Genomic DNA, 72,089 nt, shown 5'->3' with positions numbered 1-72,089 from the left:
GTGTTACCCTGCGAGAGAGAGAGAGAATCAGAAGTAGAAGGGAATCACCAAGAAAGCAAGAAAGAGAAGAATGATGATATCCAGCTTATGACCCTAGGTTTGCCAAGCCCATACTCACCAGATGTGGGCCCCCTGGGGTCAATACACAATGTAAACTAAGTGGAGATGGGGGAAACACCTGGTGCCATTGGACCCCAAATAGGCTTGTGGAAGCTACGCTATCAGATGGAAAGGAAATGGAGAGATTGCTACTTTGTAGACTCAACAGCTATTACATAGCCATGAACCTAGTTTCGCCGACCCAATTCGGATTCAAGCAAGGAACCAATACAGTAGACACAATTCACCACCTGATCTCTACAGCTACAACCACAGATTCCAAATACTCTATGCTTATGGAAATAACTGTTGACTTCGAGGGAGCATTCGATAGAAAATGGCTGCCAGCTTCCATAGGAAGCTCCGTCATTTCAACCTCCCAACCAACTAATAGAAAAGCATACAATCATACCTCACCTACAGAAGCATTACAGTTGCTGCAAAGTTTCAGAGCTTCACCAGGCAAGTTACACAGGGCTGTCCCGAGACCATTCTTTTAGTCCATTGTCCTGTGCGAGTTCCTGGGGATGGATCTTGGGGATGGCATTTTCTGATGACCTCATCCTAATAATCCATGCTGACTAGCAGGATGAAGGCACAGCTGGAATTCAGATCCAACCATGAAATCAGAAAACTACAGGACTGGGCTGTCCTACATTGAATTCCCATTCCAGGAGCAAAGACCAAGTCAATCGTGTTGAAGGGAAACTTGCAGATTTCAAGATCTCCAACAATACAGATCACAAACAGACCAACAGGCTCCACTCTTGAGATTAAATATCTCGGAATCTTAATAGACACAAAGCTAATATTTTCCCCCACTGGCAGTACCTAGGCTCTAAGATTAGGAAATACACATCCATGATTACACGCATCAGCCGGGCGGACAGGGGGGCTTGAATGGAGCGCACTCTATCTCATCTAGAGAGTTATCTTTCTTCCATTGTTTGCTACGGTGCAGCTGTATGGTGTCACAGAGCCATCCTTCACAAAAAAAAAACTGGATTCTATCCAATGTTCTATGCTCTTAACCATCATAAGAGCTTGGTGCACCATAAGCACTCCTCTCTCCCGGTCCTGGCTGGTTGTATGCCCATCCGCCTTGAAGTCATCAAGAACGGATTACATCATAAACTCAGAAAAAGGATCTTTTGAACAGTCTCTGGCATTCATATTGACTTGGCAAACAAGAAAAGAGAAGGACAGCAGACAAACTGGTAAATATGGCAAGGTCACTGGGATTCGAAACCCAAAAAATTTATTCCAACTGTATCATATATGTACGACAAACCCAAAGCCTCCTCCCTGGTTCACTCCAGGGCACCTTCCTGCTTACAGGGAATGGTCCATTTAGACATATTAACCACGCTCGGAATTGAAGACAACCAGTTCTGTGTTTGAGGCGATGAAGAAAACTGAGAACATGTCGTGCACCTTCTCTGTCCCCAGTGTGATGACTACCGTACTAGACTATTCAAGAAGACAAAAAAATCTCCGAAATACTAAGCACCTTTTTCTTGCGGAAGAAAACTTCTACATAGCTCTCACTGAGTTCGCTCAAGATGCATTCCAAAGAAGGCATTCTACCCACTTGAGGCACACATTACCAATTCCACGACAGTCCACTGACGACACTAACGAGACGCTGCGTGTCGTATACCGTGTACTGGTGTGTTTTCCATGTTCCGGTTATTTTTGCATTTTCTGGATAATTAAATCTTTAAGTTTCATCTTTTTTCGTTACCAGGCTATCATAAAGTGATATTCTACCTGCTTATGCTCGTTACTTCGATGGATTCATCTTCGTAAGTATTTTGTATTTTCTTAAGACATGAACATCATAGCTGTCACAAGTGTGACAGCTATGATGTTCATATCATAGCTGTCACACTTGTGACAGCGATGATATGAACATCAGAGTTCAAGACGATTTAGACGTCTTAGTTCAAAGTTCAAGACGATTTTTTCCACTACCACTAAATTGAACAAACTTGCCGCTTTCCGTAAGTACTGGACAACGCACTGTGCTATGGTAACTCAGCATAGTGCGTTGTCCTGGGCTACGCGAGAGCGTTGGTCCCTTCATCTTTATTGTCCCATGGGACTCTAAACTGGGTAGTTACAGTTTTCTGTAAATATCTGTTAAGATGTCCCGTCATTGCTTTAGCTCCATCTGTTGTTATTGATACGAGCTTAAATAGTGGTAATTTATTTCTTTTTTTCAATACAATTTTTAAATGCGTTAAATATATCAAGACCTTTAGTTATTTATTTGAACAAAAACATACCCAGCAGTTCATATTTAGTTGCAGAATCATCGAAAATCATACAAAGAAAAACGAGCAATTGAGCTGTATCACTGACGTCTATAGATTCATCCAGTTGTAAAGAAAAGGAGACACAATTAGCAATATGGGCACGTAATTGGTTGCTCACATTTACTAATTTTTTCGATGAGTGGCATCACAGTATTTCGAGATAATTGCAGATCTTAAAGAGCACTTTTAATTTCATTTTTGTTCTTAACATTTTCGAAAAGAGAATATGTTATTCTTAAAAATGCGCCTTTGATGAACTGATCATCAGAAAATGGTTTGCAGTTTTTTGCAAGAAGATGACTCGCTTTAAATGATGCTACAGTTACTGCTTTAGATTGTAAATTAGGCGTCATGAAGAAATTTTGTTGTGCGAATATGAATTTAAGTTCTTTTAATTTATTTTTTCTAAGGTCACTATTAGGCGGAAAATACGATTGGTACCGTATTTACCATGGAGTGTTGAAGTGCCTTTCTAAATTTCCTATTTTGTGTATAGCTACGGAAGCATTGCAAATGAAACAATAACATTTTTCTTTTATCATTACAAAAAAAAGTATTCTAGTTCCCACTCATGATGAAAATGATACGTTTTACTCTTTTCATAGTATTCATTTTAGATCAAAGAGTATTAGATTAAAGTATTAGTACTGCCCAGTTATTAATATTAAGTAAGCTATATAAAAATTCGACACATAGACTGTCGCAGTTACGTTGTGCTCTGCACAACGTAACTGCGTGAATTTTCACAAGAGCCCCTAGCTGGCTGCTCGCAAACAAGAGTAGTCACATGGTTCAAGGGATTTGTAATAAGCGTATTAATACAAGTGGGGCACATAATAATAATAACATTTAGATTTTGGCTATTATATTTTTTATATATATTTAAAATTTGTCGTGATCGACGGAACTTAAAGCCGCGATCAATTTGTTGGCCACCTTGTTGTTGGTCTAGTGGAACAGTCCAATTCTGTGCAACATCCTTCAATCCAGCAGCAGGTTTATTTTCATTTGGTTTATTCCTGTAGAAATTTAGGAAAGCCAGGTTAAAGAGGTAAGGCCAGATGAGATGTGAGGAAAGACTCCGAAGTTTGGCTGCGTACGTAAGCAGCAGCATCTGTCTCCGAAAGGGATTTGGTAGGCGCAATATGTCATCTGTCTCCGAAAAGGATTTGGGAGGCACAAGGGCCTAAGTAGCCCTTGCGCCATAAAACACCACAACAACAACTCCGAAAGGGTAATGGAGGTTCATGTGCATCAATATATAGACTATAGACTGGAGACGTTCGGAAGGCACCTGGAGCTATTCTAAGTGCATTGTGTTGAATGGTATTGAGGGACTGTTATACTGATTTTCTAGCTGAGTCATATACGGGTGTACCATAGTCTAGTCTGCATCGGATTATGGTTTTATTCAGGTGCAGAAGGGAGTATCGGTCAGCTCCCCATTATATCGCAGATAGCACTCTAAGGATATTCAATTTCTTCAAACAAATAGTTCGTACATGCTGTATGTGTTTTTGGAAGTTTAATTTCCTATCTAACATTAAATCTAGGAATCTAATGTCATTGACTGGGATGACATGATTTCCAAGGCTCCATTCAGGATCAGGGTGCAATTTTCGTTTCTTGCAGAAGTGTACAGCAAACGTTTTGTGTGGAGATAGTTGGTAACCATTCTGTAACATCCATGATTTTTTTTGTTTTTTGACAGTTGGAGTTTCCTTTCAATGGAGTACATTTCAATGGAGTGAGATCATCGGTATAGAGATAAATTTTTACTGAATTCGGGATGGTTGTTGTTAGAGCATGTATTCTAACTACGAAGAGTGTGGCACTGAGGAATGACCCTTGTGGGACTCCTTCCTTCTGTATGGTGATTCTGGAGAGTGCACTTCGATAACGAACCTGGAAGGTTCGATATTCGAGATAAGATCCGACTTAATGATGGTAAATGTCCTCATAGTCCTAGGGCATGTAGCTCACGAAGGATGCCACGTGGTTTCGAATTCTTTCTCTATATCTAAGCTCACCATGACCAAATGTTCGTTCTTTATGAATGCATTTCGCACATTTGCCTCAGCCTTTATCATAAGGTCTAGGGTAGATCTGTTTTTAGGAAATTCAAACTGATCGTTGTTCATAGCAGTTTGAGTTTCCAGACACCAGGTGAGGCGACTGTGTACCATTTTTTCCAGAGTCTTACCCAAGCAGCTAGTAAGTGAGATTGGTCTATAATTTTCGGGTATGATTGATCTTTTTATGGTTTTGGAATGGGTAGAACTACAGAATGTTGCCAGGAAATGGGAAAGTAATTTGCGACAAATATTCGGTAGAAAAGGTTTAAGAGAGAATAACGAGTCCTCTCATTTAGATTCTTTAACATTAGGAAGTATATGCCGTCTGGACCAGATGCACTATTGGCTGATTTTTTTAAAGATTCTTCTAATTCATACATAGTTAGTGGTTCGTTATAAGAGAGGGCTGACTTCGTTCCGAAATTTATTTTATATTTTTCAGATATTGAATTGGCTTTTAGGAAAGTTGAATCATATGCGGTTGAGGCAAAATAGTGAGCAAAAGATTCTGCCAGGAATCTTCTATAAAGGACAGGAAATCACCTGTCCTTTATAGACGATGACTGGGGAAGGAATTGATTGAAACTTACCAGTAAGGCATCTTATTTTCGGCTAGATTAGTCCTGCGCTTGTGTCTTTAGTGACAGATGAGGCAAAAAGAATCCAACATTCTTTTTTAGCTTTTCGCCGGATGTAACGGGCATGGGCTTTAAGTATCTTGTAGATAATGAGATTGGTAGTGGTTGGATTCTTTCGAAACTGATTCCTTGTTCTTTTCTCTCTTAGCAGTGATACATGCTGAATTCCACCAGTAGTTTTTGTGTTTGGATCCTTTATTTGAAGTTTGAGGAATGGTAGCAACAGCAGCTGCCAACATTTGTTCTGTGATGTGTTTAATGGCGTCATCTGTGGACTGATGCTGGATAATATCATCATCTAGTGTAATGCTGAATGCATATTTATTCCAGTCAGCATTTGACAATTCCCATTTAGTTCAACAGCTTACTGGTAAGTTTCTCCTTGTGCAGAGCGTACAGATTATAGGAAAATGATCACTATTTAATGGGTTGTCTGAAACTCTCCAATCGAAGTCGGGAAATAATGTGGGTGAGCATATCGACAGGTCTATAGCAGAAGTTGAGCCTTTTGAAAACGGACATAGTTGTGGGAGCATGCGTTAAGCAGTGAGAGATTATGCGTTACCAGAAAGGCCTCTATCGTTAGTCCCCAGTTGTATCTTTAAAGATCCCCATAACTGGTGATGCGTATTAAAATCGCCCAACATGCAGAGAGGTGAAGTTGTAGGATAAGAACATCGAGTTCAGTTATGGAGTTCTGATTTGGTGAGATTTGGTATTGGTTCAAGAGTAACCGTTGTGCCAAGAGCAAGGCGTACTGCGACTACTTCTAAAGTGATTTGTAGAGGAATACGTCTGGAAGGGATTTTACTGTCAATCAATATAGCTTCACCAACATGGGAATCATGGGTAGTCATCCTGTCATGCCTGAACAGTGTATAGCTTTTAACTGAAAGTGTCACTTGCGGAGAAAGATTCGTTTCTTGTTGACAGATGACTAGTGGATGATGCTGATTTATAAAATCGTGAATATCGTCTATGTTGCTATGGAGGCCTCTACAATTCCATTGAATCAACTGATCCATTATTTAATTTTTGAAGTAAAATGTATTTCTGACTGTTTTTTTTAGAGCCAATCTGTTTATAGCGTTCCAATTTTATTTTATCTTTTCTAGGGAAAATGGGTCGTGGAATATCTATATCTTCCTCAACATGTATTTCTAAAACGGTTTCATCATTGTTGTGTCATCGATTTCCATATCTGCGGTTAGAGTCTTTTGCGGTTTAAAGTTTCTCAGACTCTCAGTATCTGAACGTGATGGAGTATTAGTTGGTGGTACAGTGACTGGGGTATTATTTGCTTGGTATTTTTCATGTTTTATAGTGGACTCCGGCGGACTCGCTAGAACAGCCCGAGCCCAGTCGGAAATGAATGTATCTAATGGTATGGACACTTCAGTTTGAGTTCATTCCGATTTGTATTTTTGTGTTGCAGAGCTGTATATGTGAGTTTTGGTAGAGTGAGTAAAACTTGTTTCCTTGCTTCTTGGTAAGTCACTTTGTTTTCTATTTTGTACTTTTGTATTTTCTTTCCTGTTTTTCAGGTTTCACAGATTTTTGAGTAAGCTGAGTGGTTACCCTTACAGTGTGCACATACTGGTGTTTGCGCTGGGCAGTCTATCTGTGTGTTCACAGTTGGGGCTCACTGAAACCCCTCTACACACTCTTTAAGCATGGCCAAATTTTTGGCACTTGAAGCACCTGAGAGGATTGGGGATATAAGGTCGGATATGACAATTCAGATACCTAGTCTTAACTGTAGCTTTTCCACTTCGGTCAAGTAAGAGGGACCCTGTTCGATTCGCTCTCTTCAAAATTTTTAATGTTCACATGCGAAGAGAACTCCTTGTCTTCATTTTTAACGCTGTCTGCTAGTGATTTCTCGTACTCAACTTTTGCCTGTCTTTCGCCTTCACTATTTTTGTTACATATATGTTTATAATATTAAATATATAGTATCGGTGTAAATACACCATAGTTAACCCATATATTTGAACTACGTATGTAGCGTAGAGGGCATTGTTTTAATTGTATCTCATAATGTGGTTGCCTTCACAACGAGATAGCTGCTATTGCATTACTTCAAATAAATAACGCTTCTCTAGTAGAGAAGACTACTGTTATTTATTTTCAGCGGTACCACCACCCAGACCATTGTTTCGAAGCTGTGCGGCTTCATCAACAGTGGGCGGGTAGGTACCCAGGTAATACAAGAAGCCATCAGAGTTGCGAAGTTATTCTCTACTAGAGAAGTGTTATTTATTTGAAGTAATGCAATAGCAGCTATCTCGTTGTGAAGGCAACCACATTATGAGATACAATTAAAACGATGCCCTCTATGCTACATATGTAGTTCAAATATATGGGTTAACTATGGTGTATTTACACCGATACTATATAGTTAATTATCAAAACCCATAAGGATTATGCCGTGTGCATTTAATTTTCCAAATAATATTAAATATAGTAAATAAGTACCTTGCGATATTAGTTTATAAGTATGCCATTTTTTTTTTGTTCAATTAAATTCTTAACTAACTTGTCATCCATTTGGACATCTTTCTATTGCCGAATTACGCCATTAGAACAGATGCATTTGTATCTTCCAGATTCATTATGGTATTCCTTTAAATATTCCCATTATATTCCCTTGTATACAACAGCGAATAGTTGCCTCTCCACTTAGAGACTAAGAAATACCTCAATCCACTATTTTCCCCCTCTCCTGAAATTAAACCCTACTGTTTTCCTTTCGTCCCGAAAATTTCTTTGGATACTAACCGATTCACGGCAGATCCACGTTAGAGTCCCTTGTACTTTCTCTGGCATGTTGGAGTAAATAATAATCATCCAGATGGCACAAAATTCTGTTTCCTCCCATAGCATATTGCCAGTCCATGATTTCAAATCTGTAAGAGGAAGGTTGAAGTCGGCTATAATGAGGAAATTACGTTTAGCTACCCAATCAAGTTGCCTATAAAGATTTCTGTCGAACTCCTCAGAATCGTTTGGTCTGTAACTTTCTCTGCTTATCATCTTCCTTTTACTGCAAGTCATCTTGCATCACACAGATTCAACGTCTATCTGAACTTAATCCGAATCTGGATACAGTGTGATCACTTTGAGAGAACTTTTGATAAGAAGCATGGGCCCTGGAATTCTTTATTTCTTATCTCTGAATGGCACCATGTCCCTATTAGCCCTATTATAGTAATATTGGATGACCTAATAAATTTTCCCTATTTTTGTTGTTTAAAAATTGCATTTTTATATTTTAAAACTAGTCAGGAATACGATTCCTCTTCTCCTTTATATTAAGTATTTGTTGTTTTATCGACCGCAAGGGTTTTCCCAACCCCCGAAACCAGAGTTCGGTGAAGATTAAAGTCCTTTGTACTTTCTCTGACAGCTGACGTTGCATTTCTATGCAACTCCATCAAAATATTTCCTGAGCACTGGTTCAATCTTCCCCTTGAACTTTCAACTTTGGTTTTATTTTATTTTGAAATTTAACTTTGTTAAATGTAATGAAGGTATTTCAAGTGCTATGATCAATTTATGAAACTTATCTATTTAAAAACAAAAAGCTTTCGGTGATAAATTTTTTAAATCAGTTCCTATACGTAGAAGGCTTGATCAAAAATTTTGGTGAATGATCTTATAATATTTGAACACACAGCGATAGCTAAACGATTGTGCGTGGGGGCTTCTTTTGAGCATGTTTTAACTTCATGTTATGCGCTTATCTAAAGAAAGCTGCTTTGAGTTAACACATGTGTTTTGTGTTTTTTATTTGTCGCGTAAACTGAAAATGAAAAAAAAAATCAGTTTACGCGACAAAATGAAAAAAAAAAAAAAATCAAATGAAAAAAATGAAAATGAAAAAATAAAGATTGAACAGTCTAATGTCGCTCGCCATCCGACACTTACTGACCGAAATAAATATTTCCACCTTATTCGCCCGATTTGGTATCATATGACTTTTGGTTATTCATAGAAGTAAAACAACAAAGGAAAGCGATTTCAGTCGATTCACGAAATCCAATCAAACATGATGGACTGCCTATGTGCATTCGCAAAAGAAGAATTCCAAAAATGTTTTGATTAGTGGCAAGCACAGTGCGATAAATAGGTGATTTCAGGATAGATTTTATTTGATTTTCAGTGACAGCTTATTCGCAGCTTAGGACATAATGCGCCAAATAATCGCAAATGTAAGGTTTTATGCCTTTGTTATGATTAATAAAAAAAAAAAAGATAAAAAGTCGTGTGTTAGTTGCAGGATAGAAGAATATTAAAAATGTAAACATTTATCATTGAATAAAATTAACTTCATGCAACACTGCGAACTTTTTGATGAAAGTTTGTGACTGTGATGAGTTGTCAGAGTTGTACATAACGTTATTTTAACTATAATAACCAATAATAATAATTTCTTTATCAGCATTGTGATGTTTATCTCGTTATCAGCTGTTGTTGTTATTTGGTTTTTAGGAGCATTAGCACCTAAGGCCATATTGCTCCGGGATATGCGGTGGTCATTCCCTGACTTTGCCGCATCCTCCGTATTTGGTGGTTACGGGCTCGAACCCCGGTCTAATCAAGAAGTGTGTGCTAGGCACTGCTGCTCCGTCCCACCTGGCTACGGAGGCGCCTCGTTATCAGCACTGTAATGGCAGCAATGTATGTCTTTATCAATATTTTAATTTATTTTTGCCCAAAACGGCCTGTCGCCTAGATAAGCAAAACTAAATTTAAACAAGTCATGTATTGCAAGCATTACCATGTACATTATTAGTAATAAAGATCACTTATTTCTGAATTTAAAATGGAGAAAGCACGGAAAAGGAAGATTTGACTGAAATCAGCAATGTCTGATGTTATGCCTACTTTCTTCACGATGGAATAAAAACAAATGAACTAAGAAAAGCTTCATTATCTGAATGTAAACAAAATACTTTGATTACAGTATGTGCTGGTGACACACGCACACTTCATATGAAGGAAGCTCCGTATAAATTAACTTAATCTTTAGTACGACCAAATGAATTAAGTCCAATCTTAAGCGCCTTTCAAAACAAGCATCTGTTAAATTGTCAGGAGAAATATATAGGTGGTCCATTGTGCAATGTTTACCTATGGATTTTGACTCTATTCTAAATCTTTCCGTGTAAACAGTCTATGACACATTCCTTGCTTTAACCGTAAAGATATTAGTGAAACAGGCTATCATTTTTAATCCTAATGCCATAGCATATGGCGTTTTTGTTGTTATATACACTGTGCTGCCACTTTATTAAGTACACCCGTGCTGTGCGCACAAATGGTTTGTCCCACAACGTTGCAAGACCAGAGTTGTGGATATAAATGAAGCAGAACAACTTTTATAGTATCAATAAAGCGTACAAACCGTAGCAAAAATGGAGAAAAGGAATGATCTAACGGAATCGAACGTGGCATGGTAGTAGATGCAAGACGATGCTGGACAAAGCGTCTCTGAAACGGCTGTTCTCCTGAACTGTTCACGCACCACAGATTCAAGGGTGTATCGAGAATGGTGCAACGAACAGAAAACATTCTCTTAATGGCATTCCTGTGGAAGAAAATCGCTTGTTGATAAGAGAAGTCCGAGGAGGATGGCTAGAATTGTGCAAGCAAACAGACGGGCCACAATGTCGCACATCACGTCAGAATGCAACCTTGGTGCGCAGAACAAAATATCGCAACGGACCACTACTCGCACTTTGTCGCGAATCGACTACAACAGCCGACGGCCACATCACGTACCTTTGTAATCAATGAAGAGCAAGAGAGCACGCCAGCACTGGATTATCGAGGATTGACAAACAGTTGCTTGGTCTGACGAGTCGACGTTCCTGGTACATCATGTTGATGTAAGGCTCAGAATTTGGTGAAAACAACATGAATCCATGGCCCCTTAATGTCTTACGACTACTGTGCAAGGTGGTGATGGGGGCAGTGTTATGGTGTGGGGAATGTATTCTTGGCACACGTTGGGTCCATTGATACCCATAGATTCACGTCTGAATGCCACATCGTACCTAAGCATCGTTGCTGACCAAGTGCATCCGTTCATGTTGACAGTTTATCCTCAGTCAAATGGTTAATTCCAGCAGGATAATGCGCTGGTGCACAAAGCCCGAATCACTGTGGAATGGTTCCAGGAACATGGCAATGACTTTTATTTGCTGCAGTGGCCCGCTCAGTCCGCTGATCTCAATCCTATTGAACATATTTGGGATGAGCTGGAAAGGGCTGTTCGCTGCAGGCCTACACCTCCGTCGAATCTCAAGAACTGCATGACACACTCATGTCTGCATAGTACTCCATTCCTGCACAATGTTTTCAGCATCTTGTTCAATCCATGCCTAGAATAATTCAGGCTGTTTTGAAGGCTAAAGGAGGTTCAACACGCTACTAGGTATGTGTACCTGATAAAGTGGCAGCACAGTATATATATATATATATATATATATATATATATATATACACTGAGTGATCACTGAATTATGACCACCCCTATGAAAACTGAATGCGACCCGTTGACCACGTAAGGTACGAGAGTGTGGAGTTAGTCGACCTCCGTAGCATAGATAAGGTGTCAGTGGTTCAGTAGGTAGTAAAATTCCGAGCGTGATGGGTAAAAGGAAGGATTTATCGGACTTTGATAAAGGACAGGTTGTTGGTGATCGATGAGCTGGTGCCTCGATTTCCAAAAGCGGCTGAACTGGTGGTGTGTTCGAGAGCCGTCGTATTTAAAGTGTACCAGGACTGGCGTCAAAATGGTCAAACAACCATCCGACGGAAAGGTCAGCGAAAGGTTGATGTTAGAGGTGAGCGCCGGGTCCGACGACTAGTAAAGGCGAACAGGCGAAGCACTTTTAAAGAGTTGACTACCCAATACAACATGGGCCAATCCGGAACAATATCTGGCATGACCATGTGTCGCATGCTTGCACGTATGGGCTATACAGCAGACGATCCCTACGGCATCCTCTCCTAACCAAGGTTCATTAGTGCGAAGAGCATACAAGTTGGACGTTAGAAGACTGGAAGAAGGTGTGCTGGTCGGATGTGTCACGTTATTTACTCCACACCATGGATCGTCGTTTACGGATTTGGCCTGAATAACATGAGACTCTTCATCCATCATGCGTGGTATTAAAAATGCAGGCCGGTGGAGGCGGTTGTATGGTGTGGGGCATGTTTCACTGGCAGGAACTAAGTCCCCTAGTGCATGTGGAACAACGTACCACTGCTCTCCGCTATCGTCAACTGTTTGCTGACTGTGTACAACCCACTATGTTACACTTTTTCCCGAATGGCGATGGTGTCTTCCATGATGACAATGCGCCAAACCATCGGGCACTAGTTGTGCAGGATTGGTTTCAGAAACACAGTTCTGACTTCCAGCATATCGATTGGCCGCGAACTATCAATCCCATGGAGCACTTGTGGGACACTATGGAAAGGCATATCAGGCGTCTGGATAGACCAATCAATTCCATACCTGCATTTCTGTCGGCGCGGGTAGGCACAGTGGTGTCGTCACCGTCCTCCCCACACCGGGTGGAAAAGGCCTGGGTTCGAATCCCGTCGATGACGCGAGGAACTTTAATGGGCTTTTTTCACTCCGTGGCTGAGTTAGTTGGTCTCAGGCGTAGATAGCAAGGTTTTTCTCCCCAGTAACTGGGGTTTTTTCGTCCAGCAAAACAGGCAAATCAACCATAGAACATACGCAATTTACAGACACAAATACGGGTTAATGTATTTAATTACGGGCAACCCTAAAATAATAATAATAATAATAATAATAATACCTGCATTTCTGACAACATTACACACAGCTTGGTTGGCCATACCTCCCGAACGCTACGGACATCTTGTTGAATCAATGCTCAGTCGGATAGCTACTGTACTGAGGGCAAAAGGAGGACCTACGAAATATTAGGTAGGTGGTCATAATTCAGTGATCACTCAGTGTGTATATATATATATATATATATATGGAGAAAATTACTGACGTCAAATTAAAAAAAAAAAAAAACATCTATTTCTGTTTTCAGATGATTGTAAATAACAGACAAAAATGTAAATAAATAAAACTTATATTCATGAGCAATTTGATAATTTCACTCACTTTCATTTAGTCGTTAGTTTTGGTTTATTAGCAGCGTTTCTACTCCATTCTGACCTAATAACAGGATGCCACAGTTGTCAGAACTGTTGTGCAACCAATCGAAATTTTGTCAAATGAATCATTTTTGTAGTTGCAATGTAATGTTCGCAGAATAAGAATACAGTTCATCCTGCTAAAATGCGCCATCGTACAACGCGAGTTCCTGGCGCCTCCGTAGCCAGGTGGGAAGAGCAGCAGTGCGTAGCACACGCTTCTTGATTAGACCGTGGTTTGAGCCTGTGACCACCAAATGCGGAGGATGCGGAAAGGTGAGGAAATGACCACTGCATATCCCGGATCAATATGGCCTTAGTTGCTAATGCTCCTAAAAACGAAAACAAACAAACAACGCGAGTTTCAAGTTATGCGCATGAGAACCCTAGCCGCCATATTATTATTATTATTATTAGCCATATGGTGCAAGGAAGCCTGAGGCTTATGCTGCACCAGCCAAAAAAATTTCCCGAGTTACCCTGAGAGAGAGAGAGGGGAATCACCAACAAAGAGAAGAATGATGATATCCAGCTCAGACCCTGGGTGTGCCAAGCCCATACTCACCAGATGTGAGCCCCTGGGGTCGTTTACATGCATGTTTTATATTTTATTTGTTATGTATTTTATGTGTAAAAATTTATATACTGTTCCAATAGATTACGAGGGTGTAGCAATAAAGTTCCCGAACTGGTACTGTTGCAGTCATTTTCGATGAGTTTGAAAATAAACAGAAGTGGTATGTTGTAGTTCAAACTTCCTCCAATAGATGGCGGTACAATGTTTGGACAGGGTGACAGATTGCAAGCTATTTCTGTTTCGTTAGTTATCGTTAATAGCGTTAACATTCCATGTCACGATAATGGAGCAATGAACGAATATCAAATTTTTCTTAAACTGGGAAAATCTGCCACATAAACGTATGAAATGTTAAAAAATTGCTTACGGATTGGTTTGGTTTGTTTGGAGTTTTATTGGCACATTAGTAACTGCGTCTATAAATGCGCCAAAACCAAGTCATAAAAGTACAAATAAAATTTCAGTGAATTAGGTAACTCTGTCAAAGAATATAATGATACAAAATATAACAATAAAGGTATAACAGTAAAAAGGTAAATTTTAAATAGGAGAAGTATATTGGTTATTTCAATTTAAAAAAACTGAAAACAGGGGATACGTGGTCATTATCTAATAAAATCTGATTGAGTGTATAAGGCTCAGCCAGACGACTAAAAGCGGTAAAATATAATACCCGTTAGTGTCTGTAACGTAGACACTGAGTTAAAATATGACGAATGTTTAAACACACAAGCCACAATTTTCACACATAGGAGAGTCCTATGCAGTCAACAGAATAAATGCGTCAGATGACTGTGTCCTATGCGGAGGCGAGCTTGAACAGCTGCCTCTTTGCCGTTCCTGTGCAGATTAGACTGCCAGTGACAGATTACAGATTGTTGTTGTAGTAGAGTTTTAGGAGCATCAGCAACTAAGGCCATATTGTTCCATGAATTTTGTCTATAAATTGCGTGTATTCTGAGGTCGATTTTTTGTTTGTTGGAAGAAAAACCCGAGTTTCCTGGAGAAAAAAACCATGCTAACTCAGGTCTTTTCCACCTGGTGTGGGGAGGACGGCAGTTATACCAACTGTGCTGCCCACGAGGGCGATGATTACAGGCTTTATCTGATAGAGCTTGTTTGTGACCTGCACATGCCAAGATTATTGCCATTGGAGAGTAACGTAAGGTGTATCACCTGCCTGTAGTCTGTATAGGGGACTAACAGGCAACGAGTGTTGTAGGAGTTTGGTGATCTGCCAGTTCAATCTCTCTGACCCCAATGTGGCTTGGAATAATTATATGGTATCAATATGGGAGTGGCAGCTGACTAGGTGTTTTAAACTGGCTTTTCAGTGCTCAGTAAGTAGCGTGCAAAGGGATCAAAGGATTCTTTTGGAGGGACTGTTATATCTGTTTGAATTCCAACAGATTGCTTCCCTGCAGCCTTCTGAGCATATGTGGGTATATTACCATTTACTGGCATTACCATTTTCCTCGCCTCCTGATAAGGAATTTTCAGTTCTGCCTTGTGTCGCTGTATCTGCTTCTCTTGTTTCCACCACTGGCATGCCCTTGAGTATGCCGGGTTGACCAAGTGGGTTTGGTGGCTTTACGTACATTACCGTCGTGGTCTTTTGCACCGCACCGAGCACAGGCAAGTGCTACACAACAGGCCATGTGCGAATCTCCATATTTCTGGCATTTAAAACATTGCAATGGGTTTGGAATATATGACCTTACATTGCAATTTATATGATATCGGTGTGGATACACTATAGATAACTCTAAAGAAAAAAAACTACGATAGTAGTGTGGGAGGCATAATTTCCTCTGTATCTCATATTGTGCTCGTCCTTCACAACGAGTTGCCATGGTATTGCACTACTTCGAATAAGTAACGCTTCACTAATAGAGAAGACTACTTATTCTCGGTGGACACTAATAGAGAAAACTATTGTTATTTGTTCTCGGTGGGCACCACCATCCAGATGGCCCCGTTTGAAATATGGTATGGGATAAAGATCTCTGTTATTATCATACTATCCCTATTAGACTTATGAAAGCAAAAAAGAAGTAAGATGGTGATAGTATGAGAGGTAGAGGAAGGAAATGCCGTAGAAGGAAGAAAGGGATAGTTACTCCTTCAACTCACACTACTCAAAAGCTCATAAATTCCTCGAATAGGCAACGCTTCCCCATTAGAGAAGATTGTTGTTACCTATTCTCGGAAACTCCGGGAATATCAGGCTCCCCCTGAGGCACCGTTTCAAAACTGTTGGCCTATCATCGGTGAGTGTGCAGGTACCCTGGTATTGCAGACATTTGTGAAGATAATCTTCACACTTGCGAAGATAATCACACAATATGAGAGATGCCAAAAGGTTTATATAGTAATATTTAAAATAACTAAATGCAACAAGGCATAATATGTTAAGAATAAGAGTTTTATATCTACTGTACATAATAACTCTTAAGAAAAAACTACGATAGTAGTGTAGGAGGCATCATTTCCTCTATATCTCATATTGTGCTCAACCTGCACAACAAGTTGCCGTGGTATTGCACTCTCACACTACTATCGTAGTTTTTCCTTAAGAGTTATCTATGGTGTATCCACACCGATATTATATAGATATAAAATATATCTATATTTTATATCTATATAATATCTCTTACTCTTAAAATATTATGCCTTGTTGCATTTAGTTATTTTAAATATTTCAATTTATGTACATATACGCTGCTTTTATTGAATTTGGAGACGTTGGATAATTAAATGTAAGAATGAGGTTTCTTCTTGGTATTGACTTTTCATCCTTACGCATAGAAATTATTGTAATAGCTATCACTCCCCGTGGCTTCAATTCGGAGATGATTTCCTCCTCAGTAACCTCCAAAAGCTCCCACTCTGACATGACAGCCCTTGATGAATTTAGAGTTCTATGTGGTGTCACGGTAGCTGGTATTCGTCCGATTGATTCCTCGGAGTGCCCTGTCGTTTTTGGTTTCAATTAAGAGATCCCCAAAACGAAGCCTCTTAACTGGTTTAGGGGAACCTGCTAACACCCTCTAAGCGCTTCTGAACGAAAAAGGGCGACATTTTTCCATGGGGTTTCTCGGTATTGGAATGCATGATCAGAAATCTGGGTATGGGACCTACCCGAACTTCAGTCCGGTCCCTAGCAGAAATTAATAATTTCTGCTAGGGCCCGGATTGGGGCCCCAGTTTTATCGGGATTCATGAGTGTTTTTGTATTGGTTCAATGCCCGGCCTACCCACCCACCACAGACATGTATAGTATCTTATGTAGGACGGCACCTGAACGAAAGTTCAACTCCGCCTTTGTGCAATGTGATGGTTCAGAGCACTGTAAAAGGTCAGAAATGTGTGTAATATTATGTTCGTACAGTATGTGTGTGTTGTTTAGTTGTTTCTGGCCGTTTGGTCACTAGGCTGGCTGCCCAGTGTCCATCTACACCACGGGGTGCTAGGCCACAACTACGCATGAACCATAACCACCCTCAACAGTCACACTGAATGTCCAAAGAGAGTTTGGAGCCATTGAAAAGAATCCCGTGACAGCAAGCCGGCAACAGAGCACGAGCACATCCACACACGGAGACAGGACAGCAGAAGACGAAGAAATAAAGAAGAGGATAGCATAAAGTAAAAAAAAGAACAAAAAATAAAATCTTTTTCCATGTCTTTGCCACGTCTTTATGCAGTGGTGCCCAAAGTAGACCACAAAGAGAAAAATTGTACTGTCAAACAAATTTAGTAATGTTATCCAAAACAAGACCAGCAGGAACAAGTTCTAGATATAATTTTGTTAATCTCGAGTGGTATCAGAAGTCGCTGTTTGATGACGGTATCACTGTGCAGAGGAAGGATTTAGTTGTGGAGAGCCTTGATAAAGAATGAACCAGAAAAATGCAGCATCTGTTGAAATCTTTGGGTGTTCTTGAGAAATAGTAAAATTTTGAACATTACGTCATCAGGACGACAAACAAGGCAACCGGTTGTATTTTCATTTATGAAGTGTTTTCAGTTTGATTGCTTGCACTAACATTGCCGTTGAATGACTTCCTGTGATTAAAAGCAGCATTGCAGAAGGTTTTAAGGGCCTGGAAATTATTGATAGATATAAGTACCTTCTCACATCCGGGAGACAAGTTTGGTACTGTTGCCTTAAGAGCCAATCTTAGGTCCTCGTAAATGGAGCATTCAAAACGTACGTGAGGAGAATCTTCCGGGAGCCCACATCGACATGAGACTGTATTAAAGATGCATTGCAGGATCATCTAGACAAGACTGCAGCAATAATTCAGACACAGCATGGGTTTGTTAAGGGAAAGTCTAGTCTGACAAATTTGATAGGAATATTATGATGCGGTTACAGAGGAACTGGATGCAAAAAATAATTTTGATATCATATCAATTTCCATCCCTTGTTGTGGAAGTTGATAGCCTAAATAAATTTAAGGCTCAGCTGGAGAGGTATTTCGAACGAACGGAGGGGTGAAGTGGAATTTTTTTTTTTTTTTTTGGCTGATGCTGCATAAGCTTGCTTTCTTGCATCATATGCCTCTACTAATGCTAATGATTTCAGAAAAGCTATTGACACTGTTGCGCATTAGCATTAGCATTCATCATCAGCCATTTTCAATCCACTGCAGGATGAAGGCCTCTCCAGCATCTTTCCAGTTCCTTCTGTTTTGAGCACTGGCCATCCATTTACTACCCAAAAACTCATGAATTTCATCTATCCATCTCCGCCTTTGTCTTCCAGCTTTTCTTCTAGCTCCTCTTCGGTACCATTCTGTTATTTTCTTAGTCCATCTGTCATCATGTCTTCGAGCTATGTGTCCTGCCCAAGACCATTTTAGTTCTTTAGTTTTCATAAGAATGTCCTTTACTTGAGTTTGCTGTCTAATCCATGTGTTTCTCTTCTTATCTAACACTCTGATTCCCAATATAATTCGTTCCATTCTTCGCTGTGTAGTTCTCAGCTTCTCTTCCATTCTTTTGGTGAGTGCCCAAGTTTCACTTCCATAAGTCATGATGGGGAGTATACATTGGTTCATTATTTTAAGTTTCAGACAAATTGAGATATTGCTCTTCAGTATGTGACTATATTTCCTGAATGCTATCCACCCAAAATTTATTCTTCTCTTGACTTCCAGCCATTTATCATTATTACAGCTAATAACTTGTCCCAAATAAGTATATGACTCCACCTTTTCAATTACTGCTCCTTCAATCGTTATTTCCCTTTCTGTGGCATACTTGTTCATCATTACTTTTGTTTTAGCCATATTCATCTTTAGTCCAAAATCCTTACTAACTGTGCATAACTGATTAAGATTTTCCTCTAATTCTTTGGGATAGTGGCTTATGACCACAATGTCAACTGCAAATCGTAAATGGTTTAGGTACTCTCCGTTCACATTGACTCCTTTCTGCAAACAGTCTAATCTTCTGAAAGCTTCTTCAAGGGCAGCAGTAAACAGCTTCGGAGATATTGTGTCTCCTTGTCGAACTCCTTTCTCGATTTTAAATTTCCTACTGTCTTTGTCTAGTCTGATAAAGGAGGTAGCACTCTCATATATTTTCTTCAAAATCAAAATATATGGGGTATCTATGCCTTGTCTTTCCAGTGCCCGAAACATTACCGTATGCTGTATGGAGTCAAATGCCTTTTCATAATCCACAAATGCCAGGCATAATGGTGTTTTATATTCATTTGCTTTCTCTATTAGCTGTGATATTACGTGAAGGTGATCCATAGTTGAGACTCCTGTCCTGAAGCCAGCTTGCTCTTTCGGTTGATTCTCATCAAGTATTCTTTCTAATCTGTTAGTAATGTGAACAACTTGTAAACAACTTGTAGATGTAGGAATACAAGCTAATTGTTCTATAATTTCCAATTTCTGGTCTACCTCCTTTCTTATGCAGCAAAACTATGATTGCATTATTCCACTGCTTAGGAGTCACACCTTTTCTAATGCACTTTGTGGAGAGCCTTGCCAGTTTTTGTGTTGTCTCTTCCTCCCAATTTTAACAACTCTACAGTAACTTCATCCGGGGCTTTCTTATTCTTCATTTTCTTCAATGCATGTTCTACCTCATCAGGAAGAATATCAGGTATGTTGTATGTGTTGCTACTTTGCAATCCATCTTCCCCACTGCTGGCATCATTTCCTCGCTCCTTGTATAATTCTCTATAGTAGTCTTCTGCTATTTGAATTATGCCTTCTCTGCTGTTTATAAGTACACCATCGCTATTTTTCAGTTTCAGTATCATTTGTCTTTCTGTATTACTGCTCATGGCTGCTGATTTAAATCCTTTGTTTTCCCTTAATGCTTGTTCTACTTTTCTTGTGTTAAATCTTCTTATGTCCTCTCTGAGTCTCTTTCTAATGGCTTTGCATAACTCAGTATACTCAATTTTCTCCCTGTCAGTGTTTTTCTTGCTCTTCATTTGTCGTGTTCGGTTCATCATGACAAGTGTTTCTTGACTAATTTTTCTTCTTTGGATTTCTTTTTCCCTATAGGTTTCTTGGGCTTTATCACTTTCAGAAAGTTGTAATATTCCTCGTCGATATCTTGGTCCTGAGCAGTCTGCAGAAGCTCAAACTTGTTCTTAAGTTCCAGTACATACTGCTTTTTCTCCTCCTCTGTATCTCAAAGACCTTTGTATTATTTACTCGAGTCAGTTTTTTCCTTTCCTTTCCTACATCAATATCAAGTGTACATCTTACCATTCTGTGATCACTTCCAACATTTACCTTATTCAGGACGGTAACATCATTCACAATATATCTTCTGTTAGTGAGGATGAAGTCGATTTCATTAGTTGTTAATCAATTTGGACTCTTCCGTATCCACTTTCTGTTCACCCTTTTCTTGAAAAAAGTGTTCATTACTGACAGTCCTTGTGATTCTGCAAATTCCACAAGTCATTCACCTCTTTTATTTCTTTCACCAATTCCAAAATTTCCTATAGTTCCTCTTTCTGCGCTGTTTTACCTTTTGCAATCTTAGCATTGAAGTCCCCCATAATAATAGTGTAGTGGGTTTTCTGCTCATCTAGAAGACTCAATTTCGGTGTACATTTCTTAAACCTCTTCATCATCATGGCTCGATGTTGGTGCATAAATCATTGTAATCTTTAGCTTGTACCTCTTAGAAATCTTGCGTATTAGTCTTGACACCCTTGGTGATGTACTTTTGAATTCCAAAATGTTGTTTTTAAAATCTTTATGGACCAGAAACCCAACTCTACCTTCACTCCTTTCACTGTTTCCATTGGTGTACAATGGAAACAGTGAAAGGAGATTTCCACTTGATAAACTTATAAGTGATTAATTTCTTCTTCTTGTTTCAGCGAAACCGATGATATTCCAATTCACATTTTCTAATTAGCATTAGTAGAGGCATACGATGCAAGAAAGCAAGCTTATGCAGCATCAGCCAAAAAAAAAAATTCCACTTCGCCCCTCCGTTCGTTCGAAATACCTCTCCAGCTGAGCCTTAAATTTATTTAGGCTATCAACTTCCACAACAAGTATAGTCCACTAATCAACTACCCGCTGACTAAAGGCAAATTTCCGCACATCTATCCTACATCTGTCTTTCCTCAATTTGAATTTATGCCCTCTCAAATGATTATTCTGAGCAAGAGGAAGAATCCCATCAGCATTGAGCATACTCAACCCATTCAAGGCTTTATACACCACTATCAGATCACCTCGCCGGTGTCTAGTGTGGTAATCACCATGAGCTACTCTTGCAGCCCGTCTGCACTGCTCAGAAAACTTCATATCTGCCTGCAGAATTACCCCCAGGTCCTTTTCATTCTCTGCACTGTCAGTGTAGTACCACAGAGTTGATACGTTGCTCTGGGATTGCTGTTTCCCATATGTAGTACTTTACATTTGTCAATGTTAAACTTCATTTGCCACCTCTCAGTCCATCTGCTCAACCTTTACAGATTCTGTTGCAGCAGCATAGCGTCAGTAGTGTTCTTAACAACCGTGTCAACCTTTGTATCGTCTGCAAACTTGGACATTAAGTTTGATATACCATCATCAATATTATTTATAAATACAGAAAACAATAATTGACCTAACATTGAACCCTGAGGAACTCCATTAATAACTTTAGTCCACGATGAGCAGTGTCCATTGATTACCACTGTCTGTCCTCTCCCCCTCAACCACCCCTTTATCCATATCAGCAATTTGCCTCCAATGCCACACTGCTCAAATTTGTGCAGCAGTCTTCCATGTGCAACAGTATCAAAATCCTTTCTTAGATCCAAGTATATAATATCAAAGTTATTCCCTGCATCCAGTTATTTTGTAACTGCATCATAGTATCCAATCAAATTGGTCAGTCAAGACTTCTCCTTAACAAACCCATTCTGTGTCCAAGCTATAACTGAAGTCTTGGCTAGATAATCCTGCAGTGCTTCTTTAACCAGTGACTCCATTAATTTTCCTGGAACAGAAGTTAAACTCACAGGTCTATAATTACTTGTGTCAGTCTTTGATCCTCCTTTGTGAATTGGGGTCGCATTTGCACATCTCCTGTCTATGGGTACCTCCCCTGAGTCTAAGGAAGCTCTCATAATTATGGCTAAGGGTTTGCTTACTTTCTTTGCTGCCTCCTTTAATATAACTGGATAGATCCCATCCATCGTAGGTGCCTTTCTTGTGTTTATCTTTAACAATTTCTCCTCCACTTTACTCTCAGTTATTACAATATTATCTAGCTTACTGCCAGAGTTTACTTCACATCTGGCATTCTCCTCGCTGAGTAACTCCTCATGTGTGAATGTCGATGCAAAATATTCATTCAGTTTGTTAACTACCTGAGCAGGATCCTCAACAGTTGAAACATCGATGTCAAGTGGACCAATCTGATTCATCCCCATCCTTCTAGAGTTTACATAAGTAAAGAACTCTTTGCTGTTTTTCTTTGCATCCCTTGCTAAAGATTTTTCATAATCTGCCTTTGCTTACCTAATTTCCTTTGTGACTTGGTTACAGACCAGCTTATATAGCTATCATAGGCTTCCATGTCACCCATTATTTATATGTATCCCATGCATTTTTCTTTTCTGCCATATGCCTCATTAGTTCATCTGACATCCATTTTGGCCTAAACCTAGAACAATATTTCTTAGTTGGAAAGTAAAGCCTAGTAGCTTCCAAGATAAGTTCTTTGAATGCTTGCCATTTTGAATTTGCTGTTGGTAACATCATCAGTTGGTCCCACTTTATAGAAGTTAAATACTGTCTCAGACCATCGTAGTCGCCTTTACGAAACAATATCCCTTCCCTTTACCCCTGATGGTAGTTACGTCTTTGAGTAAATCCAACTTCAGCACACTGTGATCACTGCCACCTAGTGGTTCCTTTATCTGCAGATTCTTAATTCATGAAGAATCACTACTGATAATCAAATCAAGAGTATTACTCCCTCTAGTTGCCTCCCGAACATGCTGATGTAGAAAACAATCATCCAATAAATCCACAAAAGCCTTGTAATTGTGTGAGTGACCAACATACAAATTCCAGTCAATATCTGGGAAATTAAAATCTCCCATTATAAGACTCTCTGATTTACTGGCCCACTCTATTTCCCTGTACAGTTTCTTAAATCTGCTGACGAGGCCACTAGGAGACGGTCGTGTTCAAAGCCGCTAAGTGGATTTTTCTTATTTATTGATTTGAAATTATTGTTTTTCTAAAACTTTTGATTTAAATTTAGTAGTATAACATTATTTTGTGATTTTCTGATTAATTTGGTGTATTTATTCTTTACTCGGCCTTGTAATTGCATAAAAGTATCGGTAAGGGTATCCACGTGTTTGCAACTCCGCTGAACGAGAAGTCCTTTAGCCATATTTAGCCGCTTGATTGAATATTTTTTACATCGAATTATTTCTGTAAGTAGCTTATAGACCTAGTAAGGATCGTTAGTTTATTCTGAATTGAGACAGCGAGATTTGAAAGTTAATTAATACTTAAGTGTCCGTAGATTCACCGTTCGTAACTTTCTCGCCTTTGTGATACGATAGTTATACACCATACTAGATAGCGTTAGTTGAACTTCGTTAGCAGTTAAATTGTACTTTTAAATAAATACATATAACGACTTAGATTACAAACGTAATATAATTAATTATATTTAACATAATTAATAACATAACAAAATTAATTATAATTAATTAAAAAATTAATAGAATCATGCTCAGACCAGAGCAGCAAAGCAAAAGGCTCAAGCTAATGGAAGTGCTGTGGCTCAGAGCAGAACTGAGGGAGGCAGTTGTCCTCTGACTCACAGCCTTATAAAATGCACTGTTTGCTTGATGTTTGCAGAGCAATCGGGTACGGGACATGATACTGCCATGGGGGATGTCTTCGTGTGTGCGCGATGCAAGGAGTGTATCGATATCAGGCAACAACTCAGCATTCTTCTGGGCCTATATGAGAGCTTGAAGGACAGGGTGGATGCCCTCGAAGAAACTAAATTGAGGGGCCCATCAAGCTCTCAGCTGCCCACATCAACGCCAGAGCTTGCACTTGGGCATCACGTGACACAGAGGCAACCCCCAAGGCAGAATGCGCTGGTCCCGAAGGAACTAGTAGTTGTTGGTGACTCTATTGTCAGGGAAACGGGGAACATGCTTTGTAAAAAGGATAGGTGGAACAGGACCAGGGTATGTCTGCCAGGGGCAAAGGTTGATGACGTTGTAGAGCGAATATCATCTTTTAAGGGCACAAAAGGTGATATAGTTGTACACGTTGGCACTAATGATATTAAGAGTAGGAGACCGGCAGAATTACTTAACAAGTACAGGTCACTGTTGAACAAAAGCCGGAATTAGGGTTGAATTTGAAAGTGTCTGCAATTCTGCCCAGACACGATAGGAGGGAGTATATGATGAGTGCCTTGTCGATCAATTCGGCCATGGAAAGATTGTGCAAGGCTCAAAGGGTAGAATTTTTTTCAGCCTGGACTGTACTTGTTAACAGGAGAGATTGCTTCTACACGGATGGGATACACTTAAATAGAAAGGGTGCAAGAATATTTGCTGATGCTATCGAGGCAGTGTTAGGTGGGTCGGAAAACTGCTAGCTTGGGGGGAGACAAAGACCAATAGATTGACAGTAGCCACTGGCAGAGGTGAAAGAGATTCTTGTACTGCTTCTATTAGAATGAGCAGAAGCCTGAAAAACAAGATGCATGATATTTCAGAGACTGCTGGGAGCCATTTCGGTACAAATAAACACATGGGTTGTGTTAGGGTAGCTAAGAATAGAAACAGGTGCAAATATACTTGCGTGTACACCAACGCTAGGAGTTTAGTAAATAAATTTGATGAATTTGAGGTATTGCTCAAAACATCAAAGGCAGATATTGTTGGGATATCAGAGAGGTGGTGTCACACAGATATAAGGGATGCAGAACTGGAATTTGGGGAGTACAACGTCTACAGAAAGGATAGACAGGATAGGAAGGGGGGAGGGGTTATGCTATTAGTTAAGAAACACATAAAAACCAAGGAAGTGAAGCCAGTCGACATCGCTGGACAGTGCAGTGTTGAGTCAGTTTGGTGTGACATAAGCATTGGGAGATCAAAATTGAGAGTAGGAGTGTGCTATAGGCCTAATGACTCTGATGAGTATAATAAGAAACTGTACAGGGAAATAGAGTGGGCCAGTAAATCAGAGGTCTTATAATGGGAGATTTTAATTTCCCAGATATTGACTGGAATTTGGGGGCTGGTCACTCACACACTAGCAGGGCTTTTGTGGAATTATTGGATGATTGATTTCTACATCAGCATGTTCGGGCGGCAACTAGAGGGAGGTAATACTCTTGATTTGATTATCAGCAGTGATTCTTCATGCATTTAGAATCTGCAGATAAATAAACCACTAGGTGGCAGTGATCACAGTGTGCTGAAGTGGGATTTACTCAAAGAGGTAACTACCATTAGGGGTAAAGGGAAGGGTTATTGCTTCCGTAAAGGCGACTACGATGGACTGAGACAGTATTTAAATTCTATACAGTGGGACCAACTGACGATGTTACCAAAGCAAATTCAAAATGGCAAGTATTCAAAGAACTTATCTTGGAAGCTACTTGGAAGTTGAATACAGAGGTGTATTCAACTCTAGCAGTAAGCTACAGAATCTTGAAATAACTGGGAGTAAAGTGGAGGAGAAACTGTTGAAGATAAACACAAGAAAGGCACCCGGGGTGGATGGGATCTATCCAGTTATATTAAAGGAGGCAGCAAAGGAAGTAAGCAAACCCTTAGCCATAATTATGATAGCTTCCGTGGACTCAGGGGAGGTACCCATAGATTGGAAATGTGCAAATGTGACCCCAATTCACAAAGGAGGATCAAAGGCTGACACAAGTAATTATAGACCTGTGAGCTTAACTTCTGTTCCAGGAAAATTAATGGAGGCACTGGTTAAAGAAGCACTGCAGGATCATTTACACAAGACTTCAGTTATAGCTCGGACACAGCATGGTTTTTTTAAGGGGAAGTCTTGCCTGACCAATTTGATTGGATACTATGATGCAGTCACAAAAGAACTGGATGCAGGGAATAGCTTTGATATTATATGCTTGGATCTTAGAAAGGCTTTTGATACTGTTGCACATGGAAGACTGCTACACAAATTGGAGCAGTGTGACATTGGAGGCAAATTGCTGCTATGGATAAAGGGGTGGTTGAGGGGGAGAAGACAGAGAGTGGTAATCAATGGACACTGCTCATCGTGGACTAATGTTATTAGTGGAGTCCCTCAGGGCTCAGTGTTGGGTCCATTATTGTTTTCTGTATTTATAAATGATATTGATGATGGTATATCAAGCTTAATGTCCACGTTTGCAGACGATACAAAGGTTGGCAGGGTTGTCCAGGACACTACTGACACTATGCTGCTGCAACAGGATCTGGAAAGGTTGAGCAGATGGGCCGAGAGGTGGCAAATGAAGTTTAACATTGACAAATGTAAAGTACTACACATGGGAAACAGCATCCCCAGAGCAACGTATCAACTCTGTGGTACTACACTGACAGTGGTAGAGAATGAAAGGGACTTGGGGGTGGTTGTGCAGGCAGATATGAAGTTCTCTCAGCAGTGCAGACGGGCTGCAAGAGTAGCTCATGGAGTATTGTCAATGATATACAGGAATTTTTCCAGAGGGGATAAGGAGGTGAATATTCCTTTGTATAAGGCAATGGTCAGGCCACACCTGGATACTGTATACAGGTCTGGAGGCCTCATTTCAAGAAGGATGTAGAGCTGCTGGAACGAGTACAGAGAAGGGCAACAAGATTAGTGAATGGAACAAAGGGGTGCTCTTACGAAGAAAGGCTTAAGTTTTGCAAATTACAGTGTCTGGAGACTAGGCACCAGCGAGGTGATCTGATAGAGGTGTATAAGGTTTTGAATGGTTTGAGCATGCTCAATGCTGATGGGATTCTTCCTCTAGCTCAGAATAATCACCTGAGAGGGCATAAATTCAAATTGAGGAAAGACAGATGTAGGATAGGCGTGCAGAAATTTGCCTTTAGCCAGCGGGTGGTTGGTTGGTGGAACAGACTTCCATCCCTTGTAGTGGAGGTTGATAGCCTAAATAAGTTTAAGGCTCAGCTGGACAGGTATTTTGAACGAACAGAGGGGTGAAGTGGAAGTGGTTTTTTTTTTTTTTTTTTGGCTGATGCTGCATAAGCTTGCTTTCTTGCATCAAATGCCTCTACTAATGCTAATGCTATACTCATCGGAGTCATTAGGCCTATAGCACACTCCTACTCTCAATTTTGATCTCCCAATGCTTATGCCACACCAAACTGACTCGACACTGCACTGTCTAGCGATGTAGACTGGCTTCACTTCCTTGGATTTTATGTGTTTCTTAACTAATAGCATAACCCTTCCTCCCTTCCTATCCTGTCTATCCTTTCTGTAGACGTTGTATTCCCCAAATTCCAATTCTGCATCCCTTATATCTGTGTGACACCATGTCTCTGATATTCCAACAATATCCGCCTTTGATGCTTTGAGCAATACCTCAAATTCATCAAATTTATTTACCAAACTCCTAGCATTGGTGTACACGCAAGTATACCTACACCTATTTCTATTCTTAGCTACCCTAACACAACCCATGTGTTTACTTGTGCAAGCCTTAATTCATACGTATTTCCTGAAAATTACAGTCTACAGAAGTTCAAGTCCAATGTCAACAAATATCTTCTTTTGTCTTCTCAACTCCAATCCAAGCAAGGTACTAAGTACTATATTTTCTAATATCTCTCGTTTTTTGGGGTTTACATAAAAAAAAAAAAAAAAAGCAATGACTCCCAGCAGTCTCTGAAATATCTTGCATCTTGTTTTTCAGGCTTCTGCTCATTCCAATAGAAGCAGTGCAAGAATCCCTTTCACCTCTGCCAGTGGCTACTGGTAATCTATTAATCCTTGTATCCCCCCCCCCTGAGGCGCCTCCGTAGCCAGGTGGGAAGGAGCAGCAGTGCGTAGCACACGCTTCTTGATTAGACCGGGGTTCGAGCCCGTCACCACCAAATATGGAGGATGCGGAAAGGTCAGGGAATGACCACCGCACCGGAGCAATATGGCCTTAGTTGCTAATGCTCCTAAAAAAAACCAAACAACAAACAACAACAACAACATCCCCCCCCCCCCAAGCTAGCAGTTTTTCGACCCACCTAACACTCCCTCGATAGCATCAGCAAATATTCTTGCACCCTTTCTATTTAAGTGTATCCAATCGCTGTAGAAGCAGTCTCTCCTTTTAACAAGTACAGACCAGGCTGAAAACAATTCTACCCCTTGAGCCTTGCACAATCTTTCCAATGCCGAATTGATCGACACGGCTCTCATCATATACTCGCTCCTGTCGTGTAAAGTGTAAAGTGTGTTTAGGGTCAAATGGCACCAGGGGTTTCCCCCATCTCCGCGTTGCTTTCATTGTGGGTAAACCAGTTCACTGGGAAATGCCAGAGATTTAAAAGTGTATGGATATTGTATATGTGTAGTGTCATGTACCGTTGTTCATCTGATCGTTTAGCCGCTGGACCCCTACTGAGGCCCAACGTTGCCCCACTTTCGCCCCGTGGAGGCAGACCAGGAAACACCAGTAGACTAAGATTTACTCTGGCAGGTCCTGCCGCTTAATTTCCTGAGATTTCGGCGGCTAGGACCTAAAAAAAAAAAAATAAATAAATAAATAATATATATATATATTTGGTAAATTCGATAAGGAATAACGCTTAATTTTTGAAAGGCCGAGTGTATGGGCGAAAAACGTAATTTGGAGATGATTAAATCAATTCCAACGTGTAGGGCATTCGCTTGCATATGTGTAGGATGAGTGGGTGAGGAAACTGAAGCCTGGGGGGAGAAAAGACAGAAGTATGGAGTCGAGAGAGAAGGCAACCCCAAGTCACAGTGGGGCATGCCCATGCCCCACCAGAAGGGAAAGTGGCAATGGCAAGGAGAGGAGGAGACAGTAAGACCGTCTCCTCCCCCCACCGGGGATAGGGATATTAAAGACGAAGGAGGCTAGGGCGCCTTCTTCAAGTCGCCAAATGGCGTTTGGCAGCTGTTCTGCGTTGTCTCTTTTCTTCAATGTCGAGTCGATTTCAGTCCAGTCGCTCATGGGGTAAGCCCCGTCCTTGCGTTTTTCACTTTCTTGTCTCAGGGTTTTCTCTGTAGTTGTTGTTGTTGTTGTTGTTGTTATTTGGTTTTTAGGAGCACTAGCAACTAAGGCCATATTGCTCCATTCTTTGTAGTAACTCCACTGGATAGTATTTTATGGTCTTGTACAGTTTAACTTGTGGTGGTCTTTCGTCAGACACGATTTATAGTAATTAGCAGTTTTCTCCTCTCGAAGAGATCCTGCGCATATTTAGAAAGTGCTCTGTATTCCTCTTCTGTGTCAATGAAGTGGGATTCCAGTCCTTTCGGAAAGTAGTGTATCTTTGTCTGGGCAGAATTGCAGACACTTTCAAATTCGACCCTAATTCACGCTCTTTTTAATCAGTGACCTGTACTTGTAAAGTAATTCAGCCAGTCTCTACTCTTAATATTATTAGTGCCAACGTGTACAACAATATCACCTTTTGTGCCCTTAAATGATGATATCCACTCTACAACGTCATCAACCTTTGCTCCTGACAGACATACCCTAGTCCTGTTCCACCTATCCTTTTTACATACCATGTTCCCCGTTTCCCTGACTATAGAGTCACTAACAACTACTAGTTCCTGTGGGACCAGCGCATTCTGCCTTGGGGGTTGCCGCTGATGACCATGTTGCGTGATGACCAAGTACAAGCTCTGGCGTTGATGTGGGCAGCTGAGAGCTTGATGGGCCCCTCAATTTAGATCCTTCGAGGGCATCCACCCTGTCCTTCAAGCATGGAAGACTATTGTACAAATTGGAGCAGAATGGTATTAAGGGTAAGTTGCTACAATGGATAAAAGGATGGCTGAGTGGGAGAAGACAGAGGGTTGTAATTAATTGATGCTGCTCTTCGTGGACTAATGTTATTAGTGGAGTCCCACAGGGTTCGGTGTTGGGTCCTCTGTTGTTTTGTATATTTATCAATGATATTGATGAAGGTATATCAGGCTTAGTGTCGAAGTTTGCAGATGATACAAAGGTTGGCAGGTTTGTTAATGACAGTAATGGCAGTGTGCTACTGCAACAGGATCTAGATAATTTGGGCAGATGGGCGAAGAAGTGGCAACTGAAGTTTAACATTGACAAATGCAAAGTATTGCATATGGGTAGAAGTAACCACAGAGAAACGTATCAACTGTGTGGTACTACACTTAAGGTGGTAGAAAATGAAAAACACCTGGGAGTAATTGTGCAGTCAGATATGAAATTTCTGAGCAATGCAGACAGGGCAGGTCATGGGGTTTTGCCAATGATATATAGGAATTTTGCTAGCAGGGAAAAAGAGGTGATTGTCCCTCTGTATAAGGCAATGGTCAGGCCACGCCTTGAGTACTGCGTACAGGTCTGGAGGTCTCATTTTAAGAAGGATGTAGATTTGCTTGAGCGCATACAGTGAAGGGCAACAAGTTCGGAGAGGGGAATGAAGGGATCCTCTTTCCAAGAGAGGTTTAAGTTCTGCAAATTGCAGTAGCTGCAGACTAGTCACCTGCACGGTGATCTGATTGAAGTGTATAAGGCCTTGAATGGGTTGAGCACGCTGAATTCTGCGGTGATCTGATTGAGGTGTATAAGGCCTTGAATGGGTTGAGCACGCTGTCTCATGGGATCCTTCCACTTGTTCAGATTACGAACCTAAGGGGACATAAATTCAAATTAAGAAAAGACAGATGTAAAATAGATGTGTGGAAATTTGCCTTTAGCCAGCGGGTGGTTAATTGCTGGAACAAACTTCCGTCTGTCGTTGTGGAAGTTGATAGGTTAAATAAATTTAAGGAGGAACTGGACAGGCATTTTGAGGGAATGGTGCGATTTTTTTTTTTTTTTTTTTTTGGCTGATGCTGCATAAGCTCATACACTTATTTCTATTATTATTATTAAAATCAGTTTATTTCCCAAGAAACCTTGGGTCATGCTTTCTTGCATCACATGCCACTACTACTACTATTGAACATCTTTGGGATGAGCTGGAAGGGCTTTTTTTTTTTTTTTTTTATTAACACACAACTGTATATGCATTCTCTAATATACATTAATCAATTTATATACAATATTTATATACAGATTTTATATACATACTCTTATATATACTGTAGTCTTTCTGTACATTTGATTGTGTGTGTCCTGATAAGAAGGGTGGCTCCTAGACATAAGCCCATCTTCACCTTTTACTCCTTTAAAATCTCAGAACGTCTGCAAAACAGGCCTGAAAAAGAGTGTTATTTCAGGCCATTTCGCCACCAGGGATTAACCAACACCTGAAATCAACCATTCTCGGAGTGTGCTGTAATGCACAAATCCCGCACCTACCGGAAGTAGTGCTATACTGGTAGGTGCCAACAATCCTGCCCCCAAGGCTGCCCAAACTTGGAGTCCAGGGAAAAAAAAAAAAAAAAAAAATTTCTAACTAAGAACAATGTATACTTGTTGAGACAAAAGCAACATTATACAAATATTTACATGTAAATAGCAAATACATACACTTAGAATGTCATTAACTTATCATTTTCTGATAGGTTCCTTATAATTGATCTCTTAGAGAACACTGCAGCAGCAAAAACCTGCAATGCCTGAAAATTAGACACTCCGTTCACAAACTCCTGCACGTTGTTTTCAGCTAGATCGGGAATCAGTTCGAAAAGACGACGCCTCTCAACATTATAAAATGGGCAATGAAACAGTGTATGCAGCCAAGTTTCCGCCTCACCACGGATCTGGCTCCAGACCCCATAAACATAATTTGTCTCGAAAGGACCCATGTCCTGTCAGCACATAGTTGGTGAACATTGAAGGACAAAACCATGACGAAACTGTTTTAGAAGTAGCAAAGTCCGCAGCAGGAATAATATTCCTAGTTATTACTCCCACCTCCGACGAAATCCACCGATTCCTCCAAATCTCTATTAGTTCATTCCAGATTCTAAGTTTCTCCTCCTTAACACTGGCATCCAGGTTGATGGAAATGTCCAAATAATTAGCAGGGATTTCCTTTCTCATAGCATATAACATTCCACGATATGCAATGTAGAGATCAAGAGGAATAGATCCAGCAATTACCTGTAGCGCAGCCGTAGATACCGTCCTCGCGGCATGCAATAGGGCCAACAACATAGATCTTTGTAATGACATGAGTTTGTTTTTCATTTTTACTTTAATCACTGATCCCGACCACACACCAGCCGCATAAGCAACAATTGGCAGGAAGATAGTTTTGTAATACAGTGACATCGTTCGTTTGTTAAGTCCCCATTCTTTTTTGGAGATTCTAATCACCGAAGACGTGAATTTCTTGATTTTATCATTGAGGTGTGATACGTGCAAATGGAATCCCAACCTATCATCCAGAATAACTCCTAGGTATTTAGTGCTAGACACAAAAGGAATTTGTCTTCCATTTAACAATACTCTGGGCGGACGGTTATAATCAAAATGTTTATTAAACACCATGAAGTTAGTTTTCTTAGATGAAATTTTTAATTTGTTTAATGAGGCCCACTCAGAAAGGTCCTCCTGGTTGGTGCAGGCCTACACCTCCGTCGAATCTCAAGGAACTGTGTGTTACTTGTCTGATGGCACCGGTGGTTTCCCCCATCTCCGCTGAATCTCAAGAAACTGCGTGACACACTCATGTCTGCATGGTACTCCATTCCTGCACGTTTTCACCATCTTGTTCAATCCATGCCTAGACGAATTCAGGCTAATTTTAAAGCTAAAGGAGGCTCAACACGCTACTAGGTAGGTGTACTTAATAAAGTGGCAGCACAGTGTATATATCTTTGACCGCAAAACACATCTTAATTATTGTATCCTAGGGTTTTGTGCAATGCAATAAATAAATACAATAAATGTACTGTAAAAGATCCAATGTGCATTGCTTCAAAATGAGATATAGCTTAGGTGTAGGCAGAAAACCAGCTTTCAGTGCATCATAAGAAGATGCAGGGAACACTGAATCATAGCATAACATTAGGACAATAACTGCACAGTGCGGCAAGGTGCTCAAGGCAGCGGAGATGGGGGAAATCTTTTGTGCCGTCAGACACAATTAACACACAGTACCACTAGGCAACGTGTGTTAATTGTGTACAAGTTAATAATAGTACAAGAACAATTATTTGTGGTATTCTATTGCGCATTATTGAATGTAATTTGGTGTCCTGGATTCTCCTTGCGTTGGTGACTTCGTACATACCATTTTTATTCCAGACTTTCAGGGAAGAGCAATGTTATTAACGATTTTCAAAATTTTTCTTTGCTGCTCCAGTTACCACTTGTTCCCAACGAACATGGCTGCTCTCATATTCGACTTGTTGTTATTTACAGATGAACTGCTGCTTATTTCGCTTGGAATTAGTAGTATTTGGTTGATTGTTAGCTACTAAGTTGCATTTTGGAACACTGGGAAGACTAACTGCACTGCCGACATATTATACTCATACTACCATGATGAGTTAGGGGTTTTTGCATAGGTACTAGTGCTAATGATAAATTACGAAGCTAGAGGGTGGCCATTACTCATTACTTCTTCGTCCTTAGAAACAAAGGGCTTTGTTCGAATACCAGAAGTCATGTGACTGTGCCAACATGTGGTGGATATGATTTGGTATGCAAATTGGCAGCTCACCTTGTGGACGCGCTTCTAACCAATACTCTGATTAATAATTAAACTACTTGGACAATTCAATGCCAGCCCGACCCTGCGTCAATTGCTTTTCTTCCCTGACGAGCTGCATCCCTACACTCACACTTCTGTGGATACTTTTCATCTCGCACTACGGACTGAATTTTCTACCATGAGTACATGCGAGAGCTCCAGTTCCACCACTAAAGGGGTCCTAACCCGGGTAGCCCACCTAAGACTCCATTAAAGAGTGGCTCTCTTGCATTGAAGAAGAAGAAAAGGACAGAAGGACAAAGAATAAAGGGCTGGCTCTCCTCCATGCCGAATACTCCTCCCAAGATGAGGGTCGTCCACTGTCTGTGGCTTCTGACCGGGGCCCTGATATCATTGTGTTCTGCCTTGTCAGCCAGCTCTACTGCAAACCCCCAACTGCTGCACTGATAAGTCCTCCTTCTGCCCTGGCCCTTACCATTGCATCTGACTTCAAATCCTCTCCAAGCCTAGGAATCCCTCCCTCCCTTCTGATCCAACTTCACTGCACCAGGACATATCCAAACTCCACTATGCGTCTAGTGCTGCTGTTCCAGGAGCCACTTCTGATTCAACTTCTTTGCACCAGGACATATCCAAACTCTAACATGCACCTAGTGCTGCTGTTTGAGGAGACACTTCTGATTCAACTTCTTTGCACCAGGACATATCCAAACTCTAACATGCACCTAGTGCTGCTGTTTGAGGAGACACTTCTGATTCAACTTCTTTGCACCAGGACATATCCAAACTCCACTATGCGCCTAGTGCTGCTGTTCGCGGAGACACTTCTGATTCAACTTTTTTGCACCAGGACATATCCAAACTCCACTGGATTCTATTTTCATTCCTGAATAATGACACCAACCGGTTCACTAAGACAGCGGGTAATTATGTTCAGGAGTAATGGTCAAGTCCGGAGACCATTGCTACTCAGTTCTTAATTGACAACGAAAATTTGAAAGCAGTGAATGAAGAGCTGCGATCGAGGAGCGCTCTACTGGAGAAGGTGGTAGACACGTTTTCCAACCTCACTGTCGCTGTTGGTCTTGAAACCGGTTCCTCTGAGAACCACAGATTCTCCATCCCCTCGACTGAGGCCACCTCATTCGCAAGCATCGTTCGCACTGGACAAACCCTGACGCTACTCAAGGAGGCAAAATACTGCATACCCCAGCTGCATTAAGCAAACCACAACACTTGCTGCTCTTTAGGGCCAACGAGATTTCAGAGCTTAAAACGAGCAATGATGTAAAAGAATTGGTCGCTAACACACTCAAGACTGACTACAGAAGTATCAAAGTAAGATCACTCGGATCTATCAGAAACAGGGGTGTCCTCCTGGAAACAGCTACACAAGAGGATCTCCACCTCCAACTCCCTAGCTACTGCAGGTATTGTCATTATCCCACCCAGGAAATAAAATCCCTCGCTACTGATTTATGACACCTCTAAAGACCCTCACTAAACACCTTTTTCACAAGAACCTGGCTGACTATGGGTTCTCTTGGAAGGAAGTGAAAGCTGAAACCACCGTAATATTCGCCATTAAGGCCAAGTTCAGTTCGACAGAGCACCGGGTTATTAGTCTTTCTCCACACCTCTACAAGTGCGTACTATCAACTGATAGAATCTACCTTGGCTGCAATGCACACAGATTCTGCTCATTCACAGTGGTGACAAAATGTTTCCTCTCCCTGGGTTATGGACACACTTCCCACAATTGTTCTCACAGCTCACCTCTTGCGGACATTGTGCTTGCAGAGGACACGTCAATGCTGAGTGTCCCCACCGAGATGAACAGCCTAGCTGCATAAAGTGCAAAAGGCAAAAACAGGAATATAACTATTCTGTCCAGGACATTTCCTGCCCAGAATACCAAAGAGCATTAGAATAAGTACGGCAAGGGATCGCTAATGTTTAGTCCAACCAGCTCTCATACTCTTCGAGATGATTCCATTGCTAGCTCCCTCCACTATGCTGATACCAAATTATAATATTAGGGTCCCCCTTGTAAATGATTACATCTACCCATATTTTATTTTTTTCTGTAAATTGTGTGTTCTTCTCTGGTCGATTTGCCTGTTTGCTGGACGAAAAACCCCCAGAGAACCTTGCCATCTACGCCTGAGACCGACTAATACAGCCATGGAGTGAAAAAAGCCCACTAAAGTTCCTCGCGCCATCGATGGGATCCGAACCCGGGCCTTTTCCATCCAGTGTGGGGAGGACGGTGACGATACCACTGTGCTACCTCGCAGACACCACTATGCTGATAATTCCCCTTCTATACTTGGACCCCAGAGTCTAAAGATTATGGAAATCAATGGGCCCAGGTCGCGTACTGTGGCAGACGAAATCCGCTTTGCTTCAGAAAGGCACTCTGTCGACATCATCTTTATTCAGGAGCCGTTTGACACTAGGACCCATTCTTTTCTCTCCGCAAAAATCACCGGGTACTCCATTCATACACGAATTATTCAACTTGCCCAGGCAGATCCTGAAACATGCATTGTGGTACTTAAGAAAGATCTGGATGTCTTGGTCATTCAGGGACTCTGCAACCAGTTTTCAACGTCAATCCAAGTCATATACTCTGAACAGTCTCTCTACTCTTCCCCATCAGCAGATATCAATGACTTCCTTAACTTCTTGGAGTACGTCCTGGACTTCCTCGGACCCGAATCACTCCTCATAGCCACTGGTGCCAACGCAAAACCGCCATTCTGGTTCAGTTCGACTACCGACACCAGGGAAATGCTGGTTGAGAATTTCATCGTGAACAGGAACCTAACGATCCACAATCAGCCTAGTCAGTATACAACTTACAGCAGCTCCACTGGAGAGTCAAACATTGATCTCACCATTTCCACAAGGAAACCTAGCCAATTGGGAAATCAATTGTGCCCTCTAGTCTCCAATTGTGAAATAATTCCCAACTGGACAATTAGCGATCACAGAGTTATCCTGTTCTCCATAACCTTAATTACAACCATAAACACCAATGAAACTAGCATTCCGGACCTTTTCAGATTTTCCATAAGAAATGTTGACTGGGAAGCTTTTGAAAGATCTATTGTATCAAATTTCCATCCCACAGATCCAACCCAATACAGTATCTGCACTGCAGACGAATTAGTTACAATCCTGTAGCAAGCTGCCCTGAAGGACTCTTATAAATCCGCCAAGAAGAAAGTCTTCCGTCCGACTGTAAGCCCTTGGTGGACTCGGGAACTCACCTTGCTTAGACGGTCCGTTCACCGAGCTCGCCGATTTTACCAGCGACACCGTGACTGGCCAGCTCCAGAAGTAGCAAGACTATACAGCGACTACATCGCTAAGAAAAATGAATACTCAAAGGCCCTTACCATCTCGGCAGAAAAAACAAAATCCATTCTCCTCAAGGGTAGACTACAAATTAGAAGACCACCTACGATAAATTAAACTTCACTCCCATCCGACTGTACACAGAGGTTAAATACTTAGGTATTTACATTGACTCGGGTCTTACTTTCCATAACCACCTGAAATATCTAGCCACCAAAATCCGGAAGTATGCCGCCAAGATCAGGAGGGTGAGCAGAGCCGACTAGGGCCTGAAGCACAAAGCTCTGATCCTCATATACAAAGCAGTATATGTCCCGATAGTTTACTGCGGTGCCTCCACCTGGTATAGACAAGCTGCACTAACAAAAAACAAACAGAAGCTGGATACAATTCAAAGGTTCATGCTGCTATCAATTAGTAGGGCGTGCCGCACTGTTAGCACCCCTGCCTTGCAAGTTCTAACAGGTTGTCAGCCACTCTACCTAGAAGTAGTCAGGGGAGGCCTATATTACCACCTTAGGAAAGGAACACCAGTTGAAATAGTTAATCTCCAGCTAGATCTTGCAAATGACCCAAAGATAGAGAAGAGGAGAATCACCCAACACCTACAAGCAATATGGCAACAGAGCTGGGAAAACACGCAGAAAGGAGACATCACGAGGCGATTCCTCCCAAATATAAACCACACTCACCCAGAGCCCCCTCCCTGGTTCTCACCTGGTCTGCACATGACATTTATTATCACTGGACACATCCCCTTCCGTCAGAAACTCACAGCTATGGGGATTGAAAGAGACCCGCGGTGCCACTGTGGAGAAGAAGAGTCCTGGGGGCATCTCATGTATGAGTGCCCTGCCTATGACAACAGTAGAATCAAGTTTGCTACCACAATTCAAAGGAATCCACGTAACCAAGAGTCCTCGCTGCTGCTCGATGAAAACATGTACAGGGCACTAACTGTGTATGCGCAGGAAATCTTCGCACTGAGGCTAGCCAAGATTGCTGAAATGAGAACAACATTGGATCATGCTGCCCAAGGCCTGAATCAGACTGGCGTGGGTTAGCTCCTTCTCTGCTAGAGGACACTGCCTTGATAACTTGCTAATCCTTTAAGTGTAGGAACACTTCTGGTACCATTCTGGTGCGGGATACTGTTGCAAATCCCTTATAGGGTAGGATCAGCCAGCACCGTTCTGGTGCGGGATTGGTGGCACTATGGAGAACTTCTGAGTGCGGGATACAGAGTCCATTGGCCTCTGTGATCATGCAGGGGCACCTGTCCCCTGCTACTTTAACTCCCACTCCTAGACCCCTATTTTCACCTCACAAAGAGCGGACTGCTCCTCAACTTCAGTCCGTTCTCCTTTTCCCTCTTTCTGGTCCTTCTAACTCGTACTCCTGTTCTATGTTTCCTCCCCTCCCCCTTTTTTTTTTCACTTGACCTTTGTCAGGAAGCTCAAGCAACCCTGGCAAAGGCCAGCCAGACTATAATGGGCAGCCTGGCTCACCTCCCAGTGGTTGTGGTGGCGGGCAACGTGGGGTCCCACTAGGGGTTCTGCGGCCAAGCAGCCAGAGACACAACAACAAAACATAACACTATTCTGACAGAAACCAGACATTACGCTTTTTCTGGCTTTTACAGAGATTCTGTACTTCTTCACAAAGTGCCATGGTGCAGGTGTGGGAAACCACAGGTGGCAACTTTCACAAAACACTATGCCACTATGTACAGAAAGCGAGAAAGAAGGCAACATGGTCTGACTTTGTCAGAGAATCTGGTAGGACGAATGCGTGGGGCCTATTCTACAAGATCATGCGGGACAAAACCTACACCCCCGGACATCTTGAGCACAGTGGTTTCAGACTCCCGGGAGACGTCCAATTGGCTGGACTCAGCCAATCTCTTTTTTTTATTATAACACCACGGGATTTTTTTTTCTCTCTTCCTCTGGAATGGGCCCCCAGAGGAACCTGGTCCACCTTTTCAAACGGCAGGTGAGCCAGACGACACTGCTCAGGACTTCTCTGAACATTCTGCTATTCGTACAGCGCACATCAGTTATGAATCAGATGAAACCACAGAACCTTTCACCCTGGAAGAATTATCAGTAGTTCTCCAAAATATTAACATCCAAAAATGTCCAGGACATTTTTGGATGTTAATCCAAATCTCATCGTATACAGTTTCATCCTTCGTCTCCACAAGCTTCGGCAAGAGTATAATACTCTTACCGTACAGAAAATATTTTCAGGAGGGATGTTTTTCTGTGGACTGGAAGCTGTCGCTACTGATACTCATTAAAAAGCTGCACAAAACCTCTATTGACCCGCGCTCTCACCGTCCAATTGCGCTACTTGCAAACTTTGGTGCACTCAGAGCTCAGTTCTGGGACCTCTCGTGTGGAATGTGATCCTACAAGACTGGCTTTCCCGTTCCTTTGCCAATACCAAGATTGTTGCTTTTGCGGACGACCTCACGATCGTGGTGTTCGGCCGCTCTCGCAAAACCATAGAAGACAACGCTAATCGGGTGCTTGACGACTTCTCTTCCTGGGCCGATAAATAAATTAACGATAAATCCAAGCAAGACCAAAATGATGCTCTTTAAAAATAAGCTGGAGCTCAGATGGCCTCCGCAAATTAAAGTCTCTGGAGTAAAACTCCCCATTGTCACACAGACCACGGTGCTAGGGGTGGTTCTTGGTCATAAATTAAGCTTTCAACCCCACCTCATCCATCTCAGCTCCAAGGTAAAAAAATTTTGAGGCTCGATCATCAGAATCACGAGGAACGAATGGGGTCTGTCCAAGCGGTCGCTTCAGCTGTACTATAAAGCTGTCTTCTTTCCGATCACGTCGTATGCTGCAGGTGCTTCGTTCCACCGAGCTAGATTGGTAAAAATGATAGGCAAATTAGGCTCTATATAACGGACCTCCTGTCCTGCTTATACTATGGGTAGCCACCTATAGAGTAAGAGGACAGTATCCACTACTGCCATCCAGGTCTTAGCTGGGACCCTTCCACTGGACCTTTATGTAACCTTCCGTGGCCTGACCTTTAGAATCAACAAGAAAATTCCGACCAAGATCTTAAACATTGAGCTAAACCTAGACACTGACCCAAAGGCATAGAGAACACGCTGTTATAATGATATGACAAACATCTAGCAGACAAGATTGGACACTTTCACAAATGGAGCAGTTACAAGGAGTTTCCTGCCGGATGTGACTTTACCCTCCTCTAAATCAGCGCAGAAGTGGCTCTCTCTAACTCTTGAGACATCATTCCTAGTCACTGGGCATGGCTCATTGAACGAGAAGCTCTTCCAACTCGGCCTAATACCCACAGACGTTTGCTACTGCGGGACCAAGGAGAATTGGTACCTCCTCTTCTAGTGCACTCTCTACAAGGACCTGAGGCAAAACCTAGCAAATACCATCCCTATCAATTAAAATCAACTGGACATTCTACTACAGACACCAGAGAATCTGGCTGCCTTCCAGAACTTCTCGATGCAAGTATTCACGCGCAGGGAAGCTTATTACAGAATAACACAGGCTACGAATGGGGATCCCCAGACAGTAGCTTAAAAATTTTATTTTATTAATCTAAAAATGTTTCATTATTTATTTTTGTTTTTATTTTATTTATTTATTTTTTTATTTTGTTTATTTATTATTATTATTTTTTATCATTATTATTTATTATTTATTTTTTATTATTATCAATTTTTTCTCTTCGCACTCTGCATTAGCGTATTTTTTCCCCGCCTCACTAGTATAGTTCTCTCTCTCTCTCTCTCTTTTTTTATTACACCACGGATTTTTTTTCCTCTCTTCCTCTGGAATGCCCCCCCCCCGGAGGAACCTGGCCCACTTTTCAAACGTGTCAAACTCTCTTTTGAGACGGTACGTGTTTCACTGGGACTGGCCCACCTTTCTGTGGAGTGGATGACTACCCAGAATCATTTGTCTATGTGACTGTAGCCAAGCGGCCAGACACAACAACAGAACACACAAACCTACGTCACACATATATCTGGCCCATTTGTAGTGATAGTGTTCTTCACAGAGATACGAAGCGGAGTTTAACAGACGTTCTAGGAGCCGCCCTTTACAAAAACCCATGTCCACAAGAATAACTGGGTACCGTTCAACGCTCCATGTTGTCACCTTGATGCAGTCAAAGAAGAAACTCCAGTCCACCACAAGAAAACAAACTTAAGAAAGGCTACACTGAGTAATGTGCAATGAGGAACACTTTTTTTAAGGCAGCTGATCCACACGATTATTGTATATTGTTTGTACAAGTACATGTTTCCCAGACCCTTTCTCGATACTAATGCTCCTCTAGCTCCAAGAACAAGCGCCTCCATCTAAAAACCTGGATTGCAAATACCTGGAAAACAGAAAAATTCTCTTTTGTAGCAACAAGCTGTTCCTTGCATCCAGGCTACAAGAATTGCAAGTGTGAGGTTTGATTACCGAAGGTCTTGCTAGCTGAGGTCTTCATATTACTGACACGCATGTAAGACATGTTCCCAATCCTCACTAAATCCCCAAATGAAGTGCATACACTCACTTGTCCCAATTCATATAACTTAGCTTAGAATGACCCTTGGCATGTGACAAAGAAGTTGTCTGTAGAGTTGGGATTGAGCTACTTGTTGACGGTAGGAAGAACTTTTTGCCAATACTCCTACTTCCTTTTGTGCTATCATCCCATTGGTCCTGCAAAATAGATACCAATAAGGTCCAGATATGGTTTTTCTCCTGCTTATAACTCGCCTTGCAGTCTATCTCGATGCCCATTCTTTCATAGAGGATTCGTCGACGTAGGTAATAACACACGCCTATAAAAAGAAGAACCAAATCTATAGGCATGTGTCCATTTACAATTTCCAGTGCATCATTTGATATTATTCGGCAGGACATGGACCGCTTCAATAACTTCGTTCGCTGTACAGAATATATTTTCCAGACATTAAATTTTTGTAAGGCACAGTCTAACTAAACATGCGCTCCATAAGTGACAATTATTACGAAGATGCAGTCATACAGGATTTCCAAAGATTTCCTTCCTCGGATACCCCACTCCTTTCTCGTGATTCTAGCAGTCATGCGCATAAAATGATTTTACACTCCGTGGCTTCCTGGGCTTTTCCACCCAGTGTGGAGAGGACGGTGACGATACCACTGTGCTATGCGCGCAGACTATCACTACTCTTACAGACTATTACATTTGGGTCAAACGGTAAGTTATCACATATACCCATGTATATTGTGTCTGTAAATTGCGTGTGTTCTCTTGTCGATTTGCCTGTTTTGCTGGAAGAAAAACTCCAGTTTCTGGAGGAAAACCCTTGCTATCAACGCCTAAGACCGACTAACTCAGGCCGACGGGGCTAGCCAAGCGGGTAAAGTGCCTGCCTGGCAACCCAAAGGTAAAGTGTAAAGTGTGTTTAGGGTCAAACGGCACAAGGGGTTCCCCCATCTCCGCGTAGTTTACATTGTGGGTGAACCAGTTGACTGGAAAAGCCAGAGATTTAAAAGTGTATGGACTTTGTATATGTGTGATGCCTTGTACCGTTGTTCATCTGGTCATTTAGCCGCTGAGCCCCTACTGAGGCCCAACGTTGCCCCACTTACGCCCCGTGGAGGCAGACCAGGAACCCAGTAGTCTGTTTCACTCTAGCAGGTCCTGCCACTTAATTTCCTGAGATTTCGGCGGCTAGGACCTAAAAATTAAAAAAAAAAAAAGAAAGAAAGAAACGCGTCGACGTAAGGGTAGAATCGCTTAGTTTTGCTAGGCCAAGTTATGGGCGTAAGGTAATTTAGATATGTTAAGTTTTTGGTATGTAGGGCTTTCGCTAGCATATAGATAGAGAGGGGGGATGCAGAAGGCTGGGGGGAGAAAGACAAAAATATGGGGCCAATAGAGTAGGTAGCCCCAGTTTTCAGTATGCCCATGTCCCACCAGAGTAGAAGATATAGGGTGGAGAGGAGGGGAGGACGAAAATGTCCCCCCTCCCCCCAAGGAAGTAGGTATAAAAGTGAAGGGGGCTAGAGTGCCCTCTTCAGATCGCCATATGGCTATTGGCAGCTATTGTTTCAAGTTTCTTTACTCATGGGGCAAGCTCCGTCCTTGTGCTTGTGTCCCTCATCTTTGCAGCCTTTACATTGTGCTGGCTGGTGTCTCAATAGTGGTACTTGATGTCAGTCATTGTAGATGGTGATTAATGTCCTTCTCCTGATGAAGAGGTCTTGTGCGAACTGGGATAATGCTCTATATTCATCCTCAGTATCTATGAAATGGGATTCCAATCCTTTTAGTAGGTATCTTATTTTTGTTATAAGGACCCCTCTGAGGTCTTCATATTGTGGGCACTCGTACACTATGTGATTCCAGCTTTCTGTCTCCCCGCACGTACAGTTTGGGTCCTCAGTGAGTCCGAATCCGTGCAGCTTCTCATTGTAGGGTCCAAAGGTCGCGGATTCGAATCCCGCGTCGGGCTTGGATCAGAGTAAAATGCAAAAACTTTGGGAGGTGCATTATGGCCACAAAAGCCGATGCGCCAACAACTAACAAAAAAAAAGACTAACTCAGCCACTGAGTGAAAAAAGCCCATAAAAGTTCCTCGCGTCATTGGCGGGATTCGAACCTGAGCCTTTTTGACCCGGTGTGGAGAGGACGGTGATAATACCACTCTGCTACCAGCGCAAACACTATGATCACCGCTGCATTTTCCAAATTCGCCCAAGACCTCTTCGGAAGGCGTAGGACTCTTCCACCACAACAGACCCTACCTGATTTAGTCCTTCCACCAATTTTCCTATATGGTACCTGTTCCAGGATCTGTGACACCTCAGAACTAGAGCTATGACTTTCAGCTTCGCTGTCAATGTCACTGGTGGTCCAGATAGGGTGCTCTTACCCGATTCACTTTAACTCCCTATCCCTCGGCGGGGGAGGAGACAGTTCCCTGTTTCTCCCCCTGTTACCCTTCTTTTCCCTCTGGTGGGGCATGGGTATGCCCACTGACTCCTGGGGTATATTGTACCAATGGATTATTTTGGATTTCCCTTGGATCTACAGGTTTCTATTTGTGATGTCTATCCATGTCTTTTTTACGGCAAACTTCTAAGGCGTCGCCGATTTCTGAGCGTTTTTAACTTATACTTTGTCTTGCTCTACTAACGAACGTTCGCAATGGCTACGCCACAACGGTCAGACAATATAGGTCTGACCGTTGATTATTGTCTATTGGTTTTCGATTTGTAATCTTAATTGTCTCCCTGCAATTATAGTCGTAATTTAGTGTCATAGAATGGCCTGAATTATTTTATTTTAGAAGAAGTTAAATTCTGATAGTTTTGCTGCAGTATTATAATGAATTTTGGGTTTTTTTATTTTTGCATCGTTAAAATATTTTCTGTTGTGGCAGTCTTTGCTTCTTCTCCGACCTGCTGAATGCCTTCGTTTACTACGTCAGGTCACGTGGTATACGTTGCCACTCCTCTATCGGCCTTTGCCTGCGAAAGGTGGACACAGCTGCTCACATTCGGATTAATTGCATTTCTAATTAAACATTCTTTTTCTATTATTATTATTAATCTGGTTAATAATCATTGCTAATGACGTCACAGTATTTATTACTGATTTTATTGATATGCAAATTTAATTCTTAATCACTTGGTCCTTATAGCTATATATTCTGCTGAACTTGATAGTGTGATTTTCGTATCCTGTTAATTGACTATGACGTCACCATGTGTCATTTGCTGTGGAACATCCTATGCAAATTCCTTCCCTGCCTGTCTTGCTCCCTGGTGACAATAGTTGGATGAGAACAATTTTCGGTCGATTGTGATTTTCTTCAGTAGACCCGTTTCAGGGGATTGTCTGATATATCAGCAGACTGTTCTCATCACACTGATACTTCCACCACGAACGACAGATAGCGCGTATCTGACATGAGTTCCCGAGAGGAATCTAGCTCCTCCGCTGGTCAGGACTCGGATCCAACTAACTTCCTCCCCCTTAAGGCAAACAGTTGATCTCGGAAAAAGAAGAGTAAAAAGAGATCCAGGGTCCGTGCACTTTGCTCCACTAACAATCCTTCCCCAGTTGATGGTAATGGCAGATCACCCTCTGTTGATCCTGAACAATCAATTGCAGCTAAACTTGACTTCAGCATCTCTACTCCAGTTGCTGCCGCCATCTTGGAATCGCTTGCTCACGCTTCTCCTGCTCCCCTTTCTGCACAACCAGTTCTACCTTCATCCATCCAACCAGCTGCCTCTGTTTCTCCTACTCCAACTCATCCTGAAGCCTCTTCCTCTGCTTCTTCGAATCTGGCTACCTCAGCTCCATCATCCACATCAGTTCCAAAAGTTAATCCGTCACTCTCTGTCCTTGAGTGGACGGTTGCATCAGGGCTCCCATCCTCGAACAGGCTTGCTGTTCCTGTCTCCTCTGCCCCTGCTGTCGCTGCTTCTGCTGATTCCTTATCCCTTCATCAAGGGATGAGGAGTCAGCTCTACGCTGCATAAAAATATAGTGGCATTTCTAAACCACGACAATAACAGATTTACTAGGTCGGCAGCAAATACTGTGCAGGAGCTGTGGGATAGACTGGAGACTATCTCCACAGCTCTGATTGATAACGAAAAGCTCCGGGCAGTTAATGAAGAGCTCAGGTCCCAGACAAGCATCCTTGAAAGGGTGCTTGATACCTTATCCAAGCTCCCTCCAACCGCAACTCATCCTGCACTGGAAGCCCAGTCACAGAATAAAGAACTACCACTCAGATCGTATGCCTCGGCAGCCAAGACGGCATCTTCTACACTATGTCAAGGACTGTCCCACCTCCCACAACTAGCCAAAGCTGCCACCCAAAAACCTCAGCATCTTCTTCTGGTCCGTGCATCTGAACAGTCAGAACTGAAGACTAGTGGAGAGGTGAAAGAAATAGTACAGAATACGCTAAAGAACGAGTTCAAGACAGTTAAGATCAAGTCATTGAGAGCAATTAGGAACCGGGAGTTTTTCTTGAAACCACAACCAAGGAGGATCTGGACAACATCGCCGCTGCCAGCCCATTTTACTCTGCTGGTGTCACTGTGAATCCCCCAAGCGCACCAATCCATCTATACTGGTGTATGATCTTCCCACAAGCGTTATCAAAGATGAGATCCTTGTGGACTTGTTCTAAAAATATCTTGCTGACTATAGCGTCACCCTTGAGGAAATAAAACAGGATACGAAGCTCAGGTTCACATTCAAAGCTTATTCCAGTTGTGCAGCTAACCACGTCATCACACTATCACCTAGAATCTTCAGAATAATCATGTCACTTGACAGGATCTTTCTTGGGTGTAGTTCTCACAAGTTCCGCCCGTTCACCGTGGTGACTAAATGATTTTTGTGTCTTGGATATGGACATACATCCCAGCCAGCACTGTACACACTCATCCCTTACATGTGGACACTGCGCCCGTAGTGGCCACGTTCATGCAGAATGTCCAAATAAGGATGAGAATCCACCTGCGTGAACTGCAAGAGAAGACGTCGTGAACATGGGCACTCAGTGAGGGGTGTAGCTTGTCCTGAATACCGGCAAGCATTAGAACAAGTAAGACTAAGGACCGGCAATGAATAACCCCCAAACTCTTCAACCACAGTCCCTAGCTGTACGGGGCAGTTCCTCTCCTTCCAATCCACAAATCGACAGTCTCACCAGCAATAGCCATAATGTCAAACTTAAAGTCATGCAGATCAATGGTCACAGATCCCGGACTGTCGCTGATGAGATCCGACGTGCAGCGGAGGAGCACTCTATAGATATAATATCAATCCAGGAACCCTATACCTCCAAGATGAAACTTGGTAACTCATTTAAAGTCACAGGATTCTCCATCCACACTCGGGTAATTCAGCCTACCCTCGATGACTCAAAGACCTGTATTGTGGTCCTCAACAGCCAGCTGGATGTCCTAGTCATCCAGGACCTTTGCAATAAGTATGCACCCTGTATTCAAATCACCAATGCCTCATCTATGTTTTATCTAATTTCACTCTACTGTCCACCTTCCAAGGACATAGAACAATCTCTCAACTATCTCGAGTTTGCTTTGGACTTTTTGGGTTCTAAATACTTATAAACTCGGACGTCAATGCAAAATCCAAATTCTGGTACAGCTCTTCCTCAGATCGTCGTGTGCTTCTCCGGGAGGACCTCATTCTCACCCGCAATCTGGCAGTCCACAATCAACCCAACCAAATCTCCACATACTGCAGTTTTACTGGACAATCTAACATAGATATTACTATCACCACCAATGACCTGAGGTCCCAGATCACTGACTGGACCACTAACCCTGACTGGACGCTGAGTGATCATAGGGTCATCCTATTTCATGTTGCTCCTGCCAGTTCCATCCATCCCTGCCATTCCAGAATGCCTGACTTTGTCCGTTTCTCCACAAAATCAATTGACTGGGCAGCCTTCGATGAATCCATTGAGCATGACTTCCCACTTTCCATGCTGGACCACCTTGACACTGCTTTGGCCACCGAACTATGTGATCTCGTTCAGCAATCCTTAACTAGAGCCTCATAAAAATCATCCAAGAAGAAGACATTCACTCCCAGGACTGCTCTTGGTGGACAGTGGAACTCAGTAAACTGCGTAAAGATGTCCATCACGCCCGTAAACAGTACCAGCAGCATTGTGGATGGCCTCCTCGAGATATTGCCCGACTCTATAATGACTACATCACTAAAAAGAATCAGTACACAAAAGCAATAGCAAACAGGTAAAAAGAAACGTGGACCAACTTTGATAAGGACTCTGGCAATGCAAATCCCTGGGGGCTCTTTTACAAAATTACAAGGGGGAAGACTTTTACCTCAGACATCTTAGGGTCTGTCATAGGAACGAATGAATCAACTAATTGGCACGATTCGGTCAATCTCATTCTGGACAATCTTTTCCCAACTGATGACCCCTTGGAAGACCTTCCCAAACATGCTGATCTTTTAGAACAAAATGCTAATTACTATTCTCAGTCCTTAGCTGACCCCTTTACCATGCTGGAGCTGGATGCAATACTGAAAAAAATCAACCCCAGGAAATGTTCGGGCATGGACCTTATTGAATATGTCTTCATCCTCAGGTTCTACAAATTAAGGACATCATACCTGTTGCTTCTGTTTAACAAATGTCTACGAAACAGCCAGTTCCCTAAATGTTGGAAAGAGGCATTGCTCCGACTCATTAAAAAAACCATATAAGCCTTCAACTGAACCACGGTCCTTCACGCCTATTGCGCTACTGGCTAACCTTGGAAAAATAATAGAGTGGCTAATGGCCCACAGAGTTACCACTTTGTTCCTTTCACAGGATTTAATCTCCCCATCCCAGTATGGCTTCACTGTGGAACATAGTAATGGACTCCTTCCTAGCCATAGATCTTGACTAGGTAAAATCACATGCGATTGCTGACGACCTCTTACTAACAGTGTCAGCGGACTCAGGGGCACAACTGGAGACACTGGCAAACCGGGCTCTGTCCACCCTTCAGGAATGGGCAAAGCAAAATTAACTTAGAATATCCCCTGCAAAGACAAACTCCATTCTGCTCAAGGGGTGCCTCAACCTCAGGCGGCCTCCACAATTCAAGATTGACCCGAAAACAATTAAATTCTCAAAGCAGCTAAAGTACCTAGGCATGATTCTAGATCCGAATTTATCATTTCAGGACCACCTGAAATATTTGCGCACAAAAGTCAGACGATACACTGCATTGGTTGCCAGAGTCACTCGAAGAGACTGGTGCCTAGACAGACGGGTGCTACGTCTTTTCTATAAAACCATCTATCACCCCAATAGGGTGATAGATGGTTTTATAGACCCCAATAGGGTCTATTTATCACCCCAATAGGGTGATAGATGGTATGCATCTGGCGCATGGTATCAAAAAGTCACAACTGTTGTCAATAAACGAATGATTGACTCGATTCACCGATCAATCCTTCTGACCATTACTCGAGCTTCCAGCACAGTGAGCACGCATGCCATGCAAGTCCTTGCTGGCGTCCTCCCACTGGACTTAGAGATCATTCGACGGGGCCTCACGCACCACCTGGGCAAGGGTATCCCACAGACATGTTTGGGATTCACCACCGACATCATCAATAGCAAGACAATGGAAAAGAAATAGCTGCATGCTCGCTGACCTGCTGCAGGTGTGGCAGGATAGATGGGCCACCTCGCAAAAAAGCGAAATCGCCAGAAAGTTTCTGCCCAACATTGGCCGGGTTTTTCCGAACTTCTCACCCTGGTTTTCCCCGGGTCTACAAGTAACATACCTACTGACAGGATATGGAACTCTGAATCCAAAGCTATCCCTACTAGGAATACAAGAAGATCCCGCCTGCACCTGCAGGGGGCTGGAGAGCTGGCAGCACCTCATGCACGATTGCCAGCTCTATGACAACCTCCACAGTGCATTCATCACTAAAATACAGTATCTACCACACGGCCAGGAGCACCACATCTTCGACACCGGGGAAGAATATCAGGCTTTCTCCAGCTATGCACTGGCCCTGTTCACAAGACGGAGAGCTCTTATCGCAGCGAACCGCAACCAACCACTGACACAATAAGGAAATGAACAAACCTCGAAGGAAATCGCCCCGCGGAAGACGCCTGAAACCCAATGGCCTCCGATCATGAAGGCACTAAACCATGAAGTGGACCTAAAGTCGAATCAATGAGAAATGACTACAAACAACACAATTTTTAATGGAGATGACAAAGTAATCATTAACACCTTAACAGCAAAAGAATATGTTTTTCTGATTCAATATCATTTATATCAAGCGATGGCCTACTCGACGAAAAGAAAACAGACAGGAAGAACTTCTGTCCCATGGTGGTCTTCGGCACTGGCTGAATTGAGACAACAAACTCAACAAGCACGAAAAGCATACCAAAGGAATAGGCATCTATCGGACGCAGACACTCAGGCTTTGAAAAATGATTACAGAGACTTGAGGAAGAGGTACCATAAAGCAATTGCTGATAGCAGGCAAAATTGTTGGCAACGTCTGGTGAAGGAAACAGGAAATGCTGACCCTTGGGGTATAATCTATAAGCTTTCAAGAAATAAACTTTTGTGTGGTGAAATTTACAACACGATAATTAGAGAGAATCAAGAAACTTCGGACTGGGAATCTAGTCGAAGGGATAGTGAGTAGCCTATTTCCGGAAGATTTGCCGTTTATGGACAGCCCTGATCAAGCAGAAATTAGACGCATTAATCGTGAATATAAGGGGACAACCGAAACTGCCATTTTTAATATGCTTGAGCTAGGTGCTGCAGTAGCTAAATTGAACCATAAAAAATGTCCTGGCATTGACCTTATTGAGAATCAAGTAATTGAAAAATTTTATGAATTCTTCCCTGAGATTTTATTAAACTTATTTAATAAATGCCTGCTAGAAGGGCTTTTCCCTCTCGAATGGAAGCTTGCGCTCTTAAAAATCTTGCATAAACCGGGAAAGCCAAAAACAAACCCCAGAGCATACAGGCCAATCAAACCCCAGAGCATACAGGCCAATCTCTTTATTGGCAAATCTTGGCAAATTATTTGAAAGGATGATTGCCCCAAGGATTTTTAAATTATTTACAGAACATAAACTCTCCTCTGATTGCCAGTTTGGATTCAAAAAAGGACGTTCCACTGAGGACGCAATCTCAACCCTGCTGACTTACATTCAGGAGGCAAACAGCAAATATGTTCTTGCTGTTTTTATTGACTTTGAGGGCGCTTTCGATTCGCTTTGGTGGGAGAGTGCTCTCAGGTCACTGCAACTGGCAAAGTGTGATGACTACCTGTTCAGAGTCCTCAGATCTTACTTTAAGGATCGACAAATTAGAGTATGTGCAAAGCATTTATCATACACGACTACCGTTTCAAGAGGATGTTTCAAGAGGACGTTTCAGAAGAGAGGTCCCAAGACTGAACCCTCAGGGTTCAGTCTTGGGACCTCTCTTTTGGAATGCAGTGCTAGACCAGTGGCTCACGAAGGATAGCGATGAGTTCATCAAAGTTGCATATGCAGATGACTTGGTGGTGGCGGTGCAGGGAGGATCAAGACAAATTCTCGAACAAAAAATTCAGTCAGTTTTGAATAATTTAGTGGCATGGGCGGGTTTGAATAAACTAAAGATTTCTGTCACCAAGACCAATTTCATGGTGTTTAAACACCACTTCGATTATGGAAGGCCGCCAAAGGTAACCCTATATGGTACTCAAATTCCATATGTACAGAACACCAAGTATTTGGGTTTAACTTTAGATGACCGTCTCAGGTTTCATGTACATGTCACTAAAATCAATGAAAAAATCAAAAAGTTCGTAGCTGCAGTTGTTAGAATTTCCCGCAAGGAATGGGGTTTATCCAAAAAAACTCTGGTATTGTACTACAAGACGATATTTCTTCCCATTGTGGATTATGGTGCTGGTATTTGGTTTGCGGCTGCTACCAAGGTTACAACTAAAGCCAAGCTTCTGTCCCTGCAACGTACTATGTTGCTTACAGTTATACGCGCTCCAAGGACAGTGTCGACAAATGCCTTACAGGTTATTGCAGGTACCATCCCCTTGGATTTACACATTATTTTCCGAGGTATTGTATATAACTTAAAGAAGGGAAGGGCGTTACAAATATTGAATATCACCTCTAATCCAAATAACAACATAAAGGAGGAAAAACGTAGAATTTGGGGCGAGCTTGTGAATTGCTGGCAGCAACGTTGGGATTTGAGTGAGTATGGAACCATTACAAGAGGCTTCATTCCAGCCGTAAGCTTTGCAATGGACAGGAGGGTGTCGTCTTGGTTTGCTCCCACCATGACCACGAGTTACTTAATCACTGGACATGGCTTAAGGGCTAAACTATTTGAAAGAGGATTAGAACCTGACCCCTACTGTTCGTGCGGTGAGGTGGAATCTTGGAGACATGTCATCCTTGAATGCGGACTGTATACTTCAGACAGGCAGGAATTACTAAATAGGTTGCCAAACCTCACGGAGAATAATTTACCTCTCTTGGTTCAGAGGTGGGATATCTTTGCTTTGCTTCAGGAATTCTCGGCCAAAGTTTTTAAAAGAAGACAGGAGCTAAGAAATCTATTGCAGGATACCAATTAAGGGACGTGCTGCACATTTGACGACAGAACACTTCGTGTAATGTCATCTTTATAGGATGTTTCTTGTCTACAGCGAGATGATCTACTGCTCCTGGACACCCAATTGCAGGCTTGCATTTGTGGATGGACTCTAAAGTGGAGATAATGTTAATGTTAATGTTTCTAAGTGTTAAGTTAATGTAAGTGTATGTATTTGCTATTTAGATGTAAATAATCGTATAATGTTGCTTTTGTTCAACAAGTGTACATTGTTCTTAGTTGGAAAATTTTTATTTTTATTTTTATTTATTTATTTATTTTTTATTTTTATTTTTTTTCGCTGGCCTCAAAGTTTGGGCAGCCTTGGGGGCGGGATTGCTGGCACCTACCAGTATAGCACTACTTCCGGTAGGTGCAGGATTTGTGCATTACAGCACACATAGAAATGGTGGATCCAGGTGTTAGTTAATCCCTGGTGGCGAAATGGCCTGACATAATGCTCTTTTTTTCAGGCCTGTTTTGCAGACGTTATGAGCTTTCTCAGGAGTAAAAGGTGGAGATGGGCTTGTGTCTAGGAGCCACCCTTCATATCAAGACACACACACAATCAATGTACAGAAAGACTACAGTATATATAAGAGCATGTATATAAATCTGTATATAAATATTGTATATAAATTGATTAATATTGTATGTAAATTGATTAAGATATCTTGAGAATGTATATACAGTTGTGTGTTAATAAATAAAAAAAAAAAAAATCTACAAACAACATTGACGCAAACACCACATGGATGGGAAATGAAACAAGAAAGACCCCCACAAACGCCGACAAGCAAACCCGCACCTTTTGACGGTAAAGACTGCAGGACGGACGGGAACCACCCCATGAACGATCACGCTTCGGTCCGATCGCTCCTGGGAACGGACTATGACCACCAGCAGCTCCGCTGCTAAATGCTATATGGCGAGCGGAATGGGGTACCCTATTCACCTTAAATTCCCTATCCCCAGCAGGAGGGAGAGGAGACATGCTCTGTTTCCTCCCTCCCCTGCCGACCCATCTCTTCGCCTGGTGAGGGATGGGCCTGCCTCACTGGCCACCTGGGGTCGCCTTCTCTATCGTCCCCATGCTTCTGCCTTTCACCCCCCCCAGTCTTCAGCCTCTTCCCCCACTCTACCTGTATACCTTATCCATGGGGAGAAAATTCTTCTTCGTCTCCCCCACCCGCCATCAAAACTTCCCTCTGGTGTGGCATGGGCATGCCATACTGCCTAGCAGGGGTCATCCTCTATCGATCCCTTACTTCTACCCCCAGTCTTCAGCCTCCCCTCCCTCCCACTTTTATCTTTCATCTAACGTATAGCCCACACGTCTAAATTTAATAACAACAAAATTCTGCCCGACCTATTAGGCCTTTTTACACATCTCTCTATCGTTCAACGCCAACCAGCGATTTTCTAAGAGTAGTCTTATTAAGAATTAAAGTCAAACGCGTATCTATATAATTTTCTTTTTTTTTTTTTTTTTTTTTAGGTCCTAGCCACTGAAATCCCAGGAAACTAGGTGACAGGACCTGCCAGAGCAACTTGTCATGATTCTGGACACCCGGCTAGCCTCCACATAGCGAGGTATGGGCAACGTCGGGCTCCACTAGGGGCCTGGCGGCCAATAAGCCGGACAAACAATGGGCACCACACATTATAGCCTTCAGTCTCCTCCCCTCTCTATCTCTATGCCAGCGCAAGACCCACACCAAAATTTTAGGTTCTTTAAATTATTTCGCCCTCTCCTCGGCATTAAATTTTCAAACGCAACCCCTTCAAACCGGGAAACATGTATGTGATCAACATACAACGTGTAATTTTTTTTTAGGTCCTTGCCATTGAAATCTCAGGAAAATAGGTGGCAGGGCCTGCCAGAGTAAATGCAAATTACTAGGTACCTGGTCTGCCTCCACGAGGCTAAGTTTGGACAACGTTGGGCTCCAGCAGGGGTCTAGCGGCTAAATGGCCAGAAGAACAACGGTACATGACACCACACATTTCAAGATCCATACACTTTTAAATCTCTGGCCTTTACAGTGAACTGTATGACCACACAAAGTAAACTACGCGGAGATGGGGGAACCCCCTGGTGCCGTTTGACCCTAGATACACTTTACACTTTACATCACACTGCACAGACATGGCCCACACACTTTCAAGTCTCTGGCTTGACAGTGTACTGTCCTCAATACAGCGAACACACGCGGAGATGGGAGAAATCCCAGGTGCCGTTTGACACTAACATACCTTATACCTTATACTTTATACATGGCTTCACACGGGAAGACAATGTGTCCGGACACGTTTTATCGCGCTCCTGATTTTTAATCGAATTTAGTAGTTTAAAATGTTCATATAATTCAAAAAAAAAGTGTTCAAGCTGAAAGAACTTAATCGGAGGATTCCCTAGGTGCGACTATTTTTATATTCTACTCGGAATTTAGTAAACTACCAGCGTTTTTATCTGTGTCCTTTGTTGCCAGACCATGGTCACCATGTGGCTGGAGGCAAGGCCATAGAGAGGCATTGATATAAAGCAGTGGCCACGTCGGTAGTTTACACTTGAATGGGGAGGTTCCCAAACCGTGTTAAAACCGACCAGGAAGTTTGCTCCACCAAACTTTGCTGATAACTGCTGTATGTTATATTATGTGTGTATTAACTGCTGTATGTGTATATTAAACCAGAAGCAATGAATTCAGTGACTCCCCCCCCCACCTTGCCATAAACTTTTCCTGGATGACTGTGAATGCCTTACCTATGCATCCCACGGAATTACTAATGACACCATTGCCTCCGGTGCCCCACGAAGCCCTTATGGGAAGTGATCCTGCTCTTCTCGGAGCATTTTCACCCTAGGCTGCCCCCCCCCCCTTAGTGACCAAGGGGGCTAGTGCAAAACTTCCATAACCACCTGTGTGCCTCCAAATTCAACCACAGATTTGTGGAGAACATCGGCCGACAGCATTTTCAGTGCCCTACCAGATAATCCCAACATACGCCCGATAAACCGAACTGTTCCGGTTATCCAGAGTTCGCTAAATGGAAGGGAAAACAGAAAAAAATATGGAATCCTTGATGCAGTCACAAAGTGACCACCTCGACATTATTGACGAGACAGAAGATATAGAGGACACCCGATCAGGGGCCTCTCAAGCCAAGCGAAAAAATTACAAGCGAGTGACCTGCTCCCAGACCGAGTCTAGAGAGCAGCCCGACCCCACACCATCTCAAAGGGAAACAAACAACGATGACAAACAACAGGAACCACCCCTGAACCACACTCTTCCAGAGGGCTCCGTCTATGAGATAACATTCATTTTAAAATCGCCCCTTGAAAATATCAAAGAGAACCCTAACAGGATCTCCTCCGGACTGAGGTCTCAAATTGTGACAATATTTCACAAATTGGAGAATTCTCCATGATACTTACTTAGAAAGTGAGAGAATAGCTACACGGCTACAAACCTATATGGAATGTGGGGCAAACAAAATGCCACAGCGCGCCCCCACATATGCCCAAGCGCTGAGTAATATACCAAACGAGACAGAGAAAACAAACAAAGTGGAAATCCAACAAAAGAAAGTATTATTGAAAACCCCGAACATCGTCATACTGAGACTCACCGGAGAAGAGAGAGCCTCCAGTGAACAAATAAAGCAAAAAGTCATAAACAATCTCAAAGAGCACTTCGAAGACACTAGGATAAAATTTATCCGGAAAACAAGAAGTCCTGGTATCGTAATTGAGACGGAAAGCAAGGAGGAAGCCGAGGGGATAATAACAAACCCCAAGCTAAATGCCCTGGGATTCATGGCAGAGACCTCAAAAAAGAAAGGCCCATCAATAGTTATTTTCAATGGGGACCAAAATCTACAACCAAAACAACTTGCGGAAGAAATATATAGAAGAAACCTAAAAAGCCACCTACCGAATCAAGAAGGGGGCGGCACTGCTGACCCGAAAATACAGAACCCAGTCCAAAACAAATGGAGGATATAACTGGACAGTTCAGCTGACTCCGCCCGCCTGGCAGGTCCTAAAAAACCAAAGCAGGATTTTTGTCGAGTGGAGCTGCCTCCGTTTTAGAGAGCATGTGGCCATACCGTCGTGCTTTAGATGTTGCAAATATGGCCACATCACTCACACCTGTGCGAAAAGGAACCAACCTGCGGCCACTGCTCAGAAAGGGGACATGATTTTAAGAACTGCCCCAACAAAACTAAGGAACCCATCTGCATCAATTTCAAAAGCCTCAGAATGGATCACCACCACCACTCCATCCGAGACTCAAACTGTCCCATCTACCTCAAGGTAAAAGGCACCTACCAACAAAGAATCGATTATGGGAATACAACATAAAAAATACAATTGCGGCGTACTAAAGATGCACCAACTAAACGCCCACCGAGCTCGAGCGGTTGTTGAGCAGGTACGACTCCAAGCAGATGAGGCTAATGCCGACATTATTATAGTCCAAGAACCGTATACCAATCAGAAACAAGTAAGGGGATACCCGCTCAATTACAAAATTGTTCAAAACAACGAAGACACCCCCTGGGCAGCAGTACTAATAAGAAATCCAGAGATAACGGTTACAAAGATACCACAACTTTGCACGCCCTGGGCAGCCTATGCCCAATATAATATGCTCCATAGGCAGCTACTACATAATAGCCCTCTACTGGCCTGGAGTAGAAATCGACTTTTGCCACAACATATCTACAATCAGTACAGACAACCCTGGCAGGGTATAAAATCTTGATTGGAGCGGATGTTAACTGCCGATCACCTGTCTGGCACAGTGCCACACCGGACCGCAGGGGAACCTCAAACGGACAGAAACTAGAAGACTTCCTAGCAAATTCAATATTTAAAGTCATAAACCAGCCGTTCTGCCTCCCAAAGTATTGTAACATGCTATGGGAAGAAACGATCGACATAACTTGAACGTCCAGAAATATAGATACAAGCGTAACCCACTGGACTGTACAAAACGGGTGGACTACGTCTGGCCACCGAACCATCACTTACAGCATACAAAGGAATCAGGCTAGAACACTCGCCACAAAATACCTGTAAAACAGATTCGCAATCGGGAAAGCAAATTGGGATGCCTACTGAAATTTCTTATCCACCCAAGGGAGACAGTACATGGAGGACTTGGACAGACGGAAGACCGAAGGCGAAAGGATAGACCCAAGCCAGTTCGCACAAGATATAACCTGCATAATCACCAATGCAGCGGAAGCGTCCATGAAAAGGAAAACTCCGATGACGGGAGCCATGGCATGGTGGACCCGGAAGCTACAAAGAATGAGAAGACAAGTACAGGATAAAAGAAAGCAGTATCAAAGGGCACGATGAACATGGCCCGAGGCGGAAGTCGCAGAACTGAGACAACAATATAGATATAGACCAAGATCCGAAACTTTTATTCAGAAACTATTAAGAAAGTAACGGGAAATACTGAACCCTGGGGAGTGGTGTATAAAATCACCACAAACAAACTCCCCAGAGGCGAAGTGATGACCACAACAAAGACGGCGCAAGGAACACTCACTGCAACATGGCAGGACTTAATAAAGAACATACCCAGCAATCTAATCCAAGACCCACCAGGTATACTAACAGAGGACCAGAAAGCCATCTGCCAAGCAAACGAAGAATATGAGACCCAACAACTAGAGCCTCCTTTCACAGCCGACGAACTACAAGAAGCGGTATCACAAACAAGGAACAAAACGTGCCTTGGCCCCGATCTTATCGAGCCGGAAATGGTCAAGAAAGCAGCGGAGGTTATGCCGGACCTCCTGCTCGGACTGTACAATACCTGTATCAAAGAGGGCAAGTTCCCCACCAGCTGGAGGACTGTCAATCTAAAACTGATCCTCAAAAATCGAAACAAACACTTGGAAAATCCCAATTCATATAGACCCATCGCCTTATTGTCGACACTCAGCAAGCTTTACGAAAGATTATTACATAAAAGGATCCACAACCAACATAATGAGGCAAACCTGAATTCACCCAAGCAATACGGCTTCAAATCGGGATCTTCAACCATAGATGCCATCCAAGGCCTAATCACCAAAGCGATGCAGTGTACCAAGAAATATTTCCTGGTCTTAGCCGTCAACTTTGCCGGGGCGTTTGACACCCTCTGGTGGCCGAGCGTCCTTTGCAGGCTCAGGGCAGCAAGAACACCAAGCAATTTGTACAGGAGCATCAAAACCTATCTCTCGGACAGAAACGTCGAAGTAATAACGACCTACAAGACCTGGCTGGTCCGCAGGGGCTGCCCTCAGGGATCTGTCCTGGGGCCGCTCCTGTGGAACATAGTGTTTGACGAGTTCCTCACCATGGACCTGGGGGAGTTGGAGGCCCAGGCCTTCGCAGACGACCTCGTCCTGACGGTCGCGGCGGATTCCAGACAAAACATTGAAACGCTTGCAAACCAAGCCCTTGAAACCTTGCAGGACTGGGAAAACTACACACCTTAACAATCTCATCAACAATTCGCGGAAATAGCACCACGTAAATTAATAGCACTATATAATAACTGTATGATAGAAGGTATATTCCCAAAAATATGGAAACAAGCTGTGATAAGATTAATCCTAAAAAAACCCTGAGAAACTCCCTACTAATCCCAAATCATATAGACCAAAAGCCCTACTCTCTGTACTAGGGAAAATATATGAAAGACTAATATATAGCAGATTAGCTCAATATTACACAGAAGCAGGTTTGCATTCCAACAATCAGTCCGGTTTTAAGCAGGGCAATTCTACGGAGGATGCCATGCACCACCTACTGACAACAGTTAAAAACGCAGAGGAGAATATATGCTGGCAATCTCCATTGACTTTGCTGGGGCATTTGACTCACTCTGGTGGCCTAGTGTCCTTAGGAGACTTCGCCAGGCAAATGCCCCACAAAACCTCTATAAGGTAATAAACAGCTACCTTACAGACAGAAGTGTCTCAGTACGCAGAAGGTTCCAGGAATTGACACGCCTGTGAATAAAGGCTGCCCGCAGGGTTCAATCCTTGGCCCTTTCTTTTGGAACATTGTTCTGGACGAATTTCTGGCCTTGGATCTGGGCCTTTGCAGATGACATGATTTTCCTTGTAAAAGGTAACTCACGAGTGGTTGTAGAGCAAAGATCAAATGCCGCCCTCTTGCAGCTGCAGGAGTGGGCACAAATGCACATGCTCAAAATATCGCCTGAAAAAACCAAACAAATACGTCTAAAAGGCAATTTGGACATAAGAAGACATCCACAAATCAAAATTAACACAACCACTATAAAATGGTAACAGAACTAAAATATCTTGGAGTGGTCTTTGATTCAAAATTAACTTTTTACCCCCATTTGATCTACTTGGCGAAGAAAGTGAGAAATTATGCAGGTATGATTGCCAGGATCAGTCGAGCAGACTGGGGACTCAAAAGAAAGACCCTGGCAATCATATACCGTGCAATGTTCCTACCTGTTATCACCTATGGAGCATGTGCGTGGTTCATCCGCTCTGCCATAGTAAGAAATAGGAATAAATTGGAATCGATACAAAGGACAATACTACTCACTATTATCAGAGCATGTCGCACAGTAAGCACACCTGCACTACAGTTGCTGGCCGGAACTCTCCCACTTTACCTGGAAGTAGCCAAAAGAGGCTTATATTATAGATTTAAAAAGGGCATACCCACAGAATTTCTGGGGATAGCCCTTGACACAGCCAACACCTTCAATGATGAAAGAAAAAGAATAACCACAAAGCTCCACGAGCTATGGCAAACAAAGTGGCAGCAGGAAACCAGAGGTCTGGTTACCAAACGGTTTCTGCCACGGGTGTCAATGGTTAGCCCAAAGCCACCTAAGTGGTAAGCCCCTGGACTTTTTACAACATTTATATTGACAGTTCACGGCTCCCTAAAGGCGAAACTAACCTCCTTAGGCCTGACCGATGACCCAAACTGTGCCTGTGGCGAAAGTGAAGACTGGGGACACATTCTATATGAATGTATAATATATGACATCCCCAGAACAGAGCTAATAGCACAGATTGGTCCCCTTCCCAGGGGAGAAGAACATCTGTTCATCATAGAAGAGCAAAACTATAAAGCTTTTATATCTTTCACACAGAAAGTATTCGAAATGCGCAGAGCAATGCAAAGAATGGCAATTCAGCCCCCCAGCAATTAAACAATAATCAATAGACAAATCGCCAAAATTTCCTACCACGCCCAGACGATGACTTAAAAACTGTCAGGATAGCAGTATTCTGCACCCTGACAGAAACCTGATATGACAAACCTTCCCAGGACTACCCTGCCATGTGTAGGAACCTGGGGCCCCATGCCAAATAAGTAACCACGTAGGGGAGGGAGATGTACAGGTAGCCAGGGAAGTAGATTAGCTGAAAAATATCAGTAGGCTAGTAGCAAAGGGATGCAATGTAGGTTAATGAATGAGAATGAAAGACAATGAACAGGCTGGGAACCGAGTGAACTAGGAATTATGGTAAAAGGGAATAAATGGCAGTTTTGGTGAAACAAAGAGTGACCTAGCATGACGGAAAGAGAGAGGTTGAATGGGAATGAGTGGAAGAGCAAATGTAATTGGCCGAAAGAATATAAAGTTAAAAATAACTTACATTACTTTATATATACTGTACCAACAAACATTTACTAACCACATCAACACTATCACTGCATTCTCCCCTGGCCTGCAAAAAAAAAAAAAAAACTTGCGGCTAGGCCTGCACAACAACTGAAGAATAACAGTAAGTTGAGGTGCCCAGAGAGTGCAGTGCAGAAAGTAACAGTCGAATAAATGAGATGAGAGCTAGAAGAATGAACAAAAGTGTAAGCGTGTGAGAAAAAGAACACAAACCAGAAATGCTACAGTTAAGTACACACTAACCCTAGTTTTAATTAGTATTTAAATTTACACTACACATCATTGTATCTCCTCCTGGTGTGTGAGAAAAAGATGAATGAGTTGAGTGAAAAAAAAAAATATATATATATATATATATATATATATAAAAAAAACTTGGAAAAAAATTATAAAATAAGAAAAAAGTATTTAAGAAAAATAATAAAAAAAATAAAAAAATAAATTAAAAAAAAGAAAAAAAAAAAGAATGCAGATTATTAATGAAGTAAATGTGTGTCTCTCCCACACCCTCGCCTGGTGGGTTCCCCACTGCCAACTAACACATCCCACTCCCGGAGCGGGATGGGCAGCTTAGCCTTCATACCGGATTCGACACTCTTTGGACATTACACCGACGAAGACATTCTGCGGCTTTGCTGCCAACGCGCCTTTGGCGATCTGAACTGGGTATTCTAACCTGGTTCCCTTTAAAACCCCATCCCCAGGCAGGGGAGGGAGGAGACGGATCTCTGTCTCCTCTCCTCCCTGCCTACCCCCCCATACTTCGCCTGGTGGGGCTCGTCTCCACTGACCTCTTTAGGGATGCCTACTCTATCGTCCCTATTCTTCTATCTGTTTTCCCCCAGTCTTCAGTCTCCCTCCCTCTCTCACTAAATCGACCGAGTACACCCTTAACAATGCCGCCAAATTCTAATCAACGTCTAAATTCTACCGGTTTCCTGTTAATCTCTAAGACAACTAACACTATTAGCTTTTATCTAACGTATAGCCTCACATGTCTAAATTTAATAACATCAAAATTTTGCCTGACCTATTTGGCCTTTAACACATCTCTTTAACGATCGGTCCTTGAGGTTGTCACAGACATTCTCTCAGATATGCCAGACAAGCTGCACTTGCTACCTGGGGATCTAAAACGCTGATGGAACTGATATTCGGGTGACACTCAAGTCAAGTGGACCCAATTTCGGCGAAGTCCAGACGGTCTGTGACAGCCAAATCCTCTGCTTGCACCTTCACGATGGTGGGAGTGTTAGTAATCCTGGGTATAACCTCCATGCACAAGTACATGGTGGGTGACCACCCAGGTGTGAACCAACGTAAGCAGGGGTCGAGGTGTGGTGCCCACACCACATGGAGGAACGCCGCCCCTCTATGTTACAAGGCAGTACTAGGTGGTAGATGACTCTCATCACCGGTGAAATACCACCACTTTGCTTATTCGAGGCTTGAAGTGGTGGAACCCATGTTTAGTCTCTAGAGCTAAGTTCCGGTCAACCCTTCCCTATCTCTTCCATCATGCAGTATGATTGATGACTTTTGAGGTTATGATGAACGTCGTGGCGAGATCCAATATTCCTTACATTTCGAGGGTACAGCTCTAAAACGGTGTACAGCTCTAAAAAGTTAGTACACCGGACCGAAACTATTGGTAACTCTCTAGGATTCTTCCGGATCAGCTAGTGCTACCTCTTGCTACCTCTACTCTGCCAGATAGTGACTGGAGGGAGTCCGAGTAGTGTGTGTGCGGGGAGCATTGCCGAGGCCATGTTATGTCAAAGATCTGGGTATATTCTTACCATATGTACGCCATATCCAAAAATTTCATTACTTCATACAGCATGTCCCACCCACTTTTTCTTACTATCGAATACACGATAAACTGTCAATCTAATAGAGCAAGCTTATCTGCGAAAAGATCTAAACCTCCCAAGGACTTCCTAATTCATTTCACAAATATACGTGGTCTCAATTCTAATCTCAACGATGTCCATTTCCACTTGCAGTCTGCCAAACCCCATGTACGTTTTCTGACAGAATCTCAGTTATCGGTTGATTCAACTACTGCTCATCTCAGATGCCCAAATTATTCGCTGTATGATTCCTTTCGCCTCAAAGGTAGTACTTGTGCATATGTCCGTTCTGATATTCCCTGTCAGAGACTTGGCAATTTGGAATCTCCTCTCTTTGATCTTCTCTGGCTTAAAATCTCTCTACCTCATTGTGTGAAATTCATCTGTTGTCTCTACCGTTCTCCCAACTCCACTAATCACTTGGAGCTCTTTGACTTCCTCTCTTTGCAACTTGACTTTCTCCAGTCCAACTTTCCTAACAGTGATGTAATTTTCCTTGGTGATTTTAATGTTCACAACTCCAGCTGGCTTCCGTTTTCTAGTCACACCGACCCAGCAGGTCGAGATGCTGAGGCTTTTGCAATTAATAATGACCTAGCACAGATTGTTCATTTACCTACAAGAATACTGGACAATCCTAATCATACAGCCAATACGCTTGAACTTTTTCTCACAAACAACCCTTCTAAGTACACGGTCGAAGTGAAAGGTCCTTTAGGCACTTCAGATCACAACTTGGTGATTGTCTCTTCTCCAATGGAACTTTTATCTCATGGCTATTCCCAATCTCGTGTTGTTTGGCATTACAAGAATGCATAATGGGATGACCTGCGAGACTTCTTTTCTTCTTTTCCTTGGTCGGATTATTGTTTCAAAACTTCTGATGTCAACGTTTGCTCAGATCGTGTCAGTGAAATTATTCTTGCAGGAATGGAATCCTTTATCCCACACTCCACTTTAAAATCTCGTCCTTTATCTAAACCTTGGTTTTCCAATAAATTTGCTAAGGCTGTCCAAGAGAAGAATGTTGCATATTGTAATTGGCTTGTTTCTAATTCTTCAGTTTCATTTTCTGCCTACACCACAGCTCGCAACAATTGTAAAGCAGTTATTAATCAGTCCAAACTAGAGTTTGAACAGGCTAAGATTAGAAAACTTGCTTCTTACCCTAATGGTAGCCGAGCATTCTGGTCTCTTGCCAAAGCTATTGGCCGCAACTTTTGCCCATCTCTGCTCCCCCCTCTGTCCAAAGCAGATGGTTCTGTTGTCACTTCAGCCAAGGATAAAGTTGACCTGCTAGCTTCCCATTTTTCTTCCAGCTCATGCATTAATGATCTTGGTAAAACACCTCCCACCATTCCCAACATACTCCATTCAATGCCTCCTGTGGTCTTCCGTCAAAAGGATATCAGAAGGATTTTGTTGAATCTTGATGCTTAGAAAGCTCCAGGTCCTGATGTATTTGTCCACTTGTTATGAAAACCTGTGCTCCTGAACTTACTCCTATTCTTTGCCGCCTTTTTTCACTTTCTTATTCCAAAGGTGTTTTTCCTTCTGCTTGGAAATTTTCTCAAATCCAGCCAGTTCCTAAAAAGGGTGACAAATCCCTCCCATCCAATTATCGTCCCATTGCAATTATTTCTACTTTCTCGAAAGTAATGGAGAAATCAATTAACCGCCAACTCTTAAACTACCTAGAAACCTTCCGTCTGATCAACGATCGCCAGTATGGATTCCGTCAGTGTCGATCCACTGGTGATATTCTGGCTTATGTTACCCATTTATGGAATAATTCAATGGAAAGGTTCGGTGAAACACAAGTAGTTGCTCTTGACATCTCAAAGGCTTTTGATCGTGTTTGGCATAAAGGTCTTCTAAACAAGCTTCCATCTTATGGTTTGCCAACTGTTTTTAGTAATTGGTTATCCAGTTTTCTCTCTGATCGCTCACTTATGGTGATGGTAGATGGCTCTCTGTTTTCTAACTTCTCCACTAATGAAGGTGTCCCCCAAGGTTCAGTTCTTTCCCCCACTCTGGCCAAATTAAATGCCTTGGGCATAATCGAAGAATCACACTGTCTCTGTGGCGAACTAGAAACATGGCATCACGTTATGCATCACTGTGAAATATACGAAGACATCAGATGTCAAATGATCACGAGAATTAAATACATCCCTAACACCTAGGAACACCATCTCCTGGATACACAAGAATAATTTGCGGCCTTTAGTTGCTTTGCCCAGGACGTCTTCTCCAGAAGAAAACTACAAATAGCCATCCACCAAGGCCAACAGGAGTAATGAAACCAAATATGGACACCAAGGAATACGAGAAACTAAGGACGGAGATATCAACCAATGATTGATGACCATTGGAATATGCCACCCAAAGTTGAGAACGGAACGCTACCCGTTTAAGATAACAGAACCCACCTGATAGGGAAGTAAAAAAAAAAAAAAAAAAAAAGCTATCACACAATCAAAGAAGCATGCTGAACCAAATAAAGAGGAACACAAGGATGAGGCTTGCCCCATGAGTGACAATGAAGAGAAACAGACGTGAGACAAAGGCCATATTGGAGACCTGAAGAGGGCACTCTAGCCCCCTTCACCTATAATTTCTAACTCCCCGGGAGGAGGGGATGGCCACATGGACCCCCTTCTCGCCATCCCCTGTTTCCTCTCTGGTGGGGCATGGGCACGCCCACTGAAACTGGGGCCGCCTTCTCTATTGGCTCCATACTTCTGCCTTCCCCCCAGCCTTCTGTCTCCCCCTCTATCTTCACACTAGCGAAAGTCCCACACATCAAAATTAATCATCAAAACCGCCATACGCCCAGCATTCGGCCTAAAAAATTAAAGCGATAATACCCCCACGTCAACGCAAATAATAAAAATCACTTTTATTTTATTTTCTTGATGACATTGGAATATGCCACCCAAAGTTTTTTTTTTTTTTTTTTTTAGGGTCCTAACCGCTGAAATCTCAGGAAACTAAGCGGCAGAACCCGCCAGAGTAAACTAAGTCTACTGAGTTCCTGGCCTGCCTCCACGGTACGTAAGTGGGGCAACGTGGATCCCAACAGGGGTACAGTGGCAAAATGGCCAGAAGAACAACGGTACACGATATTACACGATCCAAGATCCATACACTTTTAAATCTCTGGCATTTACAGTGTACTGTAATACACCACAACGTAAACTACGCGGAGATGGGGGAAACCCCTGGTGCCGCTTGACCCTAAAAACACTTACACTTACTATGGCTTCACACCAGACCGCTCCTGCGAAGAGGCCCGATTTGATCTGGTCCTGCACCTGGAGAACCAACCTCCAAATATGAATTAGCTATTTTTGTCGACTTCGAAGGAGCCTCCGACACTGTATGGTCGGAAAAGCCCTTGATCGTCTCCGTGCCGCCAGATGCCCATCCAATTTGTACAAGCTGTTGCAGAACTACTTTTCAGAACGCTCTGTAGTAGTAAAATCAAAATTTCTTCAGGTCGCAAGGCCTGTCTACCGGGGTTATCCTCAGGGCTTCGTCCTGGGGCCCCTGGTCTGGAACATGGTTCTCCAAAATTGGCTTGGTAACTCCTTTGACAACACAAAAATTGTAGCATTTGCGGATGATCTCACCATCATCGTGTCTGGAAACTCACGTTCTGCTCTGGAAGCTAGTGCTCAGCATGTTTTGTCCAATCTCTCCATCTGGACCAGGTTAAACAAGCTCCACATAAATCCAGCTAAATCCAAAACGATGATCTTCAAGAACAAACTTGACCTGCGGAGACCCCCGCAAATCAAGATTTCGGGTGTGCAACTGCCTTTAGATACGCAAGCAGGGATCTTAGGGGGTCACTATAGGCCACAAACTCTGCTTCTTCCCACACCTCTAACACCTTAGAAACAAAGTTAAAGGTTTTTCTGCCTCCATCCTCAGAATCTCTCGAAGTGATTGGGGTTTGTCATAAAATTCCCACTGAAATTCTAAGAGAACGTTATCGCTATACTGCAAAACAGTATTCCTACCCATTGTAACTTATGCCGCCGGTGTGTGGTTCCACCGTGCAGTTATTATTAAAATGAGAAAAAAACTGAACTCCATTCAAAGAGGAATGATCCTCGCTACCCACCGTATATGCAGGACTGTCTCCACGGCAGCTATTCAGGTAATTGCGGGAACTCTCCCGCTTGATTTGTTTACAATCTTCTGTGGGCTCTGTTTCAGAATCAGAAAAAAAATACCAACCTGTATTCTGGATATTGAGCTTAATCTCACTGCAGATGATAAGTGTAAAAAAACAAGATGTTACAGTGAACTGGTCAAAATCTGGCAAACTAGGTGGAATACGTCGCCACAAGGCACAGTAACCAGGAGATTCCTCCCCGAGGCAAAGTTTGCGATGACCAAAACTGCAAGATCCTAGTTCTCTCTCAGCCTTGAAACGTCCTTCTTGGTGACCGGCCACGGCTCCCTGAATGAAAAGCTGTACCAACTGGGGCTTCTCGCTACCGACCTATGCTTTTGTGGAGGCAAGGAAAATTGGTGCCACCTTCTTTTTGACTGTGACTTGTACGAGGATCTCAGAGATCAACTTCGGAGAGACATTCTGAACTTCTCCCCAACCAATGTGGATCAACTAATCTAGACTCCAGACAATCTTTCCTCCCTGCAGGCCTTTGCATCTGGCATTTTTACCCGGCGAAAGACCTTGTATGGCAATGCCAACCAAAACTAGACAAACTAGACAAATTCTACAGCCTAGATTTCACACTTGTGAAGGGGAAGGCTAAATTCAATTTTTTTTTAAATTTTATTTACTTGTATTTTAATTTTTATTATTTTTATTTTATTTTATTATTAATATTATTATTATCATTTTTCTATTTTTATTTTTTTATTTTAGTTCGTTTTTTGCTAAATTTGCCATACTATCAATTTTTATTTTATTTTATTTATTTTTATTTTTCATACATAAATATATTACTTTATTATTATAATATATTACAATGTATTACCTTTATTATAATATATTACCTTTCACGCACCACTAGCTTTTTTTATTATTATTTATTTATTTATTATTATTTTTTTTTTTTTACAACCTGCACCACGAGTAGTTTTTTTTTTTTTTTTTCTCCTCTCTTTCCTCTGGAATGGACCCCCAGAGGTTCCTGGCACACCTGCTGACAAGACCAGGTGGGTCAGAGTCTCTTTCGAGACGGTATGTGTTTTACTGGGATTGGCCCACCTTCAAGTGGTGTGGACGAGTACCCAGAACCATCTGTCCAGGTGACTGATGCTTCTTGGGTAGCCAAGCGGCCAGACACAACAACAGAACACACACACATAATACACACAAACCTACGTCACACATATATATGGCCCATTTGTAGTGATACTGTTCTTCACAGAGATATGAGGCGGAGTTGAACAAACGTTCTAGGTGCTGCCCTTACATATACACATGGGGAAAGCGCCCTCGATAGACTCGTCAAGGCCAATTGCTCCCGACAACTGTTCCACGTAATTAAAAGCTACTTTCAAGACACATATACTGTATATCTGAATCATTTCAAAACAGCAGTCTCTACAAGAAACGTTTCCAGAGTATGTCCCCAAGGTCTTGGGACCTATCATCTGGAATACAGTCCTAGACAGTTGAATACTTCGCAGTTTTGATAAAACACACGCAATAGCATATGCCGACGATTTTACTCTCATCTTTGCAGACAAATCTCGCTCGGATCTCAAATCTCTCGCCAACATGATCCTCTCTGATCTCCTTGCTTGGACAGCCACTAATAAATTGAGTATACCTCCTTCAAAGACCAAGATGATAACTTTCAGGGGAAAATTTGATTACGGTAGACCTCCGCTTATGAAAATTAATGGCCGTTCCATTCCAATGGTTCCACAGCTCAAATATCTCGGAGTTATTATGGATGACCAATTAAATTTTGTGGCCCACGTCAACTATCTAACTTCAAAGATCAAAAAGTATACTAACGTTCTAATCAGAATCATCAAGACTGAATGGGGATTAAATAGGAAAACTCTTTCCCTATATTACAAGGCTGTTTTTGTCTCAATGGCCACGTACGCCCCTGGAGCGTGGTTTCACTGGACAACAAACATCACATTTAAAGGTAAACTAATCACACTTCAAAGATCTGTGCTCCTTTCCATGCTTCGCGCTTGCAGGACAGTATCCTCTGCTGCACTGCAGGTCTTGGGAGGTGTGCTTCCAATGGACCTTCACCTCGTGTATAAAGGTCTCTGCTACAGAATAAAACATAGAATTCCCACTGAAATTCTTGGCATAACTTGTAATATAGATGCAGATGTGAAGCAAGAAAAACTCAGAATATGGAAAAATTTGATAAACATCTGGCAAACAAGATGGGATACTAGCCAAACTGGGCATGTGACGCAAAACTTTATATGAGATGTTACCTTTGCCACGGGAAGAGATATTAAGAAATGGTTCAGCCCTAGTCTTGTACTCTTCATACTGGTCATGGATCCCTAAATTCAAAATTATTTCAATTTGGCTTTGTCAACTCACAGCTTTGCTCCTGCGGGTCTGAGGAAACTTGGGCTCATGTGATTTATCATTGCTCCAATTACAATGACCAAAGATCAACAATAAAATCTTATCATAATAATTTCGTTGAGGGAAATGAAGCTATTTTCGTGGAAAATGGAGAATCCTTTCAGACATTTCAAAGATTTGCACTAGAAGTATTCGCAAAAAGAAAAGAGATGTTGGCTGCTCCATCTCCTGCTTCTTCTTCAACTGTCGGACCGCTGGCAAATACACCTACGCCATCTACAACAAACTCTTAAACTTCTGACCACTATCTTACGTAAATGTTAACTGTACAATAGGCTTTTTTGCATTTATCTAGATATGTATCCTAAACTTCAAAAACTAGAGAAGAGGAGAAGAAAAAAGAAAAAAAAAAACTTATGCTGATATTTGATTACGCTCTTGGGCTCTATTGAAACTATTACTTACGTATTCTGCGCACCTAACACAGTTATCAAAATTATAAAATGAACCTGCTTACCTGATAGGATGTACCTAGATAGGATATCTTGCTAGATAATTCTTTTTCTCAAAAAAACTGATTTCAAACCAGAATGACTTTATGGATAGGACTCACCTGACTGGACTACCTGATTGGACTATCTGATTGGACTTTACTGGCTGCACTTAACTCACAATACGAACTTGCCTACTCCTTCCATGGATCGATGTTATTTTCTGTTTCTCCACAGCTCCTAAAGGGGCAGAATTGTGGCCTCACGAGGCGAACTCTTTTGTTGGCACCCAGGATTTGGGTCTCCTGTAGTACGGGATTGCTGGCGCTCACTGCTTTCTTCATATGGATGCGAGATAAATTTTTTTAATCTTGCATCCATGTTCCCGGTTGGCCCATGTTATATTGGGTAGTCAACTCTTCAACAGTACTGCGCCTGTTCGCCTGTACGAGTGGTCGGACCAGGCGCTCACCTCTGTTGTTGTCATTTTGTTTTTAGGAGCATTAGCAGCTAACGCCATATTGCTCTGGGGATATGCGGTGGTCATTCCCTGACCTCTCCGAATTTTTTTTTTTTTTTTTGCTGGCACCCAAGGACTTTTATTACTGTCTGTGGGTGCGGGATTTTCTTTTTCCTGACCTCTCGCTCTTCGCTCGAGGCGGGATTTTGCTGGTGCCTGGGGTTGGGCTCCCTAGGTACGGAATCGTAGCATCCACTAGTCTTGCATTCAACCAGTGGACTTTGGATGTTTTTTTTTTAAATCTTATTTATTTATTTATTGTTATTTTTTATTATTTTATTGTTATTTTTTATTATTTTTTATTATTTTTATTGTTATTTTTTATTATTTTTATTTATTTATTTATCATTATTTTTTTATTTATTTTATTTATTTCGTCATCAGCATAATACCCTTTCCACAAGTTGCACAGATTTTGTATTGAACTTGAGCAACAAACAGTTATCTACAGAACAAGTAGACCTGTTCACTCTGGGTATGAAATTTGCTGTTCTCCCAAGAAATCCACCAATCACTGATATTGCCTTAGGCGTAGAAGCGTGTTTAACACGTTTCCCTGAAGATGTGGCAAACACAATTCGCCTTAAAACTGCAGCAATTTTGCACCATGCTCGCCCTGCTTCTTCCAATTTCAACCGCAAACAAATTTCTGCCCTTAAGACATTGAAACAATCCATCGTCATCCTACTGGCAGATAAAGGACGTCGAACAGCCCTAATGAATCGCACAGATTACGAGACAAAAGCCTTGCTGCTCTTGCAGGACACTTCTGTTTACCAACCCTTAACCGTTCCTCCCATCAAAGCTTTGGAACGATGGGAGTCGAAAGTGAACATCCTCGTCAACAGTTGGCTTAAACAGAAAAAAATAATAGAATCAACACGTAATCACCTCCGTGCCTCCGGCTGCCAGATTCCACAATTCTGCGGACTACCGAAGGTTCACAAAGAAGGTACACCGTTAAGACCCATTGTCTCCTGTTGCGGCTCACCGAGTTATGAATTAGCTAAGTTTGTCTCGGGGCTCCTTTCTCCCCAAGTAGACAGGACCACCAACAACGTCTCCAACAGTAGTGAATTCATAGAATGGATCCGAACCATATCCATCTCACAAGATCAAATCATGGCATCATT

This window comes from Mastigoproctus giganteus, chromosome 10 (assembly GCF_048544385.1).
Source record: "Mastigoproctus giganteus isolate SK-2022 chromosome 10, ASM4854438v1, whole genome shotgun sequence".
Lineage (NCBI taxonomy): Eukaryota > Metazoa > Arthropoda > Arachnida > Uropygi > Thelyphonidae > Mastigoproctus > Mastigoproctus giganteus.
Note: the sequence above shows the minus strand (reverse complement) of the source record.